At 28.2% G+C, this 72089-nt stretch overlaps 5 protein-coding genes across 5 annotated transcripts; 2 read left to right on the forward strand and 3 right to left on the reverse strand.

Moving 5' to 3' along the window:
• Window positions 1–8777: 8777 nt before the first annotated feature.
• Window positions 8778–16498, reverse strand: LOC127280425 (BEN domain-containing protein 5-like). Its single transcript, XM_051303391.1, has 5 exons — window positions 16277–16498; window positions 15254–15384; window positions 13734–14246; window positions 12505–12718; window positions 8778–9908 (listed from the first exon to the last, which is right to left on the reverse strand). Exons 1-5 carry the CDS (start codon window positions 16455–16457, stop codon window positions 9754–9756), a joined length of 1194 nt encoding a protein of 397 aa, XP_051159348.1. The 5' UTR covers window positions 16458–16498; the 3' UTR covers window positions 8778–9753.
• Window positions 16499–16942: 444 nt separating this feature from the next.
• Window positions 16943–23724, forward strand: LOC127280428 (uncharacterized). Its single transcript, XM_051303394.1, has 6 exons — window positions 16943–17253; window positions 20192–20237; window positions 20516–20582; window positions 21368–21598; window positions 21688–21826; window positions 23589–23724. Exons 2-6 carry the CDS (start codon window positions 20206–20208, stop codon window positions 23594–23596), a joined length of 477 nt encoding a protein of 158 aa, XP_051159351.1. The 5' UTR covers window positions 16943–17253; window positions 20192–20205; the 3' UTR covers window positions 23597–23724.
• On the reverse strand, window positions 23622–28365 carry LOC127280411 (uncharacterized). The gene is made up of 4 exons (XM_051303370.1): window positions 28201–28365; window positions 27546–27875; window positions 24139–26379; window positions 23622–23710 (listed from the first exon to the last, which is right to left on the reverse strand). The coding sequence occupies exons 1-3, from the start codon at window positions 28363–28365 to the stop codon at window positions 24181–24183; spliced, it is 2694 nt and encodes an 897-aa protein (XP_051159327.1). The 3' UTR covers window positions 23622–23710; window positions 24139–24180.
• A 157-nt stretch (window positions 28366–28522) lies between these two features.
• On the forward strand, window positions 28523–31931 carry LOC127280412 (uncharacterized). Its single transcript, XM_051303371.1, has 10 exons — window positions 28523–28885; window positions 29038–29171; window positions 29521–29622; window positions 29879–30128; window positions 30266–30387; window positions 30508–30633; window positions 30712–30822; window positions 30962–31186; window positions 31276–31507; window positions 31810–31931. The coding sequence occupies exons 1-10, from the start codon at window positions 28603–28605 to the stop codon at window positions 31929–31931; spliced, it is 1707 nt and encodes a 568-aa protein (XP_051159328.1). The 5' UTR covers window positions 28523–28602.
• A 25204-nt stretch (window positions 31932–57135) lies between these two features.
• On the reverse strand, window positions 57136–58568 carry LOC127280426 (uncharacterized). The gene has a single exon (XM_051303392.1). The coding sequence runs from the start codon at window positions 58395–58397 to the stop codon at window positions 57207–57209; it is 1191 nt and encodes a 396-aa protein (XP_051159349.1). The 5' UTR covers window positions 58398–58568; the 3' UTR covers window positions 57136–57206.
• Between the last annotated feature and the right edge of the window lie 13521 nt (window positions 58569–72089).

Consider the following 72089-nt stretch of genomic DNA (forward strand, 5'->3'; position numbering starts at 1 on the left):
GCTGAAAATTTGTAGAACTTCCACGCATTGAGAAAATTGCACTTCACGAATTTCGCAATGTCTCAATAAAAAATTAATAACTTTTTTATTTTCAATCAAAACAAATTTTTTCTTTTTTAGTCACTCGTAGGATATAATAACACGTATTTTCGTTTTTGTTTCATTGAAAAACTCTTAAAATTGACTGAGCTAGCGCGAGTTGAACAAAAAAACAATAAATTTTACGTTTCCAAAACACCATTTTTTCTCGAATTCCTTAATCAAATTCTGTATAAGATGTTATATTCTCGTGCTCGGAGTTTGGAATGTTTATACTTGTGTATATTAGCCGAAAAGGTAAGAAAACAAACAAGTATAAACATTATAAACACGAACAATGACTTCCAGAGGGACCCTGAAGCCCATTGTTGTGGGAGGTGCCGATGACTGTGAGGGAAAACCCAAAACAGTCTGGCGCTGGAGTAGGGAAAACCCAAGGCCCTTCTGGCCGCCGTACGGCAATGCGTTGCGATAGAGTAGTTGTAGTAGGGTAACGGCACCAGTGAAAGAACATTTAAGGAAATGCACGAGATGCATACTTTTATCATTTATTATTTTTGAATGCAGTTATTGAAAATTTTTTTACCAATTTTTTTTCGATAGCTAATTAAGTGTAGAATGCAAAGGTCAGATTTAATTTTCATAAATATAAGATGTTAATTAAAATTTTAATTAATAAGTAAAACATACCTATTTCACCAGTGAAAGAACAAAATGGTCTAATGAAAGAATTTTCTGCATCCAGTGAAAGAACAATGTGAAATATATATTTAAAATATATTTAAAAAATATATTAAAACAAAGATAAAGTAATAAAATGTTTGTAATATACTAATATAAAGGTAAATTAATGATAATTATGAATATTTTTTAACTAAGTTTGCAGAATCTTATTTTTAATTGAAAATGCATTTATAACCTACAATCAATCATCTAGTTGCAATTTATTTTGACAATATTATTGTAACCTAACAGTGTTAACCTATTTGATTTTGTCATTTTTTTGTTTGACTTCAGACTATTCGTTGAAGGTATTCCTTCATTGGATTGCATTGGAACCAGTGAAAAAACATTTCTGTTCTTTCACTAGTAAATAAAAAAAAACCCCAATGACGGAATTTGCTTTTCTTATGGCAAATTAATATTTTATTAGCTTTTAAATGAAAAGAAGTATTTCTAATACACAAGATAAATTTAGTTTAAAGAAGACCGACCATTTAAGGCAGTTTAAATTAGTTAAATGTAAAAAAAGAAATAACGTGTCAGAGAAAAGTTCTTATTGTTGAAGATAAATTTGCAACACAACATTTTTAAAAATTTTTTTTTATAAAATTTACGTGTTAACTCTCTAGGTATCTTAGAAACTAAAGACGTAAATTAAATAAGGAACATAAAAACATATAATTTATAATACTAAATTGCTTATTACACTAATTAGAATGCAAAACATGAAATTTGTTCTTTCACTGGTGTCAGTTCCTTCACTGGTGCCGTTACCCTATAAGTATATTTTGTTTTATTCAATTCATTTATATATTAGTTTTCTTGCGCATAGTTTTAAATTTCCTTCGTTTTCTTTAGTAAATAATTGGCTTTTTTTCTACTTTTATTTTCTATTTTTTCTTTTAACTAATGAACATGTAATTCTATTCTTTAGGCTAAGTTAATTTTTTTATATTTATAATAGTAAACGTATTTAATTTTAAAATATTCGTTAATATCATTTATTATTGATATGATTCAAATTACCTCCGAGTAAAAGTTATTAATTTAAATTTAACTGAATTCTGTTTTAAGCCACAATTCGTTTAACATTAATATTACACTAGGTCAAATATGTAAGAGAGCGCTGAAATAATATATCTTTTACTATTAATCTTATAATGTATCAAAGCCGTGCGTAGGCTGGTCTTCTGCATGGCACGGCGTTTTTCATTTATAGGGAGGTTCTTTTCGTACGTCCGTTCCATTCAGTCTCTCCCGCTCGACTGCCTCTCGCTCTTGACACTTTCACCGTACCGCGCAGGCGCGAACGGGTAGGGACACAACTCGCGCGCTGATTGGTTTCCGCCAAATGGGAAGGGGAAGTCGCGAAGGCAACTCAGAAGATGCGCATAAATACTCCGAAATTTCCCTGACTCTCTCTCACTTGTTGGCTGAATCTTGAGGAAGGGCGTTGAACGGAACTCTCCCTCTGAACCTCTGTCGTCGCTCCGGTCCAGAGGTCGACGTGCCATCGACCAGCCAGCCTGTGCACCCATGCCAGGTCGAGTCTGTAGAAAAGTGTTGACCTCAACTTTTGCGCCATCTCGCCCTCAGGGTAGCGAACTAAAGCACGTTGAGAATGTATTAGTATGCGTATATGTATACTGATATGTTTAAATGTGTTGTGGCGCTGGCTTTATCAAATCATTTTAAATGAAGTTACTTAATGAAAATTGCAATCTGTTATAATAATAATTATGTATTCTGTTAACAAAAGTGATTCTCTTTTGTTTTTAATGCGTAGACATATTAAAAACAAAAGTGACTTTCTTTTGTTTAAAATATAGACATTAATTTTTTTGTATGAAAATTTAATGTTTTCAAAACTTTGCAGGATAATTATTGTTTAAAATGAATCATCAATCTATTTAAAAGGACACCGCTTTTCTAACAATTACATTATATTTTTGACAGAAAAACAAACAAAGACTCTTGACAAATCTGCTAATGCCAAAAAATATTTATTGTTATCTCGGTAACCTAATATAGTAAATGTAATACGTGTTGAAAATTCACTGTTATTTCAATTTTAAATATATTGCATTTTACAAAATACATATGCAAACAAATTACAGGTAAAAGGAGTAGCTGAGTAAATAAGAATATAAAAAATGTTGAGATTAAAATACAATTTCTTGAGAAAGCAAACACAAATGATTTTTTCATTAAATATTTTTATTTAATATATAATAAAATAAATAGAATAGAATTTTAATATAACATAGAATTAATTCTTTTAAATTAATTAAATGAATAGATACTTTTAAGGAAAAAAGTTCTATCTTAAAAAAAACACATGTCGGGTTATTTCTAAACCAGACTTTCATAATAATTTTATGAATTTATTATATATTATTTATTTTTTATATATATTTTACAATTTATAGATTAAATAGAATATAATTTTAATAAAATAGAATTTCTTCTTTTTAATTGAATGAATAAACACTTTTAAGGGGAAAAAATTCTGTAATCAAAAAACACATGTGAGGTTATTTCTAAAAAATTGCGTTAAAATTCATTTTTTTGGAGAAATTTAAATGTTTTTTATTTGTTCATGTGTAATAGTTATTTTCTCATTTATTAATGTTAATACAAAAAAACTTTTTTATATACACCTCTTTTAAAAAATAGAAATTTTTTTTTTAAATACATTTTCTGAGGTAAATAATGAACAACAATTTTTTTCGGGGAAACACAAAATTTTTATTTAAAGAAATTTAATATTAATATGCATACATAGACATACAGAAGATAGAGAAACAAAATATAAATTTAGGCGACAAGAAATGTTCTTATTATCTAAAAACTTAAAATTTAAAAAGTTATCAACAGTCTGAAATTGAATGACATAATTCCTCTTCAAAAATAAAAGTATGCAATACAATGAAGTGAAAGAAATTCATATGTCAACGAAGATAAATTTGATACGTATTTTCCAAAAAAATAAACAATATTAACGACTCAAACGTTAATAGAACATGACTCCTCTACATAAAATAGAAATACATAAAATAAAATATAAAAAACTTCTCTGACAACGAAAATAAATTTGCAACTTATGCCCTAAGTATGTAAACCTTAATAAACTATTTACAATAGGAAGATAAGTAGTATGATTTGTCTTTAAAGATATAAGTATCTAATACAGTACAATACATGTAGAACTTGACATGTCTACGAAAGTATTATTTGTAACTGCAACCGTAATACAATTTCTACAACTTCAACAAAATAATTATTGAAATACAAATATTTACAGGGAGTCCAGGAAGACTGAACAAAAAGATTTCCTAACTTCCCTGATCTTGATTTCTAAAAACGTGGGACAAGAAAAATATTAAATCCTAACATTTCTTCGAAATAGTTGAAATCGTTACATACTTATTCTTCAAAGATGAATCGTACTTATTACTTATAGCTTTCATGACAAACATGTTTGCTCGAGGGTATTTTTCCAAATTAAAAGAAATCTTTCCACGCAACAGACAATCTAAGAAGGAACTTACAGAACGCAAATATAAAGTTGTACTGAGATTGATAAATTGTTCCATAACTTCATTTTTGTGAATAGGGCAGCAAATATGTTCAATTGTTATCTCTTTCTTGATAGTAGTTGCAGCATTGTTACAAATTCCGACACTTGAGAAAATAGTTGGAATAATTCTACGCAAAATACTTTTAGTGTCGTTGTGTAATTATTTAATATTAAAAGAGTTAAGTGATCTTTTGATTCTAGAAGAACAATTGTTACATGAAACTAATAAAAGAACTTTTTCTTTTAAACAATTTAATAAATTATTGCTGTCACTAGAAAGATTTCCTTTTTCTGGAATAGCATCTTCATTATAAGATGCAGGATTCACAATTTTTTGTAAATAAACATGAGGACGGGAATAATTCACATTCTCACTACACATACTTTCTAATGAAACAAGCGTATTCCCATTATCATTCTCACAATTTGATGTCGACGGTTTATAATTATTAAAAGTTTTAAAAATAAGACTCTTAAAGATGGGTATAAACTGGAAGCAACTAGGTTTTCTGTTTGCACTTAAACCTCGAATTTGAGAAAAAAATTCTCCAATAGATCTTGGTTTAAGTGTCTAGTTTTCAAGCAAGTGAAACCGAATTGCTTCAAGTTTTTCCATAAAACTTTGATGCCTTGAATAGTTTTCTTTAAATTATTTAAACATGGTGGTTGGGTTACAACTTTCTTTGTCTGTTTTTTTACGAATTTTTTATCCGATAAAATGGCAAGAGCTTCATTAAAAAACTGTAAATGGAAACTATCATCTGTTAAAACTGTTCTAAATGGACTAGACTTGTCAACTTCCTCTTTTTCATTCAAGGCATCAAACAGTTTATTAAAAAATTCTACAATAAAAGAGGTGTTAATTCCATCTTTTGGTATACCTAGTGGTCCATCGTCAGTTGACTTTTTGGAACCCTATTGAAAATACCTATGTAGGATCCTACATAGGATCCTACATGCTTTCTTATCTATAAGCACATATAAAATCCTAGGTTGTTTATAGGAATCTATGTAGGATCCCATCAAAAACCACATATGAAATTGGCACAGGATTGTTCATAGGAATTCATATAGGAATTTGCAGCAAAGAAATCCATATTGATTCCTATATGATTTTCTAGCTTTTTTCGTACAATTTTTTTTTGTCAATTCCCTATGTCAATTTCCCATGTCAATTTCCTTCATATTTTTCTACATTAAATCTTACAAAAAAAAATATGTGAAATCTTAAACGTTTCCGCGCTTAGAATTCCTCATATAAAATCATATATAGAAATCCACAAAAAATCTCTTAAAATGAATTGATAACTATTTCCTATATAAAAGCTTACAAACATTCCTATTTAAAATCTTATCTAATATTTTTCAAAAATTACCCTCTATGAAAACCTATGAAAATTCCTAGCTTAAAACTCATTTGATAATTCATCAAAACATTCCTACATATAAACTCACAAAAATTCCTACATGAAATCTTACTTATTCATTCAATAAGATTTCCCCACATGAAAACCCATAAAATTTCTTAGTTCAAATCTTACTTAATTCCATAAAATTTCCCTACATAAAAACCTACAAAAATTCTTAGTTCAAATCTTACCTGATAATTCGGGAAATCTTTCCTATATAAAAACCTATAAACATTTATATTTAAAATCTTATCTAATATTTTTCAAAAATTACCCTCTATGAAAACCTATGAAAATTCCTAGCTTAAAACTCATTTGATAATTCATCAAAACATTCCTACATATAAACTCACAAAAATTCCTACATGAAATCTTACTTATTCATTCAATAAGATTTCCCCACATGAAAACCCATAAAATTTCTTAGTTCAAATCTTACTTAATTCCATAAAATTTCCCTACATAAAAACCTACAAAAATTCTTAGTTCAAATCTTACCTGATAATTCGGGAAATCTTTCCTATATAAAAACCTATAAACATTTATATTTAAAATCTAATGTAACATTTTTCAAAAATTACCCTATATGAAAACCTATGGAAATTCCTAGCTTAAAACTCATTTGATAATTCAACAAAACATTCCTACATATAAATCCACAAAAATTCCTACATGAAATCTTACTTATGATTTCAATAAAATTTCCCCACATGAAAACCTATAAAATTTCTTAGTTAAAATCCTACTTCTTAATTCCATAAAATTTCCCTAGATAAAAACCTACAAAAATTCTAAGTTCAAATCTTACCAGATAATTCGGAAAATCTTTCCTATATAAAAACCTATAAACATTCCTATTTAAAATTTTATCTAATATTTTTAAAAAATTACCCTCTATGAAAACCTATGAAAATTCCTAGCTTAAAACTCATTTGATAATTCAACAAAACATTCCTACATATAAACTCGCAAAAATTCCTACATGAAATCTTACTTATTATTTCAGTAAAATTTCCCCATATAAAAGAATGTGAAAATTTCTATTTTGAATCTTATTTAATATTTCAATAAAATTTCTCTACTTAAAAACCGATAACAATTCCTAGTTAAAATCTTATTTAATAATTTTCAAAAATGACCCTACATAAAAACCTATGAAAATGTCATTTGATAATTCAACAAAACTTTCCTATATAACTTATAAACATTTCTATTTTAAATCTTATCTAATAATTTTTCGAAATAACCCAAAAAAACCTATAAAAATTCTTAGATAAAATCTTAATTAATAAATGAGCAACGCGCATCTGCGATTATTGTACGCGGTAGCTCAATTCTAAAAAGTGTTCTCACATAGAAACTTACAAAAATTTATAGTTTAAATCTTCTTTAATAATCCAAACAAATTATTCTACTCAAGAACCTACAAAAATTTATATTTAAAATCTTATTTAACATTTCTTAAAAATTTTCTTATTCAAAAAAACCGACAAAAATTTCTATTTTAAGTCTCATTTAATAATTCAATAAAACTTCTTTACATAAAAACCTATAAAAATTCTTAGTTGAAATCGTCAAATTCCCAATTATTTGAGAAAGGTTTCCCAAGAAGTGTTCATATTAATTTTTATTTAAATAATTAAAATATTTATTTTCAAATTTAATTTTCTCTGTTGATACATTGAGAAAACAATTTATTTTAATCAAACAGAATACCATTGCTACACGGGAAAGTTTTTGAGAGAGTCACTGTACCTTTCGTGATGGCGTTGCGCGACTTTAACTATAGTAAAGAGGCTTCACAAAGTCAATAGAATTATTCGAAATTGAGGAACTGTAAATTAATGAAAAAACACAATTGTGGTATTTCTTGGAATTTAATAAATATATTTTGTTAACATTAATAGAATTGTATTATTATTAAGTAGTAGATAAATTTTTTAAGACTAATCACAATACTGTTATTTAAATTTCTGATTTAAGTCAAACATATTATCTATTATAAATAATTCTTAACTAAAAAGTAATCAGTCCTGTATTAAAGAAGGAATTTTATAACAATCTTAATTGAGGGTCAACATGTACTAGAAATTAAAAATGTTAAGAAAATAGAGATATCACTTTATCAATCGTAAGCCCTCAATATTTGTGTAAGACTACCACTGTGAAAAGTTTTTATATCATTACTTAAATGCTAAAAACAAATATATTTTGATTCACGTTTAAATTAAAAATTATGCAAAACATTTAATTTTTTTAAGAGAAATAGACGGATAACCTCCTTAAGGTAATATTATTTACTGAAACATATTTAACTAATATATAACTTTGGTTTTAACCAAAAACTAATCAGTCCAATATTAGAGTGACTTTGAAAAGAAACTTAATTAAGGGCCTACATGCAATAGAAAATTAAAATTCAAAATGTTAAGAATGTGGAGACATCACCTTATCAACTGTAAGCCCTTAATATCTGTTTGAGATTGCCACAGTTAAAGTTTATGTATCATTATATGGGCAAATCCACAGAACCGGCCGATTTTTACTTATCAAGATGAAAATTTTCCAAATAGCAAGCACACCTTTTATTTATGGTTTACTTTCTTTAAAATATATTCAAGAACAATTATCTTCTTGCGTGATTCATTTTATTTTAATGCCGTTTGAGTTAAAAGCCAAAAGCGAAAATATTATTTTTCTTCTGGAAATTATAATTAAAAATGGCATTTCTTTGTTTTTTTTTATATATTATTTGAAATATGTGCAAAACATTTTGAATAATAAAATATGATAAAATACAAATAATTAATTTTTTAATTATCAAAAATAAATTATTTATATTTTATCATATTTTATTATATATTTTATTTATTAGCATTTAATTTTTTATTTCTGTAAATTAAATTGTTTACTTACTAATTTTGATATTAACTATTTTAACCAACAAACTGACATTATTGACATCGATTTTGATATAACTTTGAAAATAAAACAAATGAAAGGATAATTCATTTTTCACGATTAACTAGTTAAATTTCGATAAATTTTTTTTTATTTTTAATTTGTAGACGTTATAAATTGAAAATATAATTTGGCGTTTGCATACAAGAATTATAATAATGTCTTTATATAATCACACATGTTTTCATCTCATCATATTTTATCCTGTAGTTGTGCTACTGAAAAAAGGCTATGTTGAAAATGGTTCACGCTTAAACATAGAGTGATAATTATTGGAATATTTTCTTTAATTCTGATTGCACTCTATTCTATGATACATACATTTGTTCGTCTGTTCACAAGCAATAAGCTCCAATTTGAAAAATTCAAATCGAATAATCGCCGCAAAATATATTTACAAAAATGTATAGACATTTCATTATTATAAAATAATGAGTAACGCTACTTTCAACGACTATCATTTCTTTTTATTTAAGAGCACATATTTTTTATTACTTTCAAAACATTCTTCAATAAGTAAACTATAATTCACCACAGTTTGGAATTGTTCGGATCTATGCCGAACAAGTTACACCTATAAGAATTAAAATTTATACCTGGAGTAACACCGTAAATTCCATTTTTTAAGTTACTTAATTCGATTTTATTTTTTATAAAAGACTAGAAGGTTCACATTTATTCAATTTTCTTATTTCAATAGGTTCTCAGAGATATTACAAAATGGTTGAAGTATGAAAATAATTAATATAATACTTCTAAAATAGAAAAATATGTGAGTAACATGAAATCGGCCGGTTCTGTGGATTTGCCCATATAAATACTAAATGTAAATCACAGTGTAAATGAAATCAAATCAACTTTGGTTCGCGTTTCATCTAATAATTATGCAAAAAATTTAAGGTTATTTAATGGTCACGTACCCATTAAATCTTACTGTGAGAAAACGCGACCTGAATAAACAAGACCGTAAAAAACATTTATATTAACTTTCAAATTGTTTTTCATTATAAGAAATGAAATATCAAAATTGAGTACGAAATACTACTCTGTATCAGAGTCTTGCTGTATCGGATTCTTTGATTTTTTATTTAAATCGTTTATTGTTTGAGTTATCTTCCTTCTTACTAGCTTTACTTCTTCCTGAAGTGCTCTCATTCCATTAATACCACTCTTTTTTAATCGATCACGGTATAGCCCTGGAAAAAAAAGATTGTTTGAATGTATAATTTGAAATAAAGGAACGTTAATATTAGAAATCACAATGATTCTGTCATACAATGTTAGGTGGAAACAGGAATTTTAATTTTTAAAAAAGGGATTTAATTTGAAAAATGGTGGGTTTTAGTTTCTCTTTTCATTGAAACTTGTTTTTAACCCGGAAAGTGCAAACCTAGGAGGAATCCACCCAGTTGAGTTTTAATTTTCCGCGATAAATTTTAATATGGCTTATCGAATTTTGCTGTGTTTTTCAGTACTCTACAGGGGACGGTAATAGAACAATGAGGGGTAAACACAATTTTGTACTTCTTGTTTATTTTTAATTAATGTTAACATATGTTCGTGAAGTATAAAACTAACGAGTAGTGACTTGAATGATTTTAATTTATATATTATAAAAAAGGCATAGAATGTTCGATGTGATTTATTATAAATATCTAGTATAAATAATCTATTTTACTAATGTTACAATAAACTTTTAATTTGTTCAAACAAATTATAATTATTATTATTATCATTGTTATTTACTAACTTTTCGAATATTCCACTTAGGAAGATATAGTTTTCTTCTAATTTTGCAAATTTATTGGCTTTTAATACTGTCATATAGAAATAAATTATAAAAATATAATATAATATTGTATCAACAATTGTTTACAAAAAGTATTATTGTTATTTACTAAATTTTTTCACAGCTCACCTGGAAAGATGTAGATTTTTTTTAATGTTTTAATTTATTGAACCACGTGTGAACATAAAATATTTTATGCGAAATCATTATTTTAACAATTATTTTAACAAACTATTCAAATTATCCACGCGGGAATGTTGAATGTATAATTGCACTAATTATTCCACACAATTTGAAGCCATTTTAATTCAAGTAATTTTTCAAAGAAATAATTATTAGGACATAACTAAAAAACTAGTTAGAATTGAATTTTCAATTTATATTATTTTAGAACTTTCAAGTTCATAGAAAAACTTTAACAAATTTCGATACTTTTACAAATTTGACATCAGATTTTTTAAACTCAAAATGTCGAATCCAATTAATAATTTAAAAACTTTACCATATTCACCCCAAAAATCATTGAATCTAATAAATCAAAAAAAAAGTGAGACAAATCAAATGCTGTGTTTTGAATTTTTTAAATTTGACGTAAAATTCTAAATGAGATAAACAAATTTTGAATGAAACCGATAAACTTTTTTATTACTATTATTTCTTGGTGTGCCAAGAAAACTTAATTTCGCAAAAATTATGTCATATTATAATTTTTAAAATAATTTCAAAATTAAAAATAATCTTGGTTACGAAAATTTTGATTATTTTGATGAAAAGAAAAAATTGTTCCATCCAACTTTTAGAATTAAGGAATTCATTATCTTTTAAAACTAAAATAATTGAACAATTTAAATTAATTTAAATATTGAATAAAACTCCTCAAATTTCAAAAAATACTTCCGTTTTTCATAAAAATAGAGAAAATTATAATAATTCTTTATAACTTTTTAACTGTTATAATTTTTGAACCCCTTAAAAAGTTTGAAGATTGAAAAAGATTGGAAAATAATAATAACCCACAAAAATTAATTTTCAAAATAAACAAATGAAGGCTAATAATAATTTGCTAACGGAAAAAGATTTTTCTCTGTGTTGAAATTTGATTTTGATTTAATACATTTTTTTTATAATAATAATTGCCAAACGAATTGTTTTGCATTCAATACCGTATATTTGAACTTTGAATAATAAATTGCAAAATTAGGAAAAAGTGCACCTTTTAGATGAAACATAAAAAATTGTATTACTCGACAACAATTTAGTAAACAATTAGGAATATTAGTTGTCAAAAATGTTATATTATGTATTATTTAAATTATTTATTAGGTACTAAGTGTGGTACTATAATAGAAGTTGATAGTTTTATATAAATGTTAAATTCTGCTTTATTTGGAACATATTATTAATTAACAATAACAAATTTTTTTAACATGTAAATGTATCTCAACATTAACAGATTATATTTTTTCTAGTCTTAAACCTTTGAAATTAATTAAATTAGACAACATTACTGGCTAGATAACACCCACCTCTTCGCTCGCCAGGTTAAGTTAGACTTAATTGTTAAAATTTTTTAAATTAATTATTGATATTTCATAAACTTTTTTTATAATCTACAATTTTTCTAAACTTTGAATCAAAATTGTTAGAACGCTAGTTTTGTTTTAAAAGTCTATAGATTTCACTGTACCCGAGAATAATTTACTACTGAGTTAGTAAAATTTTCTCTAAAAATCGTATGAAACTTACTTTAAAATGTCTTTTTATTAAAAATAGAAAAATATATATACTTTAGAAGTAGTGTGAATAATGAAAATTCAACTTATTATTTATTATAATACGATAGTTGTGAAGACTTTCAAAATAAATGTAACAATAGATTAAGAAAAAATGGAAGAAAGGAAATAAAATGGTTGAAACTGAAAAACTGTGTACAAAAATATAAAAACTCATTAAATTCATGAAAATTATAATGATTGTGCAACGCATAAAATTTTCATACTTACTTTCCATAGCTTTGATTTTTTTTGGTGTTAATGGGGTTTTCACCCGACCATCTTCCCTTTGTCGGACTTTTTTAGGGTCGATACACCTATCTTTCAATCCACTTGGATAGAACAGGTCAATTACGCTTAATATCCACAATGAATCCTTTCTTTTTCTTTTGTTGATTGTTGCCCAATCGTCTTTGTCAACAAGGACGCCAGCGCCAAGATAGATCTGACATAAATAATAAAAAATCTACATACATTTCTCCATACTTAGTAATAAGAAATATATGTATCAAGTAAGGAACAGAATATGTGAACAAACATATATAGGCTTTTAAATTTTAAGCTATAAAAAGACCTAACTTTTTTCAATGCATATGCCTGAATGTCAATTTCCATTAAAATCTAACAATTTTCAATAAAATCAGTTTAATAAATTAATTTTATATGTATATTCGCCATTCAGGATTGCCACAAAAGATTGACTTCGTTTTTCCCAGACTTTTCCCTGATTTCCAGGTAGAATTTTGACTTTTTTCCCGATCCCTCTAAAAAAATTACAACTGATAAAAATAAAAGAAGTTACTGTGTAAAACTTTCTTCGATTATTTGCAAATATTACAATAAAATTCTTTAAAATGTTTCACAAAATTTCAATTAATTTGATAATTTTTTTAATAAAATTTTTTTAAAAATAAAAGTATCTTTGAACAGTTGACATAAAATTCCTTCGAAAACTAAAACTAGTAAAAGCTGGATGGTTGAAAAACAATCTTTCATTTCTATACCTATCCAGTAATTCTCACTCAATACGGAAAGAAATAAAAACTTAAATGGTTATAAACAATAGCTAAAAATTGAAAAAAAATTATAAAATTTTGGTCTTTTTTTATGAAAGCAGAGATTATTAAAAAATCTAGAGGGTGGAAAAAGACAATTTTTGAATATTTCTACTCACAGATTGTTACTGAGTAAGAGCAAAATATAAACAAATTTATTAGTTATGAATAATAGCTAACAGTTGAAGAGAAGTGAAGGTTTTTATATTTTTCAAAAATGAATGTTTGTCTCCAAAAAGTAGATTTTTTGTAATAATTATAAAAGTTTGTTATTTTTCCAGTAGTTTTGATGAAATTTTCTGACTTTTCCCTGATTTGTGGCAAACCTGGCACTTAATTTCATTGAAAATCAGACACTCCTAAAACCTATAAGTTACCAATTTCAAGAAAATTCGTAATAATTACCTGATTATTATTTACTAAACTGTATCGATTTATTTTTATTTTATTTTTCTCATTGGGGGGAACTTCAATTAGGTCCTTCTCATTTTGTTCCTGCTCTTGCCCCCGTTGCTGCTCTTGTACTTGATTCGGCACCTGTTCAATTTGAACTTGAATGTTTGATTCCGCTTCTCCCGAATTTTGTAAAACAATGTCTTCATTTTTAATTAGATTATCAATGGATTCTTCTTTTAGGTCATTTCCCGTAATTTTATCTTCAGTTGATGTGAAAGCGGTTGCAGTGGGCGGTTGCACCTGTTGAAATTCAACTTCAATTTTTGATTTTACTTCTCCCAGATTTTGGACAACAATATTTTCTTTTTCAATAGATAGATAGATAGATTCTTCTTTTCCGTTAATATCCCTAGTTTCATCGTCAGATAATGAAAGAGTGGTTGCAGTGGGTGGCTCTAGTTTAATTTTTTTTTTTGAAGAAATTTCCTTTTCTTCAGGAGAAGAAACTCGTCTTTTCAATTTCTAAAACATTCGATTATTATCAACATTTTAACAAATTAAAATTATAAATGGATAAAAATCAGGCAATTGGATCGTGAATTTCGAAAAAGCACAACTCAGTTATCTTAAATTTTGCAGGAGAAAAATAAAATTCTTTAAAACATAAAATGCCTTTTAAGTCAATTTGCTAAAATTTCCAAATAGTTCTAAATTCAATTCAATTTTTTTAATTATTTACAGGAATTTAACTATTTTCAAAGAATTTTAATTAAAATTAAATTCCACAGGAAATTATATATTTTCAATCATTTCAATGTAAAACATTGTTGAAATTTAATTATTTCTAAACATTTCAACTGTAATTCTTCAAAAATTCAATCATTTCTTTGTTGAAATTAAAAACATAAGTTATTTTTTTAAAAAATAATAAGGGAAAAATTTTTCAAAATATCAATTTAAAATTTTTTTTTAATTTAATATTTCCCAATATTTATACCATAACGCTTTTAATATTGAATTATGGAAAATTTAAACTGAAATTTATTTTTAAGTTTGATTCTTATTAAAAAATTTATATGAATTCAATTATTTGAGACCTGATGAGTTGTGTTCACAGCGAAAATGCAATCATCAATTAATTTTATTATATAAATTTATTACCAAGAACTTCGTTTATTATTATTATGGACCCAAGACTACAACATATGAACAGTATTTAATAAATTAAGGTCTTTGAAGAATTTTAAATTAATTAAAATAAAAAAAATTGAATTGCTGAGAAGAAATTCATTATTTTTGAAAATAATTGAATTCCCATTAAGAATTTTATTATTCGTGAAAATAAATGAAACCTGCACAAAAACACTTGTCAAAAAATTAAATCATAATTTTCACGTCAATAGTCAATAGAAAAAATGGCGCTAATGTATGTAAAACATATTACTATGGGATGGGGGTCAAAAACCTTGAAAATGGGTTCACGTAATTCTTGAATGACCTCTTATCAAAAGGACCTATTTTTTATATACCTTCTTTGAGTTTTTCTGCTTTTTGTCGTTGCTTTGGTGTTGTAAATCTGAATTCTCCTTCCGCAAGGCTGACCCCGGGAACTTGGCTCGAGGTCCTCTCAGCAATTTCACCTCCATATCTTCTTTACTAGCTGCAAATATAAATGTAAAATAAAATAATTTCATACAAACAATAATAAAATTTACATTTTCTAAAAGTGCATTTGGCCATTTGCCTCCTGTTCAAAATTAATGAAACTGAAGTTACCAACTGATTCAACGAAAAAAATAAGAATTCCAACTCTTATTAATGAAATTTGTTTGTTTTTAACCTAAGTAAACCCTCCAAAACCTGAAATAAGGAAAAAAGGGATTTTGTCAAGGAATTGACGAAAATCCCGGAATTTCAAGTAAATTGTTATTTCCTCGTCTCGGAAGCAATTTTTTTCTATTAATAATTGTTAACTTTAATACTAGTAGGCTTTTAGAAAAAATTGCAAAAGGTTCCAACAGGTCGGGTGAAAAGGATTTTTGATTTTTTTGTCACGGATTTTACAAAAATCCCAAAATCCGTGAAAAAAATCAAAAAATTAAATTTAATCAATAAAAGTTTTTAAAAAATGAATATTTATAATATTGAAAAATAAGGTTTTTAAAATATTCTAATTTTATTTTTTAAAGATAATTTGAATTTTTTATGAACAAGTAATTGAAAATTTGTAAATTAATTAAAAATTTTAAAATCTATTAAAAGTTATTGAATTTTTAAAGAATTTTATTATAACTTTAAAAAAATAATCGAGGTCAGTTTGATACAGTAATTAATTTTATTATTTACTTTTTTAATTCTTTTTTAGAAGAAGTAGGGAGAAAGTAAAAACTCTATTTAGAAATAGGAGAAAAGTCAGGGAATTACTGGTTATTAAATTTGTTCTGTATCTAAATTAAAAAATTAATTATTGGAATTTTTTAAAATTACAGGTGAGAAGAGTGAAAAGTTAAATATTATATTAAATATTATATTAATAAAATAAATACACTTACGTGCGGTTAAGCCGATTGTGGCGAAACACCATTTCTCCCCACATTTCACTCTAAACACTCGCGTTTTATTATTCGCATATTTTTGAAAATTATAAATGTCCGTCACCGGTACAATTTTTAAGTTTTTATGTTTCACTTCACTCTCACACGCACTGTCGACAAATTTCACGTACGCGAACATTTTTATTACTCTTTTTATTTATCACGAAGACCATGAGGCACGATCAGGTTCACAGCGTAAGTGGACGCAATGTTTGCGGAAGCAGGACAACAATGACGCCATACTTGCGCAAGACACTGAAAGGGAGATAATCACGGTGGTATGCGCAGACGCAGAATGAAATTCAAATTTCGTGCAAGCACATGTTTTATGTAAAAATTAATTTACATTGATAGTGGAAGCATGTAATCAGGAAAATATATTAGTTTAAGCACAGTTTCAATTTTCATTACAATATATGCTATAGTCAAATAATACTTGAAGGTTAATCATTCATAGCAAATTTTAATAGGAACTATTTCTTTAGTTCTAGTTCCTAGGTAACACAGCTAACGTGGGGAACTACTTTTTCAGTTTTAAGTGTATTCTTCCGCGCTAAAATGTGTTGTTAAAAAAATAGTTCCTTAACTGCATTTCTACCAATTATTAATATTAGTTGTCATTCAATGTATAATTAAAAACTAAATATGAAATTTGAAGAAAATATAAACTTTTATATTTTCAACTTTGTGTACATGCAATGTATAATCTTAAATTTTTTTTTAATTTAACGTATGTGCTTGAGAGTGAGAATTTTAAAATTCTGCGTCTGCGTATTAAGAGTCTACACGCAATGTGAGGAGACAATCAACAGGTTCTTCTCGGATATCTATTAGCCATCACAATACCGTTTTTACCACGTGCATTCATAGTTATAATTTAGTGTTATTCGCGATATTCTTTTTCATCTTGGACTTTTTGAATCACATTCAGAAAGGTAAGTTTGTATTCAGTTTTGCTATAATTATTTTTTAGATTCATTTACAAAATGCTTAACATGATTATCTTTTGTTAAAGACGGATGTTGATTAACAAAAAAATAAATAAAGTAAAATAAATTTTGAAGAAAAATAATAAGTTAGAAACTACACTAATCTTTATTATTAACAACCCGCTTATTCGGTAAGCGTAATTGCTCTTCGCTACACAAGATAGAAAAAGGTAGTGGACTGTTGCTTAGAGTGTTATCTATTCAACACCCCCGGGTAGACGGTATTTCGTTGAAAATATTCACAAAGAAAGAAATGAGATAACACAAATAAAGGTGATTAAATAAATTGAGAATTGAATTGACATAAAATAAGGTAACATTTATTCATACAACCCCCAATAGAAAATACATTCAAAACCCCAATTGATCTTTAAATAAAAAAATGATTACAATGGAAAATACTGCTACGTTAAGCTACTTGAATTGATAATTCAAGTCTCACAAAAATCATATATTATGAACACAAACAAGAGATCAATAATGAGTGTAGGATTTTAATAACAACAGCAAAAATTAATTCGTGTAAATGAAACAAGTGTAATAGTGTTGGTTTTATGAGACTCTGTAATTTCCAAATTATGAATATAAATTCAAGACAACTCACCCAAATAATAATAATTAAAATGATACCGAAAAGTATCAAATTACTTTCTCACTCTCAGAAGTTAAATTGTTATCTGTCATATGATTCTGCAGTATGCGGAAGCTATCTTTCTACCTTAGTTTATTTTATATATTTTCTTTTTATAAACTCGTTTTTGTTAAATGTCTTCGGACAATTATTTCAATATTTCAATTTCTGTTTATTAAAAATTCAGGATATTGGGTCACAAAATCTGAATTTTCTGAACAGTAAACTTGAAATATAAACAATTGCGAATATATAATAAATACTTTTAGACAAGAAATGGATTCTTCACTTTAACAATTAGAACACTTTATACTTTTCAGATAATCTTTTTGATTTTAATGAACTTTTATGTACTCGTCGACTTCCCAGATTGTGGAATAAACACTTATATTTTTAATAAATAAAACTCGATGAACTTCAACCCTTACTATGGGGAATAAATGATCCTCTCTACCACTCTTAGTGGGAGTTAAACTTTAATACTCATCCGCTCCTTGGCGGGAAATACATCCGCTCTCCGGGAAAAACAAATTAGGACTCCTCGAATAATAATTTGGTGGCAACGATCACACCCATTTGGTATATAATTTTAGGTGGTGGGAGGGTTGATTTTGCAATCAACACCTCGTTGTTTCCATGCAAGTTTTAGCAAAACTTGCATTTTAATCGTGGCGTGATCGGTTCAACCACCTTTATTATCGGTATACTTTATATGTTTCCTCATTTTCCCAAAATAATGTGGCAACTCTTTGCAGTGTAAGTCCCACAACTTGCGAAATCGACTGTTAATTTAGTTTGAATTATTTCGCAATATGAAGTTCAATAATCTGAACTCATTTACGAAATAAACTTTGATTTAGAAATTAAATAAAAAAAATGAATTTATAAATATTTATTGAATTAATTAGAAATATTATTTAACTATTCTAGTGTCTGAAACTTAGTATGTGTGTGTGTTGTGTGTTGTATAGACGTATGTTTATAATTGACAAATAGTTGTAACGTTGATAATATAAATATTATTTTTAATAAATAATATTTATCGCCTAAAAAAAATTAAAAATTACGGAAATCCGTCCGTAACATCTTTTTTATTTAGTTTAATTTTATAAGGAAAAAAAAATATAATAAGAAATTTTAACACATTGTTAAGCATTGAATACTATTTTTTGTTATTTTTATTGATAAATATGTCACTAATTTCACCTCTTTCATTCACTTAGGAAGTTATAAATTGAAATGTGACTCATTTGAAATTTGTTAAGAATAGAAAAAGTTAAGACATAGGATTCTGAATATGATTTAATATGAGATTTTATATGATATCTTACATAGATTATCACGTAGGATCTTATGTGTTTTTCTATGTATGATTAAAAATGTCACTTTTCTTTTCTTTCAGTGATACTTATTTTCTAATTATTCTATTCTTACATGTAATTTTATATTTCTATTAAAGTCATGTTATTCAGTGGTCGCGTGCCCCATACACTTTACTTCGGAAATAAGTCACTCTGAATAACATGACCTTAAAAGTAAAATTTGTAACCGTACATAGGAATCCATGTGGGATCTTACGAGGAAATTCATGTAAGATATCATATAGAATCCCATATAGGATCATATTCAGAATCCTAAAACTCAATTTCCTCTATTATTCAAACATTTTAAATATATGAAAAGAATTATTTTAACTGCTAATTAATATGTATTCATTTAGTAATTTTATTAAAAACTAGCTTTCGGCCCCGCCTTCGGCGGGCACCGGAATCTGGCTGCCTCGCGACCGGTATTGTTGCGTATAGATAGTATTTTATATATATAGATAGATGGTGGTTAAAGAGATTAGTTTAAAGTTATTTTAGCTATTTTTTAACGTTGTTTCCGGACCCCTTAAAAAATTTTTTTGTAAATCAATTTTTTTTGTTTTAGGAGCGAAAAAAATCGAACTAAAAAAAATTTTGTAGTGGTCCGGTACTTAAAGATCACTCTGTATATACATATACAGAGTGATCTTCAAAGAACGGACCTCCTAAAAAAAAATTTATTTTAATTTCTTTCATTTTTTAAAACAAAAAAATAGAAAAATATTTTTTAAAAGGTTCGGAACTTAAAAATTACCCTGCATACATTGAAAATCTAAACCTATGTCAGTTTCGAGAAGTGCTCTACCAACTATCATGCAAATCAAATATATTTCATATAACCTATTCGTTCCTTTTCTGTTTTATTTAATTTTAATATTATTTACAGGAATTTCACTCAATATGGATTCAAGGCCTAATAAGAAATATAAAAGGTATTCCAATTTAATTTTTATAAGTTAGAATTTACATTTTAACCCATTTATGTACAATATCACTTGACATTTTTTATTGATTTTTATGAATTTTTACAAATTTTCAATTATATGAATATAATACAATAATATATTACCTAATAATAAATAATAAAATAAGTAATAGAAATAGAAAATAATATATAATATAAATAAAAATTTACAAATTTTTACAATTCACTTTAACAGCATATATAAAAAAGGGTATTTATTTATTTATTCCTAATTGAATGTTAAAGTGATCGAACAGTACCTAGAAGCACGAGGTTCAGAGAAGGAAGAAGATCACGTGAAGCTGAATTGACGGTAATTGAAATTATAATTATTTTATATACTATTTTTCTTAAAATCTATGTAAATTGCAAAACGATGAAGTTTGTTTTGAAAATGAGAATTAAAAAAAGTATAAAATTTTCTAAATTGAATTTTTGAATAATAATGACAATTTTTTTACATTTTTATTGAATTTATAATTTAATTGTAAGTATTTTAGAACATTACTTTTTGAGTGACTGTCATATCTGGTTAAAAATTCGAGAATTAGCCAGGAATTTTTTACCAAACCGGAAATTCTATTAAACTTTTAATTTTTGTACTACAAATTATATCAATTTTTTGCTATTAAAATAAAGATATAAACTGGAAATAGCAGGCAATTTAGTGTCTCGAAAATAGTAAATATCAATATTTTGTTACGACCAAATTTTTATCAAGCATGAGATTTCTAAGTTAAATATTAAAAAATGTTGAGACATGTTCCATTTATATAAGTATATATTTATTAATAATATATGGAGTTAAAATATTCCTTTATTTTAAGCCATTTATAATAGAGAAGAGATCTTTTTTACTTGTAAAACAAGTTTTATATAAGTAAAAAAGATCTTTTCTCTATAATATTTATTAATATTAATAAGTTATTTCAATCTTATTACTCAAAATTTCGGAAAATAACATTCATTCTATTCAATACAATTCTTGAGATGAAAAACATGAAAAGTCTTTAATAAAATATTTTATATGAGGTAGACAGTAAATACTTGAAAACAGTATGAAAGGACAAATTTTTTAAATATCTTACAATTTTACAGAAATCCGAAACTGATTCAGATTCAAGTAGTACATTGAATCAAGAAATGATGGTGGACATATCAAACTTTGGCATATCCTTGGATTTAAATACTCAGGGTAATATTGCAAATATGGAAATTGAACAAACCGAATCTAGTGACGAAACGGATTCAAGTTCAGAATTGGATCAACATACACTAGAGAGCAGGGAATTCGCTAATTTACAACCTTGTACTGATGAATATTCTGTGGTAAGTTGAAAACATTTGTCTTAAAGATTTGAATTTGTTTACCCTATTGTGAAATAATGTGAATTTTATTTTTAAATTTCTTTCTTCAGAGGTTTACGGAGAATAACGTTGAGCAAACTGAGGCAACAATGGAGACAACATATAGTTATATAAAATGGGACTACCTCAGATTAGCATTTATAAGGAAAGTTGTAGATGATAATATCTCTGAGGACGGAGAAATGGATGGTGAGTACATTTATAATATTTATGGTTTATAATAAAGTGAATTACTGACAATTAAATTACTCTTATTATTTTATTATAATTTATATAATTTATATAAAATAAATTTATATAATTTATTATAATTTATTATTATATTACTAAATTACTCTTCTTATTCATTCTTACTCTTGTGATTAAAAAAATCATAATAATATAATTATGACACCTAATAAAATAATTGCAATAATAATATTAATAATACAAATTTAAATTAATTAGGAATAAAACTTAATTTTCTTGAAGATAAAGTTATAAATTTAATTTAACTGAATTAACTTAAAAAGATTTCATTAAATATTACACTAGGGTGGAGTAAATCTTTTTTAAATTCTAAATTGAGACTGAAAGATTAATTCTTTAGCTTCAAAAGTATTCTCTCTAAAACTGAATCAGTGAAATTTGACTGACTTTCAGTGACTCTATTCTCGCGTTTTTAATGATTGAATTTTCACTGAATATGAGTTAAAAATGATTGAAATATCAGTTATTTTTCACTAATTGTCCAATTAAAAAATAAGTGAAATTTTCAATATGTGTGACAGAAATTTTTAGTAATTTTTTAATTGAACAATCAGTGAAAAATGACTGATATTTCAGTAATTTTTCACTGATTGAAATCGCGAAAATAGAGTTACTAAAAGTCAGTCAAATTTCACTGATCTTCAGTGAAATTTCACTGATTCAGGTTTAGAGAGTTGCAAGTAGTTTTTTTACATAACCTGGTGTGGGGTGAAAAAGCCACATTGTAATTTATGAAATTAAACAGAATATGCATATTAATTTTTATTTTTTCAAATTTTTGATATATATATATATATATGTAAAAATAATGTTGCTTTGCAAATATTCTATCATTGATGTAACTCTTTCTATACACCTTAATATACCTACAATTAAAAAGTTTTTATATTTATGAAATTTAGACCTACTTTTTATACGTAAAACCAAAAACCCATGAGAAATTTAATATTTTTAAAATTAAGAACTAGTTTTTCGTTTCTTTTTAAATTCAGTGCGACTCACTTCAATAATGTTTCTTAACTTGTTTTTAATTAACTTTCCCTTATGAAAAATTCTTATAGGAAACTAATGTTAAAGCTGAAATTTTTTAATCATAATTTTTTTGTATAATATTTTCGCGATTATAAGTAATTTATTTTAAAAAATTCATTAAAAAATTTTTTGTTTATCAAATCATTATAACAATGTAATTGTTGAAGTCTATAATAAAACTATCATAATATAATTATAAGATTATTATTATAGTTATATAATTATAGAAAATAAAATTTTTGATTTGTAAAATTATAATATTAATATTATGTTCAAGAATTTCGTCAAATTAGTTTGGATATTCATATAAGCATTATATTTTCATTTAGGACTATAAAAGTAATTTCAAATATAATAATATATTTTTTGATTATTAATTTTTATTATTATAAGATTATAATTAAAAATTTTTCGATAAAATCTGGATGTCGTAATTATATCGAAATAGATAGAATAAATAATTGATGGTTTTTAACATGTGATGATAATTTTATTAGAATATTATATACAGATTTACATTTCTCATATAAAAAATAATGTAAATTTAATTTAATGATAATTGTAATTATTGTTGTAATAACATTATTATAGCACACTATAATGCAATTTTTATTTAGAAATATTGATTTTCTAATATTTCTTCGTTTTTCTTTTGTATTTTTATGCTTAGTTTCGTGACTATCTCGTTTATTATTTTAATTTGGTCCTTTCTATAATGGAATTAGTGTTCCGTTTTAAAAATCGAAAATACACGAAGTATTTCAGTATAGATCAAAAGCCTGTATGCAGCGTCTGAAATATGAAATACATTTTGTTTAAATAAACGTTTCTTTAAATAATACATTAAGCGACACAGTTCAACATCTTATGTAATCGCCATTTCAGTAATATTTTATAAAAATATAAATGAATAAATGTTGCTTAATGGCTCGCATGTAAAAATATTCGGGAAATTCTCAGGAATTTTTTCTGGGATTGGATTTTCAGGAAATTATCAGTGGAATTCCTGACGGTATTCTTGGGGTTTCTAGACATTCCATAGGAAATCCACTTCCAGGAATCAAGGCCCGAGGAATTCCCGAAAAGTTTCCAGAAATATTTTCACATGGTTACAATATTTTTAACTTAAAAAAATCATTTTTGCAATTCTGAAGAAAGATGTTGTGTATAATAAAAATAATTTCGTATGTAACTTGTCTTTTAATATTACAAATGTTTACCTTTCTTACTGTATTTTAACTATATGAGTCTCGTACATGTTCTTAATCAGTTTCCAATGAATTTGCTAATGGTATCACGCAGCATTGATTGTCATGTGGAATGTACACACATTTGGTTTCAATCATTGTTGGCCAACAAGGAATAATATTTTTAGTTTCTTTAACAATAAAGGAGAACTCAAACGATGCAAAGTTTTCGTAATTGCAAAGTGCTTCTTTTTGTACTTGCAATTCTTTTCCAATTACCACTTGCTTCGATTCACCTCTTGCAGTTTTAATGCACAGAAAATTGGTGATTGATATAAAAACCCCGTCTGATGTTTTAACTACACAATTCTTTCTTTTTGTTAATCTTAGGTATTTCTCGGTGTGAATTAGGATGTGTTTTATAATAAAACGGTCAAACGATAGAGCACAACTTTGAATCTCCTCTTCAATAAAATGAGTTATTACCAATTTCGTCAAGTCCGTTAATTGTACTTCTTGTGCGCATCCAAAAACTCTTAAATCTTCTCCGTATTCTATGCATCTTTTAACTTTAATCTCTTTCATTAAAGTTTGAAATAAATTTTTGCCCCGTGCGCTCGAGTCAGCCTTAGAAAAAACTGAAGAAGATAACTTTACATACTTTAATCTCGTGTACGACTTGATTATTTGTTCAGGAAGATATTGGGTTCCTTTAAATAATTTTTTTATAACCCCATTATAATGCTCGTAGGGAAAAGTGGACCAGGCCCACAGAGCACCAAAATTTTTGACGCTTTGGGGGATATGTAACAACAAATGTACATTGTATTTCATGTATTCCTTTCCATATAAGTCTTCAAACTTTAGAACAAACAATCGGATAGCTTCACTTGCTTTTGAAAATTCAACTTCGCTAATTTTCGTTTTTGAAAAAATGTTGATACTATAAACGAACAAGAACCAGTGCTGATAATATTTCTTTTTTTTTGTTGTTTTTAATTTTCGAAGACACACGAGGGAGAAGTACAAAATGAAATTCTTCCATTCTGAAGCTTTCCATCGGCAACGATTCTTGATTGATTGAGGACAACGGGTCAATTCAGTTGGAGGCTTTATGCTTAAAAGTAATTTATCTATTTCATCTAATTCTTTCCCTAGGTACCAGTTAGCTTCATGATGCTTGGAATCAAACCACAAATCTGTCACTAATTCTGCAACACCTTCAGCAACAACATGCAAATACTCTGGAGGGAATGACCAAATTATATGAAAAATAGGTATTTGCATTATAACAGAAGGTCCTTTCACACCATTGAGTTCTGTAATTTCGCTGCTTTCGACAACTGTTGATACGTCAGCTAAATGCTGCTTTAAGGTTCGTCCTTTATGTTTGTCTCCACAGTATACTCTCGCGTGCCCATTTCCAAACGGTATTTCTTCTCCAGGATGCAAACAATAACCACAACCAAATTCTCCATTGTACTGTTTTAAATGTTGAATTGCACATCGAGCAGGTGAATCAACAGGAGCACAAATTGTATGTACTTTTATTGTGATCGGTTTTTCGTCTAAAAATGTTTCCGAATCAAAACCAGTTTCGTGTAATTCGATCATCTCTTCACTGAAAGGGAGAAGGAATAAGTTCATTGGTGGTTTTTCAGAAGCAAACCAAATCCCGCAACAAAACATATTATCTTTCCTCATTCTGTATGGTAATTCATTGATTTGAACTAAAATCGCCCAGATTGATGGTTTTGATGAGACAAAAGTTTTAATTCCATCAGTATTCCACTGGATTGTGAGGTCGATATCTCCAATAATTTTTTTTTCTCTTAATAAACGATAGAATTTACCATTTATGATATCTGATTCGTCATCACTACTTTTTCGCAGGAACTTGTAATATTTGCTTTTTACGAATTGTTTTAATTGTTCTTTAAGCGGTACGTATAAAAAATATTTTCCATTTTTGTGAAGGATAGATTTTACGTAGCGTGTAGTACAGTTTTTGCAAGTTGATTCTTCCGAGTCCTCAAAATTTAAAATTGTTGAACAGCTATTGCAGTAATAATAAGTAATTGCATTTGGATTGGGGAAAGATTTTAAGAAGTTGTATTTTGATCCGTGGATGTCAAACGGTAAGTGACAATTAATGATTTGAAGAGTACTGTCTAATGCAGAATCTGAAAACCCATGACGTAGAGTTTGCGCTAATATTAAAACTTCGCTTTCTTTTTTAGTCAACATAGATCCTTCGTAAATTGGAATTCGAGTCTGTAAACGATTAAAATAAAAAATATATTTTAAGCCAATTCGAATGCATATCAAAACAAAAATAGAAGCATCAGAAACAATGAAAAGACCCCTGTGAAAATATTTCAGGGAAAATTCTCAGGAATTTATAGGGGGTTAATCCATGATTGAATTCCATAAATGGAAGTTTTCTTTGTAAAATTTCTGAGAGTTCCTGCAAATTCCCAAGGGAATTTCTAGGAATTTTAATTCCAGGAATCATCAACCTCCGAGAATTTTGCAGGAATATATTTTTATATAGGGAAGCATTATATTATCTACGTGAAAAAATTCTTGGGAGTAGAATCCTAATTAGTAATTCCATGTGGAATGGCAAAGAGTTTTTGCAGAGAAAATTTATTTATTGAATTCTTTACAAAAAATCAAATTCCTAGTAATTCCCTGAAATATTTTCGCGTAAATACTGCATATTTAAAGTATTATATTGCAAGAAAAAATGGAAATAAATTTAATGTTATTCAAAGTTTTAATTTTTATCTGACAATATTTTTCTGAATAATTAAAATTATTATGTTCTATAAAAAATAAAAAAATATTTTTAATGTCTAATATTTTATTTAAATAATATGATATGTAAATAAAAAATATTATTTATAAACGAAAAATATCTTCAGGAATTTCTGGATTGATAATTAAAATAAATTAAATTTAAATTTAAATTTAAATTAAGAAAACTAAAATCAAATTCTAACTCATTGAATTTTTAACCTTTCTCATTATTTCTATTATTTTTCTTAGGCAATTTTTAAACACACTTTTATGATTATAAAAATTTGTACGGTTTTTAAAAAATTATTTTTTTCAAAAAATAAAATTTCTAAAATGGTCTAAATAAATTATTTTTTATTTTAATAATATATAAAAAAAGTCAGATACTAAATTAATGCTACGAAAAATTAAGTCTTGTCAACAATGTGTATATCAAAAAGGTTAAAAATTACATTTCCGTTCACTTAACTTGAAATTAGGATTTGAAAATTTTTGTGCATTTGCCTTTGCAAAATAAAAAATTATTAAGCATCATATATTTTATTAGTACAATTAGATTTTAAACGAGTTGTGCTGAAACCATTTTAGAAATTATAAATAAAAACTGAAAAATTTATAAATAAACAGTTATCAATAACCTCAATTTCTTGAATGTAATCAGTTAGTTTAACTTCAAACAGTTCAGGAACATCGTAGAATAAATCATCTTCGGAGTCATTTTCATCAGGAAGATTATCATTATCATTTGGATCGATATCATTTGGATTTATTTCAAAATAATTGGTAGTAACATTATATAATAAATCCGCTGAGTTTCTATCAGCTGAAATTGCTCCTTTAAGTGACGCAGCTTTTATTTCCATGCAATTAGTTTCAGATGACTGAATTTCAACATTATTTTTTATTGACAATGAATGAACTTTTGGTGAATCTTTTAAATTACGAGAATACGTATCAACGTCGATAACCTATACAAAAGTAATAGCGAATTAAATAATTAATGAATATAAAAATATGCACATATTTAAAATAATAAAAAATAAAATATTTCTTTTATCACACATTGAGGTTAAATAAAAATATAAAAAGGTAAAAAATATGTTAATGATTTTTAAAATATACTGATTATTACTGAAATTAAAAAATGTAATTTTTAAAAAAAATAAAATGTTTATATAAATTTAAAAACTTTCAAAAAAATATATTTAATTTTTATATGCACTTCGCTAAACGAGTGTATATCCTAGTAAATTAATATTTATTTGATTCATTAATTATTTTGCATTGGAGAACCTCAAAATTATCATCTTCATCATCAGAGGAACCATTCATTTTAAAAGATTCATTATCAATGCGCGCTTTTTTCTTTCTTTGTCGATATCGATGTGTAGATTCTGGAATTTCTTGAATATCACCTTGTAGTAGGTATTTCTTGTAAGGGCCTCTTTTTCCAACCATATTTACGCAAATTTAAATTTCTAAGAAAATTATAAATTTTTTTTGAAACTTTAAATGTTAGTAGAAAATTACTTCATTTTTTTAATTGCTTAGCAACAGCTTAACAAAAGAAAAAACAAAAAAACTGTCAAAAATATTTCATCACAGATGCATTGCGGAGACATATTATCGATCAAATAGTTTGAACGAATATTTTAAGAAGTGATTATTTAATATTATCAGTCTTCACAATTGAAAATGGCTACGGAAAGAGTAAAAGGGATTACTGATCTCAGTGAAATAAAAGATGAAGCATGTGCGTTATTTAAATTAGTGAATGAAAATTCAATGCTGAAAGTGGGATTTCAAGCATTCATTAAAGACGACGAAAAAGAAAATTTAGAAGAAATAATTAAGAACAGAAAAGTTGTATCACTAAAATGGCCTTTATGCGAGATGGGACCAGCAAGTAAAATGAAACTTCGTTTGCAAAAAGACGTAACGTGGGAAAACAAAGTTGCCGTGATAATTTCTGTTGGAAGTAAGTAAATTGCGTTTTTTGTTTTCTTTTTTTTCTCTTTTTTTAATACGCATAAGTCACGAAATTGTTTTATTTAATAAATTATTTTTCTTAGTTTATTAAATTTTTAAAATAATTTTTAATTACTGAAAATTTTTCAAATTATATATTAGGCTTTAAAGATATGGCAGAGAAGAGAAGGAATCTAATTGATTTGAGTGTCTTAGATCCAACAAAAAGTCAGCGCCAATTTCGCCATCGTAAACAACCTGTCGACAATAAAACTGGAAAACGAAAGAGCGAAAAGGTTTATTTTTATTAATAATATTAGAAATTGCAATATGAAGTTCAAAGCTTTTTTATTATACATTATAATATAAAAATAATACAAGCATTAATTATGAAAAAAATATTTAAAATAATTTACAATTCATATTAATTAATATTTAGAAAATTGTTAATAAGATGTTGTAATTGCTGTGATTCAAGGAAAATTATTTTAAAAAGTAAATTAAATTTCAGAAAATTGTTAAAATTTTATTAAAAATGTTTTTGTAAATTTAAAAAATTACTTAATTAATTAAAACAAAAAAATATTTTTGGTAACTACTAACTTAGTGACTAAATAAATTAATCAATACTAATATTTATTTTAGTTAAACACAACTAAAGTTATTAAAAAGAAAAAAATTGATAAGGTTCAGGCATCAAATGTTTTGGCGAAAGTAGAGAACCATCAAGCAGAATCGAGTGTGAATGTAAGCATTTCTTAAGTGCAATGAGTATTGTTTCAAAATATCTAGAAACTTAAATTCATTGTTATAAATTTTTGCACTTTTTTGAAAAAGTACCACATTTCATTTTACATTAAAAATTAAATTATATTTTAATTATATTTTTCAAAAAATCAGTATGACTTCAAGGAATTATAAATCTATTTTCTTTACCTATATGTTATTATAGTAATAAAAGTACGATACAGAAATTTTTATTTCAAAATTTTTTTTTAATTAGAGACATTTAGAAGAATCAGAAGATTATAGTTCAGATGATGACAGTCGTGAAATGTTAATATCTGAAACATCAGTTCTAAAACAGGAAATTTTTCGTCTTAAAGTAGAAAATGATAATTTGAAGAAAGCGAATGCTCTTTCAATAAACAAAGAAAAAGATCTTCTAAAACAAATGTCGTTTTTTAAAGAGGAATTACCGCGTCTGAAAAAAGAAGTATCATATTTGCAAAAAATTGTCGATATGAGTAATTGTAAGTTTTTTGTAAAGAAATATATAAACATTAAAATATTAAATTTGGTAATTATATTTATTTTTCATTTTAATTCAATACAATAAGATAATTTAATACACATAAATCCATAAATTAAAATATTTTAACTGTTTTAGCTTTGGATAAATGTTTGAAATTGCTTTCAAATTCAGATAAGAATTTAAACATAAATCACACGGTTTACCAAAAGGAAAAAGAATCAAAGAAAAATGAGGCTTCAAATCAATCAAAAATTAGGGTTTGCTTATAATTTTCAATTTTATATTCTTTCAAATGAAATAGAACAAAATTTGTAGAAGTAAATAATGTTTATTTTACTAAAGCAAATTTTTTAAAAAATTAATAAATTTATTTGAAGCTATCAAAACCAGATGATTTTTCTCTAAGTGATACGGACACCGATGTTGAAGGAGCTTTTTCAGATTGTGAAAAGTCCGAAAGAGAAACCGAAAAATTGGTTAAAAATCTGGAAAAAACTTCAGAGGTACTTTTTATATATTTAAAATGGATTTTAATTTTCAATTAATTTATTAATTGATTTCAATGAAAATATTTTATATAGACTGAAGATTTAATGGATTTAAAATCAGGTGAAATCAGATTAAGTGAAATACAAGAAAATCCACTTAAATCATTTCCATCAACAGTCGAAACATCGGAACAAGTTTCTCGGGTAGGTATTTTTTTATTTTAATGTATTTTATTATATTTTCTAATTCATTCAGTATTTATGAATTTATATTGATATTTTGTAATTTAAAAATAAAGTCTACAATTTGTAGTATAAATTTTAATATAAATTGGACTTTCAGATTTTAAACGATTTTTCAACTAATGAATTTGAAGACTTAGAAGCACCGAAATCTAATTTTGCAATCGAAAGTGTCAAAGAAATTATTCAGGAAACTTCTGGTACGAATGAAAACGAAGAAATTATTCAAATCGTAGAAACATCAACAAGCAAACAAAATGTGCCGAAAGCAACGGCGCCTCCAATTATTGCAGTGACTGAATCTTCATCGTCCAATGTGAAACCAGTAAATGGCATAATTTTTAAATTATCATATACATATTTTTATGTACATATATATATATATATAAAATAAATTTACTTGTTTGATTTTAGGAAAAAAGCCGTTTTATCAAAATTGGCAACAAACTATGTAGCCTTGATGCGGTCGAAAGCTGTAGCACACAAAATGTTTCGAAATATGTAGGCGATTTGAGTTCTATCGTTTTTGACAAAGAAGAACTAAAAACAAGTTCAATAACTGGAAAAAAAAGCAATGCTTATAAGAAAAATAATGAGCAAGAATCAACAAAACAATTAGATCCAGTTAGAGTGGAATCAATGAAAAGTAAGATTAATGTAAAAATGTCATTTGTAAATCAAATTGATTAAATCTGATCTTAAAACTAATTACATTTTATGTAATCAAAGTGTCTAAAATTGTACAAGTTTTAAATTGTTGAAAAAGAATTTTTAAATATTTTATATATAAAATATAATGTTATAATGACATAATAATAATTATAATTATTAAAAAAATATATAAAATATTTTGTTTTATATTTTATATGATATATGAACTAATAAATAAATTTTTATATATTTTTTAGATTAAATTTTTTAATTAATTAAAATCATTATTTATTTCAGAAATGACAATTGCTAAATTTGGGGACAGCGACGATACGAACAAGCTTTTCAAGATGGCTCTAAGAGCGAAATGCAACAATGCGAAAGCGAAAAAAAGGGTGGCTGCAACTAACCCTGAATGACAATTTAAATTTATTTCGTTGTTTATAAATGATAATAATTACAGTATTATTTATGTTTCGCTTTATCATATGCACTTAAATACGTTAATGATTCTAATTTACATTTCGTTTAAATGAGAATTGTAAATTTATAACAAATAAAATTTAATTCTGAAAATCTAAAACTTTTAACCTATTTTTGTCTACATATAAAAAGTATATAAATAGTTAATCAAAAAATTCTTTTATATACTTATTTGTCTTATGATTCAATAAAAAAGTTAATTAAATATAAAATTATATTTACATATATAACTTACTAATAATTAAGACACATAATGAATCACTTGAGATTATTATTTAAAAATTTAATTAATGTCCATGACTCATTTTGTAGAAAAAGTATTTTACAATAATTTCATTGCAATAATTAAATTTATGAATATATTTGAAATTAAAATTAAATAATTAAACGAAAGAATAATGTTTATACCATTTTAAAAATTAATTTACTTCGTAAATTAATTTAAACGAAGTATTTAAATATATTTTTTATATAAATGTTATAATTTTTGCAGTCAAAAATTTTATTTTCTATAATTACAATCTTGTAATTATTTTTTTATAATTATAGTTTTACGATACTTTTATTATACAGAGTATTCAACAATTATATTGTTATAATGATTTCAGAAAAGAAATTTTTAAAATAAATTACTTATAATCGCGAAAATATTATACAAAAACATTATAATTAAAAAATTTCAGCTTTAACATTAGTTTCCTATAAGAATTTTTCATAAGGGTTATCAAATAAACTAGGAGCGAATTGTATATTGTTTGTTATCACATTTGTTGGCTACGAACTTCTTAGTTTCTTTTAGAAAAAAATTTTAGTAATTTATAATTTTAATTACATTTTTAACGAGATATTTTTTTTAAATAATGAAAAAAATTTGCATAATAAATAAATAGAATAAAACAAAAAAATAATTTTTATTTAGTTATCACGATTTTCATACAAAGTCCTGTTTCCCCTTTTTTCTTTTCGAAAATGTAGCAAATAGGAATTAATTTGGATCATTTATATTTCTCAACCACAATTTTTTAACAAAAACTTCCAGTTAATGTTAGTAATAGAAAAAAAATTTGCATATCTTCTATTTCTTTATCACAATTTTTTTCTTAAGAATCTCAGATATAAAAGAAAAATATTTTAGGAATTCGATTTGTCAATTACAATTTTTCACTGAAAATAGAACTGAGAAGTTTAAGGATTCTTATTAAAAATTAAGGAAAAAAATTATCCCAATTTTAATTTTTCAATCGTATTTGTTAATTTAAAAAAATTATTTTTTTGAAAAATGTTTGTGAAGGTAATTTCTGTTTTTAAAAAAACAATTGTTAACGAAATTATAATTTTTTTTGAAATTGGTAAAAAATAATTGCATAATTCCTATTTCACAATTACAATTTTTATACAAAATCCTGATTTTATTTTCGTAAAAGAAGGAAACGAAATAATAAATTTTGAACATTCATATTTCTCAATCACAATTTTTTAACAAATCTTCAACAGTTTTTTTTAATAATAAATAAAAAATTTGCATAATTTCTATTCCTTCACTATAATTTTTCATCAAAATCTCAGATATTATTAGAAATGAAGGACATTTTTTTTATAAATTCAACAACAATTTCCTATTGAAAATGAAACTGAGAAATTTAAAAGATTTTCATGAAATGAATGGAAAAAAGTTTCATAATTTTAATTTGTCAAATATTATTTTTTTGTTACAAAATTAGTTTCTTTTTTGTTCAAAAATATTTGTGTTATTTCTGATTTTTTATTACAATTCTTAACAAAATTATAATTATTTTTAAAAATTACTTGAAAAATTTACCTAATTTCTATATTTCATAATTTCTTTTTCTTTTTGAAAAAGAAGAAAAATATACAAACGACCCCGCACAAAATGCATTGAAATTGGCTTACCGTTAATTTGGCTCATCTTTTCAGAATTAGTAGTTCTAAGTGTCCTAATTGAAGACAAAATTCAGCCAAACTCTAAATGCTAATTGTTTGGCTAAAATCAGGGAGTGAAAGTACCCCGTATTTAAGGCAAAAAATCAACATTTCTATACTTTTTGGCTAAAGGAACAATTTTTTTGTTAATTCTAATACCAAATAACACCAATGAAAAGCAAAACATCAACCCTTAAAAACTACTCAATTAAAAACAATAAAAAATCTGCCCTCCCTTCGGTCGGACAAATTCTCATGCGCGCATATTTTTTTCTTTACGATTTTGAAGAAAATTCTGATTTCTTAGAAATAATCAAATAAATAAACACGATTAGCATAATTTCTATTTTATAATTTCTAATCTATTTAAACAATTAATAATTTTTAAAAATCCATTGGAAATTTTTCATTTTTTTGCATTAAAACACTTAAGTTTTGTTAAATAATGTTTTTTGGCAAATCGAAATTACGCATATTTTTTTTCATTACTTCTGAACAAAATTAGAGAATTATTAAATAATTATGATTAAGAAAGAGAGAGTATAAGCATTTTACAAAATTTTTGTAAATTAGATTTGGGTAAGAATTCCTGAAGTGGCCCCCAAATATTTTTTGTGTAATAGAAAAAAGTGATACTCATATATTTTAGTAGTCCATGATGTCACTAAAAAACCCCTGAAACGATTTTTCAAAATTCGAATTTTTTTATAAGTTATAAACAATTAAACTTTTTTGCAACGTTTTGGAAAAAATTCTGTATCTTGAAATTGGCCGAACCGATTTTAATAAAAATTGGTTTGGAGAAAGATTAAGATACGTACTTTTGATAAATAAATAAATTATGAATAAAAAGTATAATTTGTTTAAACAAATTATATTGTTAATTTTTAACTTTATAAATTAACAATGTTCTCAGTCGATTTTTCCAATTTTTTTATAGCATCATAAAAAGGGGCTTTTCACGATTCCATGACAAAAATAAAAAAGTGGGATTCTCAAAAACTTTAGAAGATACAGAATTTTTAGTCTTAACGCGCGCGAGTTTTCTGAGCAGCTCACGCATACGGCGCGGCATCTCCCGCGCGCCCCGCGCCAACCAAGACTCCATGAGAGTTCCCGATTATAATATTTTATTAACTCAATTAAACTAAACAGTTGTTTATATGTATTTTATTATTCATATCATTTTTGTTTATATTTAATAATTTTTATTATTTATAAAATTTCTGTTTATAATAAGTTTCTGATTATTTAATTTTAATGATAAATTTTCAACGATTTTTAATTGCTTTGTTTATGTATCAATGAATAATAAAATATATTATTGCGAATCCGTGTTTTATTTTTCTAGACCGCATTGTTTAACGTTTGCTGTCAAAATTTTAACAAATTTCACGTTTATGCGCACTGAATGAAAATTTGCGCGTTTTCACGTGAAAACAAAAGAATCGCGACAATCGTCTGGTCATTCACCTAACATGATAATTTCGTTTTTAGATCATAGTATTTTCTTTACGTATACATAAATGTAAGTCCGTGTTTGTTGTTTCGATTAGTATTTTTCACGTTGTATATTAAAAATTTTACTTTTTCGCGTATGTGCTATAAAAACAAATCTTAAAATATGCCAAAAGCAAATACTTGCTGCAAACCGTTGAAAAAAAACGAACATAAAGCAGTTTATAAAAATCTTGTGAAAGTGCCTAATTCGTGGAATTATAGATTTAAAAATTTAATAGGACAGTTCATTTGTTTTTCGTGCAAAGCAGCCATCAACAAATTAAAGAAAACGAAAACGTTTTATAAGCCAAAAATTATTAATTATTAAAAAAATGATATGCATAATAAAATACATATAAACAACTGTTCAGTTTAATTGAGTTAATAAAATATTATAATCCGGAACTCTCATGGAGTCTTGGTTGGCGCGGGGCGCGCGGGAGATGCCGCGCCGTATGCGTGAGCTGCTCAGAAAACTCGCGCGCGTTAAGACTAAAAATTCTGTATCTTCTAAAGTTTTTGAGAATCCCACTTTTTTATTTTTGTCATGGAATCGTGAAAAGCCCCTTTTTATGATTCTATAAAAAAAATTGGAAAAATCGACTGAGAACATTGTTAATTTATAAAGTTAAAAATTAACAATATAATTTGTTTAAACAAATTATACTTTTTATTCATAATTTATTTATTTATCAAAAGTACGTATCTTAATCTTTCTCCAAACCAATTTTTATTAAAATCGGTTCGGCCAATTTCAAGATACAGAATTTTTTCCAAAACGTTGCAAAAAAGTTTAATTGTTTATAACTTATGAAAAAATTCGAATTTTGAAAAATCGTTTCAGGGGTTTTTTAGTGACATCATGGACTACTAAAATATATGAGTATCACTTTTTTCTATTACACAAAAAATATTAGGGGGCCACTTCAGGAATTCTTACCCATTTGTCAGTCACATTTATTTTTAAAGTTTCAAATACCTTTTGAGAAGAAAAGGAAAAATATTTATTTATATATTTTTTAATCTCGACTAATCACATATTTTTTTTAACAAAATCTCAAGAATTTTTTTTAAATTAGGGGCTATTCAAGTATCACGTAAGCCTTTAACGGGGAGGGGGGTCTAGCTATTGCTTACGGTAAATATAAAAAATGGCGCTAATGTATGTAAAAAATCTTACTCTGGGGGAGGGGGGGGTGGGTCAAAAACCCTTACAAATGTGCTTACGTAATACTTGAATGGCCCCTTACAAAATTTGCAGAATTTTATATTTTTTAATCGTGGTTGTAAACAAAATTCTTATTTTTGCAGAAACAAATGAAAAATTGGCATAATTTTTATTTTATAATCACAATTTTTGTAAAAAATAATTTCCTACTTTTAAAAAAAGGTTGAAGGCATCGCTACCAATTCTTTGAAAATTTTTTAGTACTTTTGTGTACCCACGTAAAAATTTTTAGAAATGATATTATTTAAATCACTATAAATATTTTTTTAAGTTTCTATTAATTTCTTTCTATTCAAAATTTATTATTGAATCATTCTTTATTATAATTTAATTATTTTTTCTCGTTTTCTATGGTTGTCAAAATGAAAAATTACACGCGCGCGTTATTTTGGTCTCTCATGCTACTTTTATTTCTTAATTAATTCAAAAAAATGTTAATTAATATAAAAAATTTATTAAATGTTTTTAATTTCATTTGTTTCTCTATTTTTTGCATTGACGTTTTAAGCTTTGAAATAAGCAAAAAAAAATTTTATTGTTTCTAGCGGAATCCTCTTATTTTGATTCATGTTTTTATTTCTAAAAAAAAAATTATTAGAACCTGAAACTACACGCGCGCTTTGTTTTAGCTAGTCTTCTCTATATTTGATTAAAATATACTAAATTTCACATAAGTTTTTTGAAAGTTTATTTTTTTATGTCACAATTTCTGAGATTGAAACAACATTATTTCAATTTTTTTGGTGTAAAGTTGGAGTCCGATTTTTAACAGTGTTAACAGCAATTAATTTAGAGAAAAAGTAACAAAAATTTAGAATATGTGTCATAAGACTATTTTCTTTGTATGAGTAATATTTTTTATTTATAAATTTCATATTTGATTTAAGGTACGCAATATGATTTTGAAGCTTTTCATACTGATGAAGATTCTGACACTGAGGAAGAGGAATTTAAGGAAACTAAACAAGATTTCGAACATCTTCACTCATTTTTAGATAAGCAGGATCTCATTAATGCTATCAATACACCGGTTAACAAGAACGTTGGTGAACTATTGATGATGTTGGTGCAATATGCTTTGGTGAATTCACTTTCTTTGACTGCAGTAGATAACCTTTTTAAGCTAATTAATTGCATATTTATTAAGCCGATAATCCCTGAAACGCGTTACCTGATCGATAAGTTATTTAATCCAAAACACTGCGTAACCTATTATGCATTATGTAAGGAATGCGGAAAAAATTTAGGTACATTTACTTGTCTAGACAATTTTAAAAAATGTGATACTTGTAATATTGCTATTAATGTAAAGGATTCTATGTATAACAATTTCTTCGTCACCTTGGACCCGTCAAATGAAATTAGAGATCTCTTGGAAGCAAATTGTGATTATTATGATAAATTAATTAATTCTAAAAAATCTAAAAATCGTACTATTAGTAACATATGTGATGGCAAATTATATCAACGTTTTGTGAAATCTTTAAACCCCAATGATAAAAATAGTTATGCTTCCTTCATCTTTAACACGGACGGTGCTCCACTTTTTGAAAGTTCCACCTATAGTATATGGCCAATTTACGTTATGATAAATGAATTGCCAATGGAGGTAAAAACAAAAAATTTAATTCTTGTTGGTCTGTGGTTTAACAAAAAAAAACCAAATATGAATGTTTTTCTGAAACCTTTTGTTGAGAGAATTAATATTTTAGGAGATGAAGGTGTTAAGTGTACGATAAAAAACGAAAGACGTACAATTAAAATATTTTGCTTGGTGTGCTGTGTTGATTCAGTGGCCAGAGCGCCAATGTTATGCATGGTACTTTTCAATGGGAAATATGGATGTCCATGGTGTAAGCATCCTACCGAATGGGTAATAAATGAAAAAAAACCAAACTCCGGCTGCACAAAATATCCATGGATTAATATTCAACAATTATTGAGGACCCAAGAAGAAAGCATTCAGCATATGAAAAAGGGTTCAAATGAGAAACCATGCTATGGTTTTAAAGAACCATCTGTTTTAATAAATTTGAAAAAATTTAATATAATTGATGGGTTCGTTCCTGATAATATGCACTTGGTAAGTGGTGTGGTAAAGCAATTTGCAGCCATTTGGTTTGGAGATAAAAATAGAGCGTCGAGTCTTCTCACTAAGTCGGAAATAGGTGAAATCAATCAGATTCTGAATACCATTAAAGTTCCACATCAAATAGGAAGACTGACGAGGTCATTATCAGACAGGGCACAGTGGAAAGCTCGTGAATGGGAAAATTGGCTATTATATTATAGTGCACCAATTATGTCCAAATTTCTTGATGAAGAATTAACAGAACATTGGCTGAAGCTTGTTGCATCTATTCATATACTTCTACAATCAAAGATTTCTATTGTTGAACTTAATCGAGCTGAACAGTTACTTCACGAATTTGTGTTTGATGCAGAACGTTTATATTCCAAAGTTGCAATGACGTTTAATGTCCACTTACTCCTACACCTAGCAAGAAGTGTTTTGAATTGGGGACCATTGTATGAGCATTCTGCATTTGCTTTTGAAGCTGGCAATGCAACATTGTTAAGCAACATACATGCTGCTAAAGGTGTCCATAAACAAATCTGCCGTCACATTACTCTAAAATCAAGCTATCGTGAATTACAAAAAAGAATTGAACCTTTTGCAAAAGATGAAATAAAAGATTTTTGCTCAAATATGAACAAACTATCAGTTCAAAAAACAGAAAAACACTCAACAACGCGCTATTTTGGGAAATCAGTAAGGGTTTCTCCATTTTTAAAAGAAAAACTGCACCTTTCCGACATGGCTCGCTCGTATAATAAAATTACGAAAGACGGTTGTCTGTACTTATCATCACTTAAGGTAAACAAAAGATCAGATAATTCCTGTGCAAGATTAAAATGCGGTTCATTTATAAAAATAGTTTCTTTTGTAATTGATCGAGAAAATAATATAGAGTGTACAATCTGCAACAATTTGGTAACTTATAATGCATTTGAAAATGCAAATGCATTATTGCAAAAAATCGCTTCCGTAGATAAAAACGTAAAAATTGTAAACACAAATGAAATAGAAACTATTTGTGTATGCCTAAAGGTGAATAACGATGAATACATCTGCCCAGTACCGAATTTATATTTCTATTAATGAAATTGAGCTGCCGGATCAAAGAAGGGCACATAAATTTGTCTCACTGGAAAACGTTGGCCCCTGGCCACTTGAAATTCAACTTTTGATTTTTAATATTTTTTATACATATCTTTATAGGAAATTTGATTGCGCATCTTTTTTTCTTATGAAATGTTCTTCCATCTATTACCGTTTTCGAAATATTCAAGAAAAACCGTTTTTTTGAAAACGTCAAATTTAATTAAATTTTTAACTTCAACTCATGATATTTCAGTCAATTTTTCATATTTTTCAGTGAAACAAAAACGAATATACGCGTTATTATATTCTACGAGTGACTAAGAAAGAAAAAAGCTGTTTTGATTATAAATAAAAAAGTTATTAATTTTTTATTGAGGCATTGCAAAATTCATGAACTGTAATTTTCACCATGCGGGGAAGTCGGGCAAATTTTGAGTGACAAGAAACTTCCAGTAAGAAAGTTGTTCATTAGGGTCTAAAAAAGTATTCTGGAAATTTACATTGCAAATAAATAATTAGTAACAAAATTGTGAACGTTTAAAGTTGCGCGAGCGGCTGAACTTTTGGCATGATTTTGCTACCATAAGTTCGACTGAGCGTCTCACTGTGTTTTATGAATTTTTAAAATGAAAAATCAGCTAATTATTTAGTTGGCTATTAAATAACAATTATTATTACTTAACAATGAAGAATTAGTGAATTATAATTTTTCATATTCAGATTATTTTTTTATTTATATTATTAACAATATAAAACACATATATAATTCGTTATATAACAGTTTATAAAATTTATTGAAGAACCTAATTTATAAAATGAATAAATTACAAATAATTTTCATTTTAATTTAAAATCGCATCATACTGCTGAGAATTATTTTTAATCACTTTTACCTTGTTACGCTTTGTTTTTCGTTGATTTTGTTCCCACATATCGGGATTTTTCTTTCTTTTTCTACCATGACAATTTAAATGATCAGTTATTTTAAGAGTAAATTTTAATAGAAAAATACTAAAACACTTTTAACGATAAGCATTCAGTAAAAAATTATTGAAAATAAGCTAACAGAATATAAAAGCACAACACGTGAAATGTTTGTTTTGGTTTTCTTAATCTTTATAGTCAAAACAAATGAATATTCAAATATTTTCATTAATGTTGAAACTTACAGTTTTATTATTTATATATATATATATATATATATATTTATATATACATGAATCATTATTGACACAAAGATTAATTTATAATTTAAAAAAAAGGGTTAAAAATTTTCTAGTAAGCGAAAAGTGTACAATAGTGATACGCTCAGTCGAACTTATTATGGTAGCAAACGCACGACAAAAGTTCAGCCGCTCGCGCAACTTTAAACGTTCACAATTTTGTTACTAATTATTTATTTGCAATGTAAATTTCCAGAAAACTTTTTTAGACCCTAATGAACAACTTTCTCACTGGAAGTTTTTTGTCACTCAAAATTTGCCCGACTTCCTCGCATGTTGAAAATTACAGTTCATGAATTTTGCAATGCCTCAATAAAAAATTAATAACTTTTTTATTTATAATCAAAACAGCTTTTTTCTTTCTTAGTCACTCGTAGAATATAATAACGCGTATATTCGTTTTTGTTTCACTGAAAAATATGCAAAATTGACTGAAGGGCATTTCCATGAAAAAGCGGACATTCCGTCCGTGCGTCACTTTGACTAAATAAGGCTGTATCTTATTTTCAAATTATTATAAAAGCAAAAAATTTTTTTCTATTTGTGCTTTACAAAGAATAAGAAAATATACAATTTTGTTTTTAATTTTAAAACATTATTTATAAAAGAAATATTTACTTTTAACGTCGTGACGCACGGACGAAAATTCAATTGTTCTCGTGGAAATGCCCTGAAATATCATGAGTTGAAGTTAAAAATTTAATTAAATTTGACGTTTTCAAAAAAACGGTTTTTCTTGAATATTTCGAAAACGGTAATAGATGGAAGAACATTTCATAAGAAAAAAAGATGCGCAATCAAATTTCCTATAAAGATATGTATAAAAAATATTAAAAATCAAAAGTTGAATTTCAAGTAGCCAGGGGCCAACGTTTTCCAGTGAGACAAATTTATGTGCCCTTCTTTAATCCGGCAGCTCAATTACTTTAAAAAGCTGTAAAAATCTTATGTAATTTTTTGCAATACAAAAATTGAAAATTTGTTTGACAAATCAAAGTGGGGAACACTACTCCAGAGGTAAAAAATTGACCTATTTTTGATTATTTGTTTTGTGAAAATAAAAAGAGAACAGGATTTCTTTTTGTGGGTGTATTGAATACATACTTAAGTGTAAAAAAAATGTTTTCTAAAATTTTATAACAAAATGGCGGCAAAAAATTCCATATTTTAAATCGACTATTCTTTCACGTCCAAAAAATTAAGTCCAGGAACAAAAAACAAAGTAATTTCATAATGTATGTACTATAAACTTTAGAATTACATATGGGTTTCTTTTTATTAATTTTTGTAAAAACGGCGCACTTTTTGAGAGAAATTTCTTTGTTTTCTCTTCTAAGACTTAAACTTTTCAAATGGCTAGTATGATCGTATAAAATAGTTGATTTAGAATGTTAAAATAAATTTTTTCCAATTTCAGTATGTATTCAATAAACACTTTAAAAAGAAATTATGTTACTTTCTTCATTTTTTCTGCCTTTAGAGTAGTGTTAACACTTAAGTGCGGTATATCTTACAGCTAGCAACTAAACGATGCGTCGATTCTAGTGAAATATTATGTAATTACGCTTAAATATGTTTGACAATAAATCAATGGTATTGTGTTTGATTAAAATAAATTTTATTTTATATGGGTAAGTGACACTTAACGTTTTGTATTATTTTTAAAGGTTCTTATGTAAGATAATTTTATTGAATTATTAAATAAGATTTTAAATAGAAATTTTGATGGTTTCTATATACGGTAATTTTTTCAAATTAATAGATAAGATTTTAACTAAGAATTTTCATAGGTTTTCATGTAGGGAAATTTTTTTAAATTAATAAGTAAGATTTTAGCTAAGAAATTTTATTGAATTAATAAGTAAGATATCATGTAGGAATTCTTGTGAGTTTATATGTCGGAAAGTTCTGTTGAATTATCAAATGAGATTTAAGCTAGGAATTTTCATAGGTTTTTATATTGGGTAATTTCTGAAAAATATTAGATAAGATTTTAAACAGGGATGTTTGTAGGTTTTTATATAGGCAAGATTATCCGAATTATCAGATAAAATTATAACATAGAAATTTTATAGGTTTTCATGTGGGAAAATTTTATTGAATTAATGAGTAAGATTTCATGTAGGAATTTTTGCGAGTTTATATGTAGGAATGTTTTGTTGAATTATCAAATGAGTTTTAAGCTAGGAATTTTCATAGGTTTTCATAGAGGGTAATTTTTGAAAAATATTAGATAAGATTTTAAATAGGAATGTTTATAGGTTTTTATATAGGAAAGATTTTCCGAATTATCTGGTAAGATTTGAACTTAGAATTTTTGTAGGTTTTTATCTAGGGAAATTTTATGGAATTAACAAGTAGGATTTTAACTAAGAAATTTTATAGGTTTTCATGTGGGGAAATTTTATTGAAATCATAAGTAAGATTTCATGTAGGAATTTTTGTGGATTTATATGTAGGAATGTTTTGTTGAATTATCAAATGAGTTTTAAGCTAGGAATTTTCATAAGTTTTCATATAGGGTAATTTTTGAAAAATATTAGATAAGATTTTAAATAGGAATGTTTATAGGTTTTTATATAGGAAAGATTTCCCGAAATATCAGGTAAGATTTGAACTAAGAAATTTTATGAGTTTTCATGTGGGGAAATTTTATTGAATGAATAATTAAGATTTCATGTAGGAATTTTTGTGAGTTTATATGTAGGAATGTTTTAATGAATTATCAAATGAGTTTTAAGCTAGGAATTTCTATATGTTTTCATATAGGGTAATTTTTGAAAAATATTAGATAAAATTTTAAATAGGAATGTTTATAGGTTTTTATATAGGAAAGATTTCCCGAATTATCAGGTAAGATTTGAACTAAGAAATTTTATGGGTTTTCATGTGGGGAAATCTTATTGAATGAATAAGTAAGATTTCATGTAGGAATTTTTGTGAGTTTATATGTAGGAATGTTTTGATGAATTATCAAATGAGTTTTAAGCTAGGAATTTTCATAGGTTTTCATAGAGGGTAATTTTTGAAAAATATTAGATAAGATTTTAAATAGGAATGTTTGTAAGCTTTTATATAGGAAATAGTTATCAATTCATTTTAAGAGATTTTATGTGGATTTCTATATATGATTTTATATGAGGAATTCTAAGCGCGGAAACGTTTAAGATTTCACATATTTTTTTTTGTAAGATTTAATGTAGAAAAATATGAAGGAAATTGACATGGGAAATTGACATAGGGAATTGACAAAAAAAAATTGTACGAAAAAAGCTAGAAAATCACATAGGAATCAATATGGATTTCTTTGCTGCAAATTCCTATATGAATTCCTATGAACAATCCTGTGCCAATTTCATATGTGGTTTTTGATGGGATCCTACATAGATTCCTATAAACAACCTAGGATTTTATATGTGCTTATAGATAAGAAAGCATGTAGGATCCTATGTAGGATCCTACATAGGTATTTTCAATAGGGAAGCGCCTGACAAATCTTTAATCCGATTTGCAACGGTTCTACTAAATACTTGGGTACACAAACTCACGTTCATTTTCTTGATCAGCTGAGGATAGACGTGCTTATCTGTTAGTTTCGGAAGGTGCCTTATGTTGTTACCTGCGAACATATCAATTTTATATGCTGTAATAATATGATCCCATGTTGCAAATTTATTTTTTTGATACTGTATATCTTTGTCAAGAAGATTATTTCTTAAACATTTGAAGAGGTGGGGAACGTCAAATAGAGGAACGACTTCCATATCCTGAAAAATAAAAGTACCATCTGAGGAGTGAAAAACTGAAACTATATAGTTTCTTATTAAAACAATTTAGGAAAATAAACATACTAGCTTGTACATATTCTGATCCCTTCACTTTAATAGTATCAGCAACTAAAGGTACATGCCTGCCTGCCCGCATCGTTTTTCCGGCTGCATGCAGCCGGAAAATTGGCGGAAGATTTAAATGTGAGTAATATTGTATTTTTATTTTTTAATGTCAATTATTGATAAAAATGAGTAAAAATAAGAGCAAAAGTACCGCAAAATTAATATTTTAAAATCAAATGATTAATGGTTAATTAATATAGTGAAAAAAATTAATTGTGTTTTAGTATATGTATAATAAGGTATTCTAACCTACAAAAGTGGTCGTCAGATGCAAGTTACCTTTTGCAGTGTTCGCCACGTGCTCAACAAGATTTTTTTCAAACAAATTGAAACAAATGTGTTTCTAGTGACTTGTGCTTATTGTTTTGTAGTAAGTATTTATTGATTTTATTCTAACCTACAAAAGTGTTGCTGAAAATGGTTTTGACAAAATAGTTATTGTAAGTAATAAAAATTTTAGTAAAAGCACTTTATAAAAAATAAAATTTCATGTCAATTCCCATTGTACATTTTTGTAATGTGGATCCAAAGATATTTTTGTTATTGTAAAGAATGAAGTGACCTGTCAATTTTTTTCATTAAGTAAATAAGAAAACCTATAATGTATCACAATTATTTTGCCACTTTCTCCTAGCTATATATTTTTCGAAATTGGCGAAATAATTTATTCCATTTATTTCTTAAGGAAACTTTAAATAAATTTGTAAATATTTTGTTATTCACTTGTATGAAAGCTGATAATATTTTAACATTTTGTGATTTTTTTCAGCTAAGGCATAGATCACAATTTTATATAACTTTCATAAATAATAAATTTATATGCAGTTCTTAAAAAAAGGTAAAGGAGAGATGGCAGACTTTCAGTATGAGGGAGTAAGTTCAACTGCAATCATATGAAGAAGTTAATACGAATTGTTTATTCATAACAATATCTCTGTAAATTTCAGATTTTGTCTACAGTATATTGCGGATTGTGTACGGCCGCTTTTCAAATTGACAACATTGGACAGCATGAATGCTTTTTAGGAGCCCAAGACATAGAACTCGAACTCCGGGGCAATGTTGTACATTTTGAAGGAAATTTGAACGTAAGATTTTGAAAATACCTATTTATTAATTCCTGCTTTAACATTTACTACATTGTTAATAATAAACATGATAAGATTCATAATAATAAGTAAATTCTTATTCTACATATAAATTTTTTTTTTTAATAATTTAATACTGTTTAATAATTTGTGTTTCTAATGTCATAGAATAATGAACCAAATCAACCAAGAAGTAGCGAATTGGGGCCTATTGTAATCGACTTGGATTCAAGTGGAGTTGCTACAACATCGGACAATAACCTCATCCAGCTGGCTGATTTAGTAAGAGAGAAACCTTCTTCATGGGATGCTAGGTTACCCTTAAGAGACAGAAGTCAACCAATAATGGCAGATGATTGGACAAAATTGCCAAGTACTTTAAAGGTAATTTTTTCAAAAGTAATAGAAAAAGATTAAATTTCTACAAATCCTGTAAAAATATAGTCCCGGCTGTTTATAAATTTAGAGAATATTAATACTTTATTAGGATTATCACAAAAATTTGATTTTGTTTTTCCAGACAGAATTTTATTTTTTCCCTGATCTTGATTTTCAGTTTAGTTAAAAAAATTAATAATTTTGATGTAAAAAGACGAATTAAAATGTTTAGAGTACTCACCTGCTTTAAAAAAATTTATGGTTTTCAAGGTTCAAGATAAATTTTTTAAAGAATTAATATTTCCATTAAAATTGATTAGATACACAGAAATAAATGCTTGCATCTTATATTGTATTTATTTGTGAATAAATTCAATTGTGACACTGTAAAATTCAATTATTTTCAAAATTTTTAATTAAAATTCTTTAAAAACTCGATTACTTTCAACAATTTTAATAAAACTCTTTAAGATATTCAATTCATTTCAAAACAATTTTAGGAAATTCGAATCATTTAAAAATTGTTCAATTTATTAACTTCAAAAATTTTATTATCTTAAAAAATTGAATTAAAAATTTTAAGAATTCTAAATTTTTTAAATACCTATTTAAATAAAATTCTTCAAATTATCAATTTTTAAAATAAAATTTTTTCAAAAATTCGATTATTTTCAAAAAATTAGAAATTTTCAGAAATTACTTGACTATTTCTCTAATTTTATGAAAAATAGGTACTGTGATACTTGATCTCAATTTTTTATGCAGGTTGGAGTATGGAAATGACGAGGAAAAGATTTCAAAATTTAAAAACGTCATATTATAGGAAAAAAAATGCCAGCAAGTGGTTCTGAGGGAGTTATTCAAAAACCCTGGTCTCTGCAGCCGCATTTGTCCTTTTTATATGACTCCAAAGATGAGGATACTAGATTGTGCGTATTGTAAAATTGTGCAAAAATATAAAATTTTATGTAATTATATGTAAAAATGATATATTTTATTTTAATAATGCAGTACTACGTCCAATGCACCAACGCTGCCTCGAAGAAGGCAAGTACAAGATGTAGTTGAAGATTCTTCACAAGAATTCTTCTCTTGTGATGAAGAGGCAGAAGCATCATCAAGCAAGGAGAATAAGGAAAATTTTGGTTTTACTGTCAAAAGGAATCCAGGTAATTCTGTACATTTTATTTATTCCTTAATTTATCACCTACTTCACCTATTTTCCAAATGTAACACATTTCTTTATCCAAGCTTAAATTTTAAAAAATTGCAGTTTAACTATAAATTTTCTTCATTCAAATGTTCAACGATATAAATTTCAATTAATTCTACTTTTCATCTGCTTCAAATGTAGTTGATTTAAATATTTAAATTTATCAATTATTCTTTTCATAGGTCTTAAATTTTATTGTTGAAAATTCTAATATAAACCATTTCTTCATTTAATTTATTAGTATTTTAAACGGTATAAATTTGCAATTCATTTAATTTTTATGAACCACAAATTTAATCGTTCTAAAGTACAATTTGTCTACTTTTTAAATGATTCATTTATCAATTAATACTAACTTCAATTATTTATAATCGTTATTGATATTTAGTGTAAATTTAAAATTACTTGTAGCATAATTGAATTCATTTCAATGTATTATAAATTAAAAAATTAATGCATGCAAACTTCATTGTGTCTAAATTTTTATTTATCAAGTTGCAACTAATCCAAATTTCAGTTATTCCTAATTTTTATTGGTAAAAATGGTGGAAATTCAAATAAAGTTAATGAAATTTTTAATTAATTTTAATTTTCATTAATTAAAAATTGAATCAATTTTGAAACTCAATCTACAAGAGCCTCATAAATCTTCCAATTTCAATTGATTTAAACTTGAAATCATACTAATTATAATAGATGCAACAGTTGTTTTATGTACATTTATCAATTTCTTTTTTGTGGAATTTTTTGTCCCCTACTTTCGAAAATGTTTTAATCTTTACACCTACTTTGTTATTATTTTTAGCTAAGAAACGAAAACAAGATGAACCTGATCGGCTGGAGGAAGCGATCCTGGAGCTACCACTGCTAAAATTACCCCTAAAGCCTCGAAAGAACGAAAGTTGCTTACTTCTGAGGAACATTGGGCTATGTGGTTGGCTAAAGAAGTCAGCAACTTTCCTAATAAAAAAGACAGGATTGAAATTCAAAAACACATAACAACTTTCATTTTAGATAAGCGTTTAGAAGGCAACTTTGAAGAGGACATTTAATTTAACTTTTCCGACTTGTGATGTTATTTGGTGCACACTTCTTAAACCTTTGTATGTTTTTAAATTTTATATACAATATTGAGGTGTGTCATATTTTATGTATAACGTATTTAACGTATTGTTTATAATTTTTTTCCTGTAAGTACATTTTTACAAAACAAATGTTAAATATTTATTAATAATGTTAAATATAAATATAATAAATATAATTTATTTATATTTATTCATATTTATTTATATTTATTTATATTTCATTATAAATAAAATAGAAATATAAATACCTAATGTTAAATATTTATTAATATTTTAACAATTTTTTTAAACAAAAGACTATATACTTTGAAAAGTAAGCAACAACTCTGATACAGAAGTTGTGAAATGTGATATAGCGTAATTTTATATTTTGCAATATTACAGTTTAAAATATTTTTGTTAATTTTTCTTTTTAAGATATAGTTGTAATAAAAGCCAGTGTTTGTAAATTTTGTACACATATATATTTATAAACTGTTTAATATGTTAAAAATTAAACATGTTGCACAATCTTTCAATGTTGTTACATTTTTTTATTAACATAAAAAATTATGCATTTTCATCAGCACAACATAGAAGATGGCCACTGACCGGGAAAACCAGGAATTAGCCTGCAATTATTTATTTCTCATTTTAATCAATTTAAATTTTTGTTATTCTGAACGTTCATCTAGAAAAAATTTAATTAATCCACATTCTAATCACTTAAAAATTCAATTAATCTAAACATTAGATAATCAATAAAAATTTTAATTAATTAAAATATTTATCAATTAAAAATTAAATTGCTCCAAGTTTTAATCAATTGAAAATTCAATTTTTCCACATTTTATGTAATTGGAAATTCAATTACTTCAAGTTTTAATCAATTGAAAATTCAATTTTTTCTTTAAAATTCATTTATTTTTTCTTCCAGAAAAACAATGTAATAAATCTTTGCATTTTGCTAAAAAATTGTAAATAATATTTTAACGAGAAAAAATTTCTGATTTATCAGTAACTGCAATAAAGAAAAAATCAAAAATCGATTACTTTGGTTCTGAGGAAAGTGATTTCTTGGGGATAATTTCAATTTTTTAGCTCGTTTTTTAGATATTTTCGTTGCAGTAACTTTACTGTTTATTATATATTTGAAATAATCAAGAAAAATCGAATAATTTTCATATATTATATTATTTTCTGTCTTCTAGTATAATAGAGAAAAAAGAGTTTTAAAACTCCTCCACTTATAAAGACGTTGTAAGTTTAAAAACATCATAACTTCCATAAATTTCAACAAATATCAAAATAAAGAAATGAGTAATTATGTGAAGTTTAAATACTTTGTCGATACTCTCGACATAAAGATCGATCGATATAAGCAAGATCAAGTATCGATCGTGTTAACGATCGATACAATATATATATATGCTGACGCAATACACATCACGGTCGTCGTGATATTGCTCGCTGTTATTCGCTGATATATTATACTAATTATAACATAAAGAGTAGCTAAAGAGGTTTAAACTTAGAGTGCCATACAATAAAGAGATTAAGAGTATAAAGTAAACCAAAGTGTGTTTTATTTCAAACCATAACTCCATCAGGTTATGGGCCCAGGGCACGCTTCCACTGCGTAGAAGGCCCATTGTTCAAATAGTGAATATTTAGAAGTTTCGTGAGTGTTTAAAATAAACTTACAAAGAAGAATTAGAGGGTGAGTAATATAATATATTTATTTTTCACAAATTAGAGTTGTTAGAGAGTAGAATTAGAGTAAATATTAGATGGTTTAGAAAAAGCATATTTATTGTAAGAAATGCGCATGCTTGGGACTATACACCACACACCAAGTTCAAGGCCATGTCATCGCCGAATAGCTGTTTGTGGGGCCCCGCACTTTAGCAAAAATTTTGGTTGATGCATGAAATTGAAACTGAAGTGTTGCAATATGAATCATGCATATAAAGAGAACAAAGAAATACAAAATTTCTTCTAATGGACAAAGAAGAAATTAATTAAGAGTTAATTTTTTTTATAAAATGTAACAAGAGAAAATAAATTAATTTAAATATAATTGATTAACATTTTTTTGATTGAATAAAATAAAATAAATTTGTTTAATGAAATTTAAAGTTGCGATTATATTTAAATTGAAAAAGAAGATATAGAGAATAATAAAAATAATTATTTGAAAATATATAAATATTTATTTAGATATTAGAATAATAATTGAGAAAAAAAAAATTTTTTTCTGATATTGGTCTGATTGAGTCTCCAAATGTAAGTGTATTTCGATTTAATCGAAAGACCTGCTCGAGGATAATTCATTCAAGATACTAAATATACAGTCAAAATTTTTTACTGGAATCAGAATTGACTGAAACTTGCTGTGCGGTGAAGTTAAAAATTCTGACAAGAGTTTTGGGTAATTCAAGTTGCAAATAAATAGCTGTGCGTTTATTGTAATTGAATGGCTTAAGATATCTCTGAGTTTTAATTTAAGAGTATACTTGGTATTTAGAATTTGCAAAAATTAGAGAAATAAGTGCAATATTATTAAGAATAAAAACTTAAGAGATATTTAATACTCTATTCCGGTTTAGATGGCAGATTATATTTTTGAATCCGATTCTGAAAATGATTTTGGTGTCAATGGAATCGTAGACTACGATTTCAGTGACAATTCTATAGAGGAAATGGAAGAAAATGATGAAAAACTCAAAGAGGACAATAATGAGGAAACTAAAGAGGAAATTATTCAGAGTAAGAAAATTAATTTTTTTTCAGTTTCTTAATATTTCTTTAAATAAATTCTGCCCAAAATAAATTTATTAAGCTGTGAAAATTTAGAGATAAAATTTAGAGATTTGAATTAATTTAGAAAAATTAATTCAAACTTGTAAAATAGAGAATCTAGAAATCATAGAATCATAAAAAGATTCTAAATGAAAATGATCCTAAAGAGATTTTAAAGAAGTTAAGAGGATGCAGAAAAAGTGAAGTAAATGTTACTCACTCCTCTGTTAGAACAAGATTGTACCAAATTAAAATAAAGAAAGACGAGAAAGTTGACGATTTCTGTGAACGCTTTGATTCAATAATTAGAGAATATGAAGCCTGTGAAGATGCGGTACCATTGACTGACCAAGAGAAAAGATCTTCCTTTTATCAGGCAGTAGCTTCTGTAGTACCTGAACTTCGAAATGCTGACATGATAAGGAGACACACTATTGCAAAAGAAATGAGTCTCGAGGAAATAAAATCTTTTCTTTTACAGTTAGAGGCGGAAAAGAAATCCGACAATAAAGAGGAAATTAAAGCTCAGAGGACACAACCCCATCAGTCAACATCAACTGAAAATAAGTGTCATAGATGCAACGGTGTTGGACATTGGGCAAAAGAGTGTCATCTTCAATCAAGTGGTCAATGGTTCTGCTACTACTGCCAGGCTATAAGAAATCATAAAGGTGATGAATGCCGTAATGCCAACAAAGGTAAGAAATTCAAACACCAAAATTTCAACAAAAACAAAAATTCACCAGAATCAGATGCTAAAGCGAAAAACAAAAATGAGAGCTTTAATAAAAAGGGTAAGAGTAAAGACTTCAAGAAGTTTAATAAAGAGAAAGGTAAACCGGACGGACAGTCAACATCTGGAAATAAAAATCAGAAGTACCAACAGGAGAAAAATAAAGAGCAGGGAAACAAAGCAGGTAAGACTCGATTTGTACAATGTTCTATAGAGCCAAAAAGATTGATTGACTTTATTGCTGATTCCGGAGCCACTGATCACATTGTGAATAAAAGCTTAATTTTAAGTAATTTTGAAAAATGTGAAAAAGAGGTAATTAAGAGTGCTAATAAAAATGAATTTGCAGATATAACTATAGATGGTAAGGGAGATCTTTTGCTACAAACAGATATAAATAATAGAGATATGTATATTTAAATTAACAGATGTAATTGCAGGATACTGCATTTATTTAGATGACAAGTCTCTTAAAGTTTTTGACAGAGACGCAGAAAAAATAATTCTAGAGGGTACATACGAAAAACCCAATTGGGTAGTTCGTTTTAATGTAAGAAAGAATGAATTAAAAAACAATCAAAATTTAGAATATGAGAGATTTTCATGTTTGGCAAGAATGATAAATCATTTTCAGCTTCCTGAACAATCGCAAACAAACATTGTGAACATAGAGTCCTCAAATTCGGAGGGAGACAAAGAGTTAAACAACGTCGGTTCTGCGATTGGGAGGGAGAATGAAAAGAAGCTTCCAAAACATAACAAAAATAAAGAGTTAGAGTTAGATGATAGATTATTTAGAGACAGCGATACAACTTTCATTTCTAGAGAAACAATAAAGATAGATGATTTAGAGTCATTAAACAATTTAGAAGATATGTTTATTTCAAGCCCATTAGAAATAAAACATAGTAATTTTGAAAGATATGATGAGGCAATGATGTGGCATATTAGGCTAGGTCATGCATCGTTAAATTATCTTAAAAAATTACAAAAAGTTCAAAAAGTTTTAGGGAATGTACAATTTGACGATTCAATTCTGGATTGTGAAATTTGCATTATGTCAAAGATGGAAAAATTGCCCTTTAAAGAGAGAAGAAAAAGAGCTGATAGACCTCTGCAATTTATCCATACAGACACTATGGGACCCATTAAACCCTTGTCTTATCCAAGTTTGAAAAAGTTTATCGTGGTTTTTGTCGATGATTATTCTAGATTTGCTAAAACATATTCCCTGAAATCAAAAGATGAAACGGGAATTGCTTTTGAAAATTATCTAATATCTGCACGAAACCTAATAGGTAAAAATGAAAAGGTATGTTATATTAAATCTGATCAAGGCACAGAATTTATGGGGGGTAATTTTTTAGATGTTATCAAGAAAGAGAAAATAGAAATTCAACCTTCACCACCATATACCCCAGAACATAATGGAGTAGCCGAAAGATTTAATAAAACCATTCAAGGTAAAGTTAGAGCATACATGCTTGATTCAGGTTTACCTAAAAGTATGTGGGAACTTGCTGTTGATGCTGCCGTGCATGCATACAATAGAACTCCCCACAAAAGTATAGAGTTTAAAATTCCTTTAGAGAAAATCACACCAAATCCAAACTGCCACTTTGATCGAATTAAGAGATTTGGTTGCATTGCGTATGTCAAAGTACCTAAACCGGACTCTAAGTTCGGTCAAAGAGCCATAAAGTGTGTGTTAGTAGGATATAAGAGTACTGCCTATTTAATGTGGCATCCAAGCACAGGAAAATTTATTGAATCTCGGCATGTTAGATTTAATGAAAAACTTGTATATAAAGATGTTTATAAGAGGGATCAAATTAGAGAAATCAACATCGAATTAGACGACTCAATTAGAGAAATCAACTGGGATTCTTCAACAACAAAAGAGGACAATCAAGAGAAAGAAGAATCAAAGTCTGAACCCAAGAAAAGAGGAAGACCAAGAAAAACATTAGAGGAAAAGAGTAAAACTTTAGAGAAACCAACAAATGATAACAATCGTTATTCAACAAGAAGTAAGAGTAAAAGAAAAATAGAGGACTCAAAAGAAGAAGCCAAAACAGCTTGTATAGGAAAATCAGCAGAAGTTACAAACACCAATAATAATGCTGATATTCCTTCAGTTATCAAAAAGAAAAAATTCGAATTTTTGAATAGAGAAGAAAGAGAAAACAAAGAGGCAGAGATAAGACATTGTCTTTTGGCAACACTAAATAGAGATCCAGTAAATTTTAAAGAAGCAATGGAAACTAAAGAAAAAGAAAAATGGAAGAAAGCAGTAAAAGAAGAAATTGACTCCTTGAATTCCAATGAAGTGTGGGAATTAGTAGATCGACCAAAAAGAATGTTAGATGATAAGAAAGCTAACATAATTGATTCCAAATCGATTTTTAAGAAGAAACTAGAAGCTGATGGATCAACACGGTTCAAAGCACGATTGGTCATTAGAGGTTTCAAAGATAAAAATATTTATGATCTGAAAGAAACATATGCACCTGTTTCAAGACTACCGGTTGTGAGATCGTTACTATCAATAATCAACAAACACAATTTGTTTGCATGTCAGTTAGATGTAAAAACAGCATTTTTAAATGGTATTTTAGAAGAAGAAATATATATGGAAATTCCAGAAGGACTACCATTCGATAAGAAGATTAGAGAAACAAAAGTCTGCAAATTAAAGAGATCACTATACGGCCTGAAAATCAGTCCTAAAAAATGGAATAAGAGATTCACTGAAGAGATGAGAAAGCTTGGATTAGAGAACGATCTACATGAGCCCTGTTTATTTACTTACAGGAAGAATGGTAAATTAGCAGTGGTTCTGATCTACGTAGATGATATGCTTATAGCTAGCAATGACAAAGAGTTATTAGAGAAAATTGAGAGATGCCTCAGCGAAGCATTTGAATTAACAGATCTTGGAGAACCGAAAAATTTTCTAGGAATAACAATAGAGAGAAATAAAGAGGAAAATACAATACTTATTCACCAATCAAATTATGTGAAAAATATCTTAGAGAAATTCAACATGAAAGATTGTAAACCACAAAGTACTCCAATGATTACTAGACAGGTTAACAATCGAAATAAAAAGAGGAAGTTAGAGGAAAATGAAAATAAGAGTGAAAATCAAAATCAGGAAATTCAAAGAGTACCGTATAGAGAAGCTATTGGAAGTTTGATGTATTTATCAAATGCTACACGTCCGGACATAACCTTTGCAGTAAACTATTTAGCAAGAAAACAGGTAGATCCGAGTGAAGAGGACTGGATAGATGTTAAAAGAATCTTCCGATATTTAAGAGGAACCACAAATATGGGAATACAATTTAGAGGTAAAACTGAAGAATTAGAAGCATTGACTGATGCAAGTTTTAGAGACTGTAATGATTCTACCTCTACAGGAGGTTATGTAATAAAATTGTTTGGAGATGTAATAGCATGAAGAAGTCACAAACAATCATATGTGACATTATCGACATGTCAGGCGGAATATCTTGCCATGAGTGATGCATGTCAAGAGTTAATTTCGCTTGACAAATCAACTAGATTTATTATCGGAAAAACCCTTTTTCCGGTAACAATCTGGTGTGATTACAAGTCAGCAGGTGATTGTACACAAAAAGATGGAAGTCACAAACTAAAAATGTTTGATGATGATTTAGAGGAAATTAACAAGAGTCTTGAATTTAGAGAAAAGAAAGGAAACAGAAAACACATGGCAAATACTCATGGAGATTTTGTCAAACAATGTGTAGAAGAGGGAAAAGTTAGAATAAAATGGGTGGCAACAAAAGAAAATATCGCAGATATCATGACAAAACCATTACCCTTAGAAGCGCATAAATATTTAAGAGATAAGATGTTAGAGAATTAGAGAATTAAAAATTAGAGGAATTAAAGTTAGAGAAATAAGATCAAATACATGTTACTAATAAAAACTTGATTAAGTTGAAATTAATCTAAAACAATTTTCTTTGTTCACAGGTAAACGCAAACAATAAGCAAAAACAAAAAGTCACACTGATCTAGAGGATGCCTAAGATTAAATAAGAAGTAACCAATTAAGATGTAATAAAGCTACAAACAAAGATTTAGATTTAATTTTGATTTTAATTTTAACTGTTTAAAAGTATTAATGTAACGAGTAGTGCAAATCTTGTGATATGCGTTTGTTGGTTTATTGCAGTGCAATATTATCAATTCAGTATTGTAATGTACAACCAAAGTGAGACAAATTATATGTTATAAGTTTGTTGCTCAGATATTAATATTATTTTTTATACTAAGAAAAATATACTTTTTCAAATCGACAAAGGGAGGGAGTGTGAAGTTTAAATACTTTGTCGATACTCTCGACATAAAGATCGATCGATATAAGCAAGATCAAGTATCGATCGTGTTAACGATCGATACAATATATATATATGCTGACGCAATACACATCACGGTCGTCGTGATATTGCTCGCTGTTATTCGCTGATATATTATACTAATTATATCATAAAGAGTAGCTAAAGAGGTTTAAACTTAGAGTGCCATACAATAAAGAGATTAAGAGACTAAAGAGTATAAAGTAAACCAAAGAGTGTTTTATTTCAAACCATAACTCCAACAAATTATTTCCTTATTTTTCAGACAGATTTCAAAAGAAATTGCTCCAATCCAAAAATAAAAGTGAATGCAAATTTTACATAGAATGCCTTATTTAGTTTTATAAAAATTAAATGAAGTTTTTATGTTTCGCAAAATTTACAAATTTTTTGTCTACCTATGTATTACATATAAATGAAAATAAATAAATAACTAAAAACAATACAATTTATTGATAAAATAAATAAATTTATTACATATAATTACAAGTGAAAGTTATTAAAAGGTAACCGGGAAAAAAATAATTTTGACCTGGAAAACCGGGAAATAGCCGGGAATTTTTTTTCAGTTTCAGTGGCCACTACGGTGAATTAGAAGGCCCCTGCGTTCACCATGTCGTCGTGCCACGGAACACTCCCTTCATTTGAAAAGTAATCCTTTAGATAATTTTGAATTCTTAGGGCAGTAATCCTCTGCACGTGAACGGAAGGAAGAGGAGCGAAGGCATTCATTTGAAAATCGCGTCTCCATTCTCCTTCAATTTCTTCTCCGTTCTCAAAGTTATCAACGAAGTTAGTGGGACAATAATGTCTAGCGTCTTCAGGATAGTCCTCTTCTTCTTTTTGAAGGTAATTATGAAGGACGACAGCCGCAAGGATGATCAGGTGTATATGTTCCTCGGTTGCATGGATGGGAACTCTAAAAATTCTCCACTGGGAGCACATAATGCCAAATGTATTTTCAATTGTTCGCCTCGCACGACTTAACTTGTAGTTGAAAATTCTTTGGTCATGTGGCATTCTTCCAGTACATCTTCCTGGATAAGGGCGCATTTTGTTCGTCATGGAGCTGCAAAAATTAAAAGAGATTGGTATTTTGGCACCACTTTTAACTAATCTAAGCATAAAGACAAGAGCATGATCAGAATACTGTTCTGTTCTAACAGTCCCCCAATCTTCAAATCCAACAACTTTGTTAGTGCTGCTGTCATAATGTACTCCTAAACCAAGAGAAACTTCATCCCACATGAGAATTCCGACTTTCTCTTGATCATTTGTACACAATTTGGCAGCTTCCAACAAACGTTGTTTTGTTTCATCGGTAATACCGGTATCAATATGCATTTTAGTCAAAATGGACGAAAGTGTACTCTTTGAAGGTAGAGAAAGAAAACTTTGCAAGTAACGATAACACTTGGGAGACTGTTTGTAAATAGATAGAGACAATATTTTATCAAAATAACTGTATCTTCTGCCCTTTGACTTTATACTATTATTTGCATGCATCATGTTTAAAAACTCTTCTTGAACTCGATTCATTTTTTTCAAACCCTCCTGCATTCTGATCGTCTGCTTCGGTTTACATTGCTTCTCAAGATTTCTTCTCTTCTTCCATCGGGCCTGCTTCTTTTGTAGAACCTGATTATGTTTCCTTAGTCGCAATACTTCATGAAATAATTTGCGCTCTCTAGGTGATTGTATTTCACGCGCTCGAAACGGAGTCTTCTTATTGGGGCGAACTCTTATTTTCTTCGGCTGGTGAGGGGTCTCTTCACAGTCCATTTTCTCCGTTGGGTGGTTGGAGGTATCTTCAAGTTCTCTTCCTTCTGTGTTGTGGTTGGGGGTATCTTCAAGTTCTCTTCCTTCCGTGTTGAGGTTGGGGGTATCTTCAAGTTCTCTTCCTTCTGTGTTGTCGTTGGCAGTTTGGTGAATAATATGAAGTCTCTCAACATAATTTTGTTCCTCTGCCTAAAAACTATGTGCTATTAGTAAAATTCTAACAAACGCGATTTATTTAAGTGAATTCCTCTATCAAACCAAACAATTTGTAATATAAGTAATAAAATATATAAAATTTTGATAAATTAAATATAGATTAGGAATTAAAATTTCTATCAGTAAATGTTTTTATCATAAAAAAACTCTTATTTTGCAAGTTTAATAATCTTTTAATAAAAGTTAGTTGTACCCTCTCAATACTGTCGAGGAAATTTAAGTACCATGTCTGGCAAGCATAGAGGAGAACACTAACCGCCAGGCTTCGAAACAGTCTCCCGCACGAAGCCCAAGAGTTCATTTTAGACGCAAAAATCATTTTCCACGTCGATCCCACTGCGGTATTCGCAGAGCTAATAAATTTTTTCGCTGCCGAAGCGAAAGAGCAGGAATTGTGAAAAGGAACGCCCAGATACTCGTACTCTCTTACTACCTCGATATAACTCTCTCCAAATTTAAATGATTTAAGTTTTTTTGCTTTAGAATTCCCTGATTTAGAAAATATTACGATCTTAGTTTTGTCCGTATTCACAATGAGTTTATTCAAATCACAGTATTCATATAATGCATTTAATTTTTTATTTAACTCGCTTGGGGAGTCCGCCAGCAAAGCATAATCATCCGCGAACCCTTGCATATTTATTTCCAAAGAACTGTCGATAGCAATGCCCCTGCAACCCCTATCTATAAAAAAACTTTCCATATCCGCGATAAATAGGAGGAACAAATATGGACTAAGGACTTCTCCCTGCAGTAAACCACGAGTCACATTAAAGCTTTCAGTGTAATCCAGGCCTACTCTAATGCTGGTAGACGATTTTTTATATAAGTCCCTAACAATGTTGATAAATTTTGTACTAAGTCCCATTTTATATAGTTTACTCCACAGCAGATCATGGACGACCGATGGAAAGGCTCCCTTAAAGTCTATAAATGCTGCAAAAACTACTGATCCCGGAGTCCTTAGGTGGATCTGAAGGATTGATAATAAACAAAATAAATTATCCAAGCAGGATCTACCCTTTCTAAACCCCGCCTGTGACTCCGGGATCATTCCCCGCGATTCTGCCCATGCCATCAGTCGAGTACATAAAATCAAAGTAAAAACCTTTGCCAAGCAATTAATTAGCGTAATTGGTCTGTAGTTGTCAGGTATCGTGGAGTCACCTTTCTTGAAAAAAATAGATGTTATGGATTCACCCCAACCCTATGGGACTTTTTCAGTTGTCAAAATCATATTAAAAAACAAATTCATATAAAGAAGCCAATTTTGCGGTAAATTCTTAAGGAAGTTATAATTAATTTCGTCCGGGCCAGGAGCCTTTCCATCTTTACATTTGGACAGTGCAAACCATATTTCGTCTGTCGTAATAGTATTGTCGAGCTCAGGGATCAATCGTGGTACAAGAGGCGGTTCCAATACAATATTTCCGCCAATAGGGGGGAAAGATCTCAACAGATAGTTATGCCACGATTCCAAATCCACATTCGAGTGTTGGCTTGTGCGCGATTTAAAAGCATTAATCGACCTCCAGAACTGCGCCGAGTTTCTGCAATTGTTTAGTATTTCAGATCGAATTTTTTCAAAATTAAGTTTTTTAGATTTCACCAATTTTAAATATGACATCTTTTCTTGGTAATTAATTAATGACTGTATTGGTGTTGGAGAATCCTGCAGCCCTGGAGAGCTTTAACGCTGCTATTACTCTTTTTTTTGCCAATTTGCACTCTGCGTCAAACCATGGTTTTCGACTGACAATTTTATTAGTATTAACCTGAGTGCACATTCCCAAAATCAGTGCTATCTCAGTGATTACAAAAGTGAGAGTCTCATTCTGTCCATCAACGTCCAGGTCAATATTAGCCACCTCCTTTCTTTCTGACATTACACTAGAAAACATGCGAGCTTTTTCATTGCAAAATTTAAGCCTGATGGTGGATGGGCAGGCAACTCTTTCCTTTTTAGCACCCATCAAGCTTAATGCAACCGGAAAATGGTCTGATGAGGTGGCTAGTTAGGAGACCCGAAGCCCAATTATACCAAACCAAATCAATTACACTTTTGCCCAAACTACTAACATAGGTAAAGTTGGCGGGGTTGTCGCTTAAACATCTGCCATTTAGCAGCGTTAACTCACAAGACTTAAAGTTATTTGTTAGACTTTTACCCCTGTTAGTTACTACATTATCTAAAGATTTTCTTTCTGAATAGACCGCTGTAATGTTTTGGAAGAAATTCAAATCCGGCTGATTCAAATCCGCCACTCTACTGTTGAAATCCCCGCCAATAAAAACTGGGAAATTTGGGAACCTTTCATATATATTATTTATTAAAAAGTCAAAATTAAAAAATAAAATTTTGCATTATAAACAATGAGGAGACGTCTTTTCGCCCTACCATGTGAGAAGCTTCTCGAAGCAGGAACCTGAATGTAATTATAGCCGTAATTTTCCAAGAAGGGGATCCTCTCTGTCTCGTTCCACGTTTCACTTAAACAGATAATATCCGATGGGTTGATAGTTTCCCCGATGTCCGGCCAGTTGCGGATACCGTTGGCGTTCCAGAATACGACCTTACCCCTCTCTTCTTTAGGTTGGCATGGTGGGACCACATTAGAATTAGAACTCGAAGTCTTAGCTCTCTGAGTACCTCGTGGCTACGATGTACGTTCAGCGCGTATATTAGAGTATACCATTAATAATCACCCGATGTATTCGAACGGTTTACTCTCCTCACTATATGGTAGATCTGAGTATACCATCAGTTTACTTTGGTAACTTTTCTCTAAGTCTTCCACAGTCTACCTTTTGGCACTGAGGAATACTTATTCGAATACTATGTGACTTGAGTTTACTTTTGTAATACCTACATTTTTCATCCCGGGAATCTACCGTGATTGTCCCAGTTACCGTCCATTTTTTAACGTATATTAATTTAAATTATTTTTCAACAATATTTTATTCTTTTTGGCATGCAACACGGACTTATTACTTGAAGTAAACAAATAAAAGAAAATAATTTTTTCATCATACATGCACGATTTAGTCAGTTTTACGCCCTACCGAGCGAGCTTAAACTCCAGCTTTTCAAGCGGCGTGCACGGGTGCGTTTAAATTAATGCTGATTCTACACTCACTTAAAACTGAGCGATTTTTGTTATATATCCAATTTGCATGTTATTAAAGTCACTGAATCAAGTCACTAATATCAATCAACATTCAGAAGAAGCAAAAATTCAGTTTTAGATATAGAAATTAAGTAAATTCCCATAGAAATAAATTTCTCAAAAATGACCCCCTCCCACCATGCCTATAAAAAGAGAACACGAACTAACTTTTAGGTCGGACTACGTTTTGCTATTTAGATACATCTTAAGGTAGAGAACCTACCACATAACAGTTCTGGCAATCGAAATTTTGTTTTGTGGGCCGGTGTAATAAACTAGAAAAAGAGAAATATGGTAAAATATAAAAATTATAATTAAATATTTTAATTACTTAATTATTAATTTATTAAACTTAATTAGTGTTGAATGAGTAAGACTTGGTCAAAAAATAAGCGATTTGCAAGTGGTCTTTGGATAAATTTGCAATTTGGTGAAATTATAGTATTGGGTGAAGGAGGTTCTCCGGCTCCAGTGGTGCTCAGTTCCTTGCGAGTAGTTTATACTAATCAACAGTTCACTTCACTTTCGTGCTTTCTCTCTCATTCTCAAGCGAGTAATATACTTGACTCTCTTGCATGAAGGCGGATAAGGAGAAGAAACGCATATAGCCTGTTGGGAATAATTAATTCGCGCCCTTATTCGTATCACAAGTGTCGACCTCTTTATTTCATCATTTATACTTTTGAGTGTTCACTATCTTTTTAGAAACAGAATCTTATATAGACTCAACCCGTGATACACATTTATAATTTTGTAAATTTTTTATCTCTTAATTACAAGTGCAAATATATAAACAATATCCTTTGAAATATTTTTTCTATATTTCTCGACCTGCGGAAACCTTGTTCTTCAACAGCTTATTGGCCCAGGCTCGGAAAAATGAAAATAAAGGTGATTTGTGAAAAGCGTGCACATGCAGCGTCTCTTGGCGTCGGTATTCAGTGTAGAAAATTCTAATCGGTTTTTATAACAACGCGGACAATATCAATGAAGGTTTTCACATTCTTATTGTGCAACGCGATCGCAAATAAAAACTTTAATTTTCGAGTCAAAATATATCTGAAATCAAAGCGAATCGACGCGAACGGACATAACCTCACTTTTCGAGTTTTTTCCCAGTGTGAACAACAACGATTACATAACACATACAAATTTAGTGGTGCTCTTAACCTTGAAATAATCAGATATTCGCGCGTGAAAGATCCAACACTGGTGCAAGTGAAATCTAGCGACGTGAGTGATATTGCTTAATTAGAAAAAAACGGAATCGCACACAGACAATGGCAACCACAAATGTAGTGAATTCGACAAGACTCGAAACACTTTCAAAGGACAATTATTATACTTCGCGGATCCAACTGGAAGCCCTATTAGTCAAAAATGACACATGGGAATACGCGAAGGACAAGGAAGTGAAGCCTGAAATCGTCGAAGGCAATGCATCATCGGTAGCTGCACAAAAAGCTTGGGTAGTCCGAGATCGCAAAGCTAAATCACATTTGATATTATCAATCTGAATTAAAACAGATTCGCGGATGCGAGACATCAAAAGAGGTGTGGGACAAACTCGAAATCTCATATCTGTCGCCAAAGTTGTCGACAACAGTTGTTATGTCACATTCACCAGCCAACGAGCAACAGTCTGCGACAACAACGGAAACGTCAAGATGATTGACAATCGCGAAGGTGACTTATATTACTTGCGAGGTGGGTCACAAACAGCTTGCGCAGCGTCAAACAGCAAACCGAATTCAGAATGAGCCAAAAGTTCTGAACGTTCAAATGAACGAAATATTTTTTTCAATCTATAAATTAATAAAAATTATGCTGGCAATGTAAAATAAAACAGTAAATTAAACAAATTATTAAACTAATAACTTCATTTTAGATATTTAAACCAATATTATGTAATAAAATTCGTACTTAAAGAAGTTGCAAAAAAAATTTCGTTCATTTGAACGTTCAAAACTTTTGGCTCATAATTCAGAAGTGTGGCATCAGAGATTTGGTGATCCAAATTCAAAAGATTTGATTTTTATGATGAAAAATAAAATCAGCTAAATTTACCGAATATAAAAATTTCGTCGAGAATCAGACTGGTCATAGGATCAAAGCACTTCAGTGAGACAATGAGAAAGAATTCTACAACACCGCCATGGATGAGATCTTGAAAAATTCTGGAATTCGACGCCGATTGACAACCACCTACACGCCTCAGCAAAACGGGGTTGCTGAGCGCAAAAATTGCACTTTAATCGAAGGAGCTCGTTGTATGATAATCCAATGTGGATTATCACCATCATTCAGGGAGAAAGCCGTCACCGCCACCAACTATAGCAGAAACAGATGCGTTTCAAGGAGCCTAGGTGAAGGAACACCCTACGAAAAATGGAATAACAGAAAACAATTTAATACTCACAACGTGAATATTGATGTGGATCCCGAAATTAACGAAGCTGTTGACAACGACGAAAATAATCAAATCAAAGAAAATCCTCGAAATGCGGAAGGTAACAACTTACAAGATCTGACAGAAAACGCAAACGAAGATGAAGATTGGCACGATGCTTAGTTCGTGATGTACGCATCAGAAATTCCATTATCGGAGGCAATATTGGGTGAAAATAGTGCAGAATGGATGGACCCAATTTACTCTGAAACCAAGTTCTTAATCTCAATTAAAACATGAAAAATTGTTGACAAACCTCAAGAAGGTAAAAACATCCGATCAAGAACCGTTTTACGCAATAAATATGGATCAAACGGCGAATTGGAACGAAGAAAAGCGAGAGTTATCGCCCAAGGATTCACATCAAGTTCGGGGATAGATTTCCACGAAACCTTCGCCCCAGTAGCTCGACTAAGCTTACTCAGGCTGATGACATCATTGGCTGCAAAATTCAAATTTAAAATATTGCAACTCGACGTAACCACCGCCTACCTCAATGGAAAAATTGACACAGATATCTACATGGAGTAACCGAAATTTCTAAACGAAATGCTCGAATTTGGCATTAAGCCAATTCGGTAATTGTCACAACAAATCCCACTCGATCGCCGCAAAACGTATCCTGAGATTCCTCAAAGGAAACGAGGAATTAGGCTTGGTCTACAAGAAAAACGACGAAAAATTCCAGGACTTTCTGCCTACTGCTTACAGCGCTCTCAACGGGAATTGTCTTTAACTATATTTTCACGTGCTCTATCGTAAACAAGGTAAGTACAATCAAAAACGAACCAGAAGTACGCAACGTTTATAATATAAACGATTTTTAAAAAAATAACTTTAAAAATGAAAAATTCTACAATTTATCGCCTAAAAAAATGTCTTATAGTTTTTATTAATCACCAAATCGCTGGTTTAATGGACTCTTTTTCAACGAAAATTCCACAGCTCCTTTTCCACTAAACCAACGAAATGATAAAAAATATTGATTTCTAATCGTTGACCATAAACGTTTAAATACAGAATACATTGAATACAGACTTTTTACAAACTTTTCGCTTTCGTTAATTACAAACAAATGTCCCGCTCTTTAATTTTTTCTCGGCGTCAAAATACTTTATATATATTATATTTTTAAACAAGTTGAATCTGAATTTTCAGATGTTCATTACATGAACATTTTGCTTTCTCTTTACGATCAGCAAAAAAAATTGCTTCCTCGTGAAGAAAGCATTAACATTGAAATAAACATACATAAATAATATATTAATATAAACATTTCAGAATAAAAAATTTTCAGCTAAAATGTAAATTTTGGATTTTTTATAACTTTAATTAATTCTTTAAATTTAAATCAAATGTATATTTTATATATACCAATCGATTCGTTTTCATGCAAGGAATAAAATTATTTCATATGTACACTTCAATTTAAAAAAACACAAAATTTTACAGCTAAAATGTGAATTTTTAATTTTTTAACTTTTATTAATTCTCTAAATATAAATCAAATATATATACTTTATATTAAAAAAAAAATTTTTGAAAAAAGACGATACAATTTTTTTTTTGGGGTATTTTTTAAAATCCTTTCTTCTATTTTGAGATATTAGTGTGATAAAGCCTACCAAATTTTACCCAAATCTATTAAAACCTATTAAAGTTATCGTGTTCACAAAGAAGAGGTCCACACATACATACATCCGGACAATTGATTAGGATCTCATATAACATGTTTCTATATAAAAAAAATTTGTTTTCACCATTTTGAAAATTTTTGTAAACGAAAGGACTACAAAGCTTCCTCCACGAGGAAGCAAAAAATTATTAGAAACTTATATTTTTGTAGTTTCATTTTTTTCTAATGTTTAAAAACTAACAAACTATTTACAAAGAGTGCCACGTCATTTTCTTTTATGGATTCTTTTAATGATAATAATAATTCTATGTATAATATTTACAAAAAAATCTATTTTGAGAAGGCAAACAATAAAATTTCTTTCCGAGTTAATTTTCAAAATTTTTTTAAATATTAAGAACTATTTTTAATTTTCATAGGATATGTTAAAAAAGTGGGCAGAAATTATTCAAAGAGATGACAAACAAATGAACAAAGGCCATAAAGTTTGCGATTTACATTTTCAAGAAGAAGACATTGAAAGAGAAATTCAATGTAAATTATCATCTGAAATAGTGCAAAAAATATTAAAAGACAGGCCAGAATTAAAAATGGTGCTGTTTCCTGTATTTTGTTAGTAGTAGAGCTATGAGAGTTCTGGGACAGGTTCATATCTCGGCTAAGTTACCTACAGTCGGTAATGCAGATTTGACAACTGTCGGTAAGGTAGAAACCTGTTACAATTTTTGGTTCAACCGATAAGGTAGGGATCTGTTTTACCGACCTTCAATTGTTATTAACAAATTTACTGACCTTTAATTGTTATTAAAAAATATAAAAATTTAATTATTATTAGTAATAATTAATTAATTCAACTTTATGCATATCTTATTACAATTTATCATAATTGTTATTAACAAAGGACAGTTATAATAATTTGCTTTTACTATTTATTAAGGTAATTTTATGCATATTTTATTGCAATATATTTATTAACAATTTGTCATAATTGTTATTAACAAAGGTAAGTTATAATAATTTGTTTTTGCTATTTATTAAGGTAATTTTACGTATATTTTTTCAATTTCATTTTGCAGTATAAATATTAACAATTTGTTATAATTGTTATTAACGAAGGTAAGTTGTAATAATAATTAATCAATATTTTATTTGAAAATATTATATTATTAATAGTTGTTTAAACATCTAATATTCATTTGTAAATTTTTTCAATTAAATATTAATGAATATAAATTTATTAATTAGTTATACTGCACTATTGTAGTTTTAAATTTGAACTTAATTCGCGCCTTTCACCTAAACGTAAAGTGACTTATCAAAGCATTGCCAACATAAAAAATGATATCATTTTGAATTTAAAACAAGTGTTTTAGTATTGATAAGGTGAATTTATTTTTATAGTACTATTATTTGCTTATTAACAAAGGTAAGTTCAATCTATTATCTAACATTTTATTGTTTATTTATAACTATTAATTATAGAAAACTGTTATATATATATAAACTATAAAACTGATAATAGTTGTTTCTTGAAATATAAAATTTATAACTAATTTTATTTACATCGTTAGCATTATTATTATTATTAAGTGATTATTTATTAAGGTAAGTTAATTTGCTCAAAATATTTTAAAATTTTACTTTTTGAATTTGAATTGAATTTCGCGCCTTTCATAAAAACATAAAGTCTCTAGAGATAAGACTTTGTTTTTGTTATTCCCACCATTTGTTTATAATAAAATTATGTTGAATACGTGGCCAAATTTAAAATGTAATTAAAAATTAGTAACATTTACCCTGCCGGATCTCGAAATCGGAATGTACGCTGAATTCGTTGTACATTCGTTACACATTGGTTAAACATTTAGTTGGAGTGAAAATTGTGTAGAAACTGAATGGAAACTGTGGAAAAGTGTAATTGAATTGAATAATAAAAGTATTTAGTGATATATTTGTGCTGTATTTGTGATAAATTAACGTGTTATTAAATAAATAAAGTTTAAAGTGTAAAATGTTCGCGTAAGTGAGTTTGACAGGCTAGAGAATTTTCTAGTGACATCCAACTTGATAGTCGATAAAGAAGTTGAGCCGCCGACTTTGCACGGTAGGTGGCAGCATTTATACTTTCGCCTTTTTAAAAATTCTCTTTTTCAATTGTAAATAGAAAAATTAATTAATTAATAAGTTATATAGTTTCTATGTTGTCATTTTTTTTAACAATCGAATTTTTGAAGATTGTTTAATGAGATAAATTAAACTTGTATAATCGATGCAAATAAACCTATAAACAACCCGTAAATAACCTATAAACTAGCGAACGGAATTTTTGGGAAGGTTGTGGTTTTGAAATCTTAGTTCTATTTATTATTCTGAAATTGTAATTATCAAAATTGAAATTAAAATAATATTCCGCGCCTACTAGAGGGGGCCACCACTGAACGCGTTCAGTGGAAGCTCCCGGCGCATCCCTCGGCATTGCACGAGAGAGAAAGAAGATCTGTAATACATGGGAATTGTTCTCTCTCAAACTCATTGTACTCGCGTTCTTTCTCAGCCGCACGAGTTTAACTTTTGGATTCACTATAGTTGCGCTTCTCTTTCTAGTTAGTGGCTGTCGCATATGGGATTGACGTTGACTCTGTCGCACTCGCTGGTCTTTTACGCTACAGACACACATACTAATTATGCACTGGAGACTCCACGGGGTTCGCTATACTCAGAGACACCAATAGACTCTTATGCCTCTCACTCACAGCCTTTCGTTCCTCTTGCCTCTTTCGTCCCAAGCTCTACTACATGTGCTCGGAATAAGAACACATGTATTTATTTTGATTCACTCACAGCCTCCAATTCCGAATCAACATTGGGCATGAAATAATATTAAAAATAATTTACCCAATATCGGAATTGCATTGAAAATTAAAAGGATGTATTTTTAGAGTACATTCAACGATGCACCTGGAGTTTTCCTGAAAAGGAAAATTCCCATTTTTGATGAGTTATCCTAATAAGGATAACATGCAATATTTTATTATTACTTGTTTGGATATAATTTTATTTCCAATTCTAAAAATTATTTTATTGACTTCCTGTCAAAAGCGAAGTCAGCTAAAAACCGCATGGCAAAAGGTCCAACGCCCCTGCTACCATTTCCACTCATTTTCAAAATTCCAATTTAGCATTAATTTCCCACCTAACATCCCCAAGCGAACTGAAGAGGTGTCTTTGACCCATGATGCGATGTTCAGTAAGGTTTTGGTGCAAGACGGGTTAACACCGTGACTCCACCAATTAAAAAGCAAACGCGTCCCCGTCCGGTATCAGAGACCCGAAATTGATTATATGATTATACGATTAATTTCGGCCGAACAAAAATAAAATCAAATATACTCCGAAGTCAACGGGGGCCGTTTCGGAATCGTGTGCGAAAGGGTTTTCTTAAATTTTAAAGTAACTTAATTTTTGGGAGAATTCCGTTGGGAGACCGACCGGGTGCGCGTAGGGCCCGCGTTCGTTTCGTGTGCGACGACTGGAAAAAGAACTTAGATATTAAAGTGAACTAAAGACAATCGCGTAATTTAGTGCGCGAAAAGAAAATTTCGTCCGTCGAGGAGATACCATCTTCGGCGGTAGTGTAAGGTAACAAATTGTATCGTTCTTATTACAATCTTTCTTTTCAACCTTCTCACCAAAAAAAAATTGGTACGAGAGTTGGTTCTAAATTTTCCAAATTTTGTAACAAAATGAATAAATCCTAACTTTGATAATATTTTCTTCCTGTTTTTACTATTAATTCTCCTTTCCAATAAGACTAAAAACATTCAAGTTTACTAAGAGGAAAAATCTCACTCTTAACGAGATTTTCTGCAACTAGGGAATAAATCGATCTCATTCTAAAAAAAAGCAAGGCCCTGAAGGCCTTGGCAGTCTAAACCTCCGAGTGCCTTAGAAATTTGGGCCATCTCAAAAGCCCACGGTGTTTTAAATGATAATGTTAATTTCTTTATATTAATTATTTTAAATATCGTAAATATTTTCTTGGTACGTAACACTGAGCGACCGTAGAATAAGGGTGGTGATTAACTGTCCAATAGATTTAGCTACAGTCCGTAAGTTACCGACTGTAAGTAAATCTACATTACCAACTGTTTGTAAGTTACAGACTGTTGGCAAATCAAAATAAGAGTGGTGGTTAAACGTCCACTGCGCATGCGTAAAATAAGAGTGGTGGTATAATGTCAACTGCGCATGCGAAAATAAGAGTGGTGGTTTAACGTCCACTGCGCATGCTCTAAAGTTGGACTTTCGGGATATAAATTGAAGTTTTGCGAGTTGATTTTTCATTCTTTTCTGTGAGCTTATGCAGCCTAGTCGCAGCAAGAGTTAACAGCGAGTACAGTGTTCTGGTTTTATATTTTTTCACTTTTCTTATTTTAAGATTTTATAATGGTAGGCAAACGAAAGTGTACCGATAACCTTGTACCTATAAAACGTATGAATTATAAGACCATTCTTGATGAGTATGACATATCACTTACACTTATTAAGGATGCTCTTGAATTGCTTTCAAGTTTGCATGATGGCGTAGATAAAAATGAATTTATAGAACGATGGGTTGCGGAATGTTCTCGAGATGAGTTAGTTTTAACAAATGTTTTAAGATATATGTATTTTACGCATGAGAAAAGTCGATGTGAGAACATTCTACAATCCTTTGTGAGATATAGAGTATTGTTTCAATCTCAAGCGGTAGATAGCGCTGGCTTACAAGACTTAGATATTACTAAGCGTGTACGATGGGCTATGTGTGAGAATGCGTTTGAATGTATATTGTACAATGTAAATTTGCTGCAAAACTGTGGCAAATAGCTATATGTCCTCGCTTTGCGAAGTTCGCATTGCAAGTTTGCAGAAAAATTTCTCAGAAAAATTGCAGGAAAATTTTATGACAAATTTTAAGAAAACTTGCCGACATTTTTCGACAAAAATTAAAAAATGTCATTGCTGTAAATATGATGATATTTTGTTACTGCAAACCTTTCCTAAAGGAAAGGCGACTAAAATCTATTGCGCAGCCCTAAGTGCCAAAGAAAACTACTGCGCATGACATGAACTTGAGCAAATTATCAGCAAATATTCTTCAAGTTTGCCATAAAAATTTTCTGCAAATTGTATGTAAAATTTTTCTGCAAACTTGCAATGCAAACTTCGCAAAGCGTGGACATATAGCTATTTGCCACAGTTTTGCAACAAATTTACATTGCAAACTAACAAATTTGGCATTGTAAACTTGCTGAAGAATTGCTTGAATGTTTCAAATGGGCTGTTCTTTCAGCTTTACATAAAAATTTAACTAGAAGTGACCGTGTTTCTACTTATAAGAATTTTGAAAATGAGTTAAATTTTAAAGGAATCGAATTTCCTGTAGCATTAAAAAGTATATCGAAATTTGAAAAACTTAATGATATATCTATAAATGTCTACGGTCTAGCAAAAAAGTATGGTAATTTTTCAGTTCACCCGCTTCATTTAACTGTAGAAAAGAGGAGGAAGCATGTAAATCTACTGCATGTAGCAGATTCATATGTTGATAAAAATATGAATAATGTGGTTAATGCAAATTGTGACGATATTAATTGTATGAGTTTCCATTACGTTTGGATAAAAGATTTTTCACGACTCATATCAAAGCAATTGTCTAACAATAATGGTAGAAAGTATATATATGTGACCGATGTCTTCACTATCTCCATTCAAATAAAAAATTAAATGTACACACTGAAAATTGTAAAAAATTGAATAAATGTAAAATAATTTTGCCAAAGCCTGATAAATGTATGATTACTTTTAAAAATTATAAGAATAGGGAAAAAGTTCCATTTATTATTCACGCTGACTGTGAGAGTTTACTTCTACCTGTAGAAGATGATGTAGATAATTTAAGTAAAACTAAGATATTCCAGCATCATAAGTTATTAAGTATTGGATATTATATTAAATGTAGCTATGACGAATCTCAATCCAAGTATGTTGCTTGTCCGAAGCAGGAATCCGACCCTGCTAAATGGTTTTCTGAGGAATTAAGGCAATTATCTGAAAAAATTGATAAAATATTTAAAAAACCATTACCAATGGATACCTTAACTCCTCAGCAAGTCAGTGACTTTAATAGAGCGGTAATGTGTCACATATGTCATCAGAAAATACCAGCAAATGTAAAGAAAGTC

Source organism: Leptopilina boulardi, unplaced genomic scaffold, assembly GCF_019393585.1.
Source record: "Leptopilina boulardi isolate dan_hultmark-lab unplaced genomic scaffold, ZJU_Lbou_2.1 LbouV2_244, whole genome shotgun sequence".
NCBI classification, from domain to species: domain Eukaryota; kingdom Metazoa; phylum Arthropoda; class Insecta; order Hymenoptera; family Figitidae; genus Leptopilina; species Leptopilina boulardi.

What these genes read in the sequence shown, in the direction of transcription:
- LOC127280428 (XM_051303394.1), top strand. Translation starts at nt 20,206, where the DNA reads ATGGATTCAAGGCCTAATAAGAAATATAAAAG. An exon ending in CACGTGAAGCTGAATTGACG is followed by an intron (nt 20,583 to 21,367) that starts GTAATTGAAATT and finishes ACAATTTTACAG; the next exon opens with AAATCCGAAACTGATTCAGA. An exon ending in GTACTGATGAATATTCTGTG is followed by an intron (nt 21,599 to 21,687) that starts GTAAGTTGAAAA and finishes TTCTTTCTTCAG; the next exon opens with AGGTTTACGGAGAATAACGT.
- LOC127280425 (XM_051303391.1), bottom strand. Translation starts at nt 16,457, where the DNA reads ATGTTCGCGTACGTGAAATTTGTCGACAGTGCGTGTGAGAGTGAAGTG. An exon ending in AGCAGAAAAACTCAAAGAAG is followed by an intron (nt 14,247 to 15,253) that starts GTATATAAAAAA and finishes CGAATGTTTTAG; the next exon opens with AAATTGAAAAGACGAGTTTC. An exon ending in GTTTAGTAAATAATAATCAG is followed by an intron (nt 12,719 to 13,733) that starts GTAATTATTACG and finishes TATTTATGTCAG; the next exon opens with ATCTATCTTGGCGCTGGCGT.
- LOC127280411 (XM_051303370.1), bottom strand. Translation starts at nt 28,365, where the DNA reads ATGGTTGGAAAAAGAGGCCCTTACAAGAAATACCTACTACAAGGTGAT. An exon ending in ATGAAGATGATAATTTTGAG is followed by an intron (nt 27,876 to 28,200) that starts GTTCTCCAATGC and finishes ACTTTTGTATAG; the next exon opens with GTTATCGACGTTGATACGTA. An exon ending in ATTACATTCAAGAAATTGAG is followed by an intron (nt 26,380 to 27,545) that starts GTTATTGATAAC and finishes AATCGTTTACAG; the next exon opens with ACTCGAATTCCAATTTACGA.
- LOC127280426 (XM_051303392.1), bottom strand. Translation starts at nt 58,397, where the DNA reads ATGGACTGTGAAGAGACCCCTCACCAGCCGAAGAAAATAAGAGTTCGC.
- LOC127280412 (XM_051303371.1), top strand. Translation starts at nt 28,603, where the DNA reads ATGGCTACGGAAAGAGTAAAAGGGATTACTGATCTCAGTGAAATAAAA. An exon ending in AAGCAGAATCGAGTGTGAAT is followed by an intron (nt 29,623 to 29,878) that starts GTAAGCATTTCT and finishes TTTTTTAATTAG; the next exon opens with AGACATTTAGAAGAATCAGA. An exon ending in TAGAGTGGAATCAATGAAAA is followed by an intron (nt 31,508 to 31,809) that starts GTAAGATTAATG and finishes TATTTATTTCAG; the next exon opens with AAATGACAATTGCTAAATTT.